Consider the following 71,310-nt stretch of genomic DNA (forward strand, 5'->3'; position numbering starts at 1 on the left):
TTGTCCATTCCTGTCAGTCTGTGTCTTCCATAAAACTTGAATTATTCCAAATTTGAAAGCCTGAAAATCAACACAGCCCAACTTCTTCTTTCCTGATTCTTCTCCCGTCATCCTCTTCTGTGTCTTTGGATGATCTCCTTTAGTCTCAGGCTCCAGTTCAAACCATTCAGCTAGCAGTGAACATTCTGAAGGATTTGCTGCACTACTCATCCCAGTTAGCAGAGCTCGCCAGGGAAGTGGGACTCAACTCCATCCTGGGCATCCTGACTTCTCTTCTGGGACTCAAGACAGAGGTGAGGGAACAATGTAGTGGATAGTTTTACATATCAGGGACTAGGGCTGGGCGATATGGAAAAAAATCGTATCACTATAATTTTTCCCATATCAGTCAGTATCGATATATATTGCGATATAAATCAAACAACCAGAAGATAACTTTTTTTGTTTATGTACAATGTACTCCTTGTGCACAAATGTTTTTTCTTATGCACAAAACAGATTTTACTTGCTCGTACAATCATCCTGTGCCACTGCACTATATAACATTTTTTACAAACCACTACAGTGAAAAGGTGTATATAATGTACATACCCTGCATTTTATTTAATTTTAATTAAAACATTTTATTCTATTGCCTTTTTATATTGCTCATTCTGACGTGCCTGCTGCTGTAACAACTGAATTTTAGAGGTTTTATCTTATCTTAAATCAGTGTCACTGCACTGAGGTGCACTACTCAACTTACTGGTCAACAAGTGACTCCGATTGTTTTCTAATCAATCGCACTTGGAACTGATCTTTAGAAAAACCTGCTGAATTCATATTTATGTTCATGGCGTTGCTTCTTCTGCAAAAAAGAAGTTAAAACAGCGCGCTGCGCCATGATCTGTTGAGGGAGCGTGCACGTGCTCACACACACAAACTGATAATCACATGGGATATTCACCATCTAGTCCTATATTCTAAAATAGTTATTAATCAATGGTTCAAATCAGGACCCCGGATTGTTCCCGTCTCTTTAACCCTGATGTCCTGACTGGTCGCGTCATGTTATGTCTCGTGTTGTGGAGCAGGTAAAACATCATCAAAGAAGAAAATGGCTCTGAACAAGAGAATACAAAGATGGTTTTGGTTGGTTAGGAAGAACCCAGTCTGGTTCTGACATGTTAACCACATAACAGAGAAGCTCGGTGTACTTTTTAACCAACACTCTTCATAAACTCTAGAGAATCAACCAAAGTAAACATCAGTCCCTCTACGTGTCCTAATACCATGTGATGGTGTTTATTGTTGAAGTGTAAAGTGAGCGCAGGTCAGAGGGGGAGTGAGGAGGAAGCTCCAACTGAGACTCTGACACAGGACGACCAGACCTTTTAATGAGCGTCTGTCCTGAAGCAGCAGTGTTATAATTATTCAGCGGTGGAAACCCGCTAAAACAATGAACTTAGCGAAAAACATGAATCAATATGTTCAGTCACTGCATCGATAGAGTCGTCCACCTCTATGCAGGAGCCCAAACATTAGCACGTGTGCTGCTGCTCCTCCTGTGTGTGTCAACCTAACATGACGTGGCTGTAATTCCAGCCACATGATTGGTTCGGCGCGGCGCTATTCTCATTATCATTGGTTATTTGTGTCGTCTGTCAAAACATGGATGTGATGAGTCCTATCAACGTTATATCGTTCAGCCCTTGTGGCAGGTCGATCGATCGAAAATCTATTGTCGTCACGGTATCAACGTGTGCGATACACTTTCGCATAAGACGGAAAAAACTGTGATAAATTGTGTTCCATACACCAAACATTCACGCTCTTCGTGTCAATATCTTTGGCCTATCGGATGGAGCCCTGCTGCCCTAGATGATAAATTAAAAAATGTCTTCGCCTCCACATCCTAAAATCTACTGTGGAAACTTCTAGTGATCATGTTTCTACCGAGTTAAATTCATCACTATGAGCGGTTGATTATATCAACAATCTTTGATAACTTCAAAAATGTAGTGATAACTTCATATAATGCTTTATACTTAATTATTCTATAAACTAATAATATAAGCTGCTTGTCCCTGCTTCACTAGTGTGAGCACTTCCTAGCCGTCTGTTTTTTTCTCCTTTTTCACGTCATTAGCAATATTTATGTTCTTAGACTCTTCATCATCAGATATCCCCTTGAACAATGTGTCCTGACATTTTAATGACTCAGCTACAATTAATTGGTTGAGTAATGAAGAGATTAATTTGGCAGTCAAAAGCATTGTTTCAGCCCCATAACTAGGACCAAATTTGCATCATTCTACCTTTTCTTCTTGTGACCACAGTGTGAGCTGTCAGCCATGGAGGGAATGACTGCCTGTATGACTTACTACCCCAGAGCCTGTGGATCCCTCCGGGTAAGATACAAGGAGACAAAGAAAACTGGAAAGAAGGAGTTATTTTTCGCCATTAATAAAGTTTGCCTTATGTTTTGTTGGTAACTAAGATTGTGTGTATTTCACTTGTCATTTGAAGAAAAAAATGAAAAACTTGAGCTGTCTGTTTTCTTTTAGGACAAACTAGGAGCCTATTTCCTCTCCAAAATGGACAATACAAACAAGAAAACACAAGTGGTTAGTGATTCCCCCTCATTTAAAAAATATATTATATATATGTATATGTACACAAATATTCCTTTTCCCTCTTTCTTTGTGACTATTGTTCTGTTAGATGGCTTGTCAGTGCTATGGTCGCTTGCCCTGTCTGGGGGGCCTATTGGACAGAGGGATGGGTGCTGGCAGAGCTGAGGGCTGGACCAATCAGATTCACTGCTTATTGGCATCAGCCAATGGCCTGTTGGCACAGATCTACCAAGGATCAGAAATGGGTAAACTTTCCGTGAAGCTTAATTTCTCTATAGAGCCAGAGTTCAATTCATATCTGTTCCTAACTTTTTGAAACTGAGTTCACTGTATTTCCCTAACAATAACATACAGAGACACACGTTCAAGTGTAAACATAGCCTGAGCATCTCTTGCTCCAACCTCCATTGGATACATGAAACAAAGTCATTCTGAGGTGGGAGTTTAAGACCTTGCTGACAGGGGCGTTGATCAGGCCTTCACTTTTCCCTCTGACTTAAAGGTGTGTTCAGCTTTCAGCCTCAGCTGCCATCTGATTCATTTGGCTCTCTTCCTCTCTTCACCTGAGAGTACGAAACATACGGAAACAGGTGTGATGATGTGACCACAAAGTTTATCAGGGTTTCTGGCACCACATACACTTTGGAAACTATGCTTAAACATCAATTTCATTGTGGCCAATCCATGAGAACACAGAAGTCCAATGACAAAGAGCCATTTTGGCTATGAGCAGCAGTTCCTGCCAGTCACTGACCTCCAGGTTAAACCCTAACCCAAGTGTTGGAAGTACCCATAGAGCACAGCAGCATCCGTAGGTTGTATCCTCTCCAGGAACCCAACCACAGACATAGAGAAAACTGGATATTCCTAACTGACATTCAATACCTGAGCACAGATAATAGTCAGAGCCTTCCTCTTTGCAACTAGCAGTTGCACTGCAGAGAGAACCTTCATTCTCCAGGGAGAGCTCCGATAGAGCGTTGTACATTGCCTCACCAAGACCTTGGTTCCAGAAACAGTGCATTGTGTTGAGGTGAGTCCAACTCTGGCTCCTTCCCCACTAGAGCAGGACATCAGGGTTGTGTGCATTGCCTATTGTCTGGCTCCTCCCATTGGACTGATTTTTCGCTCTCAAACACTACTGGAAAGTATTTCCACCGACAACATGGCTACCAGGACCACTGAGACAGACAAACCCATTCAAACACAAACAAGTCATCCGGTGACAGATACATAAATATAAAAAATGGATGCATCATAAAGTTTGCTGATGACTCAGTTATAATCAGTCTGCTGGGGGTGGTGTCGTTATTTATGATTATTTGGAATGATGAACTGAATGTGTCCAAAACCAAGGGCATGGTCTGTGATTTTTGGAAACACTTGTCTTTGCTTGCCTCAAAGAATATGTTGTGGTTTCATGTTAATAACTGGTGTCTGGGATGTGTTGAAGAGACTATATCCATCACTAGAGAATTAAGATTTGAACTTTCTATATTCCCATGGACTATCTTCATTTAAAACTCCCAATAGCACCCTGATACACTTGTGATTGACATGGACCTAGTGGTAGTTGAACCTGTGACAGGATAGATGTACAAAATGTTGAGCAAAGACACAATTACTGCATTTCTTTAGCACACTATCCAATGGCCTGGGAGCCCATCAACAAAGTAGTGCAGTTGGTATTTTGCATGTGCCTGACCATGCACTGGTCACTAACTGCTCTTCAACAACATTGTATATAATTAGTGATGTGATGCCTTTTCCGATAAGTTATGATATCTCAGCAACAACTTGAAAACCAAAGACCAAACTTTCTTTATAAACTAATGTTGTTGAAAACAATTTTTAAATGTATATATATTTTTTGCTATTCAACTTCTTACTGTTATAAACACACAATGCTATTATATTAAATTGATAGCATACTATTAGGATAGATGTGGAGCTGGACAAAAGCATTAAAATAATATAAGACCCATATACCTGTGACCTATATTAAAGGTGATATGACCAGTCAAATTCAGCGAGCACCCCAAATTTCATTAATATCTGCAATGACGCGGCCCAAAAATGAGATGATTTGACATTAGCTGCATCCCCTTTGAAACAGTTTATTCTCTCTAACATCCTTTGGTAATACAGAGCCATCACTGAGACTCCAAGTTAAATCTGTCTGTACTGGAAATGTATCTGCTTTTTTACACACCTGACATTTTTATCATTCTTTAAAAGATGAAATGCAAATATCCGCTAGTAAGTAAGTCAGGCACTAGACCACATGGAGAATGTCTGTTAGCTTTATGAACATGTTTGTTGGAATTTCTTCATGTGTTGTCCCCTGGTTTAATGATTTAGTTTGCTTGTTGTTGATACAGATGGAACTGCGCAATATGAAGGTTCGGGGGTGGAGCTGGCCTTTCCTCATCTCGACCAATCCGATCCCCTGCTGCTCTTGCAGCTCCAGAACAGATACACAGCTCTCTGTATGGCACTTAAACACACGCTAAGGTACAACACACACAATTTCAAACTGAAATCTAACTTTCAAAATGTCACATCACCTAAACCACAATACAATCTTTTGGGTTATTATTGTGTCTCGCCATCAGAATATTTTTGGTTTTCAAATATCTTCTGCCACTATAATGTCATTTGTTGTGGTGACAGCACTAACTACTACATTTGAAACATTCAGCAGCAACATATCTTCCACAATCAATGTTCAGATAACTGGCCTCACTTTCAACAGTTCTAATCAGACCTAATCTGTACCGAATAAAAACTGTTTACATTCCACGGTTTGTGAACTGGGTAAAAAGGCTTGATCTTGGAGATGAGCAGGACGCAATGCCCACTCTTTGTAAGATAGCAGAACCTGAAAGCTCCTGAATCTATGTACTGACTTGATAGGAGACACTTCTCAGAAAAGAAAACCTTCAAAAAACAGGTTGTGGTCCGTATGTGGGTACCTGTACTGTAGTGCATTATAAGGGCAGAAGCATCATGCTGTGTAGTGTTTATAAAATAACTAAATCTGAGCCTAACCATAATAAATCAGAATGTACACCGATAATTGTAGCATTGTGCTGTTTTAACTTGAGTTTACAAAATGGTCATTTTCAAAAAATTTGAATTCAGAAATCGTACAGAGCAGTAAAGTGTTTTGGGTTCCAGGTGTTCATCTTGTTCTTCTCTTGTACCTGTCCTTCAGAGTGGATCCAGCCTCAGCTGTACGTCTGCCTGTCAGACCAATTCTCAACCTGGTGTGCCGAGCCCTTGCTGTCAGCTCCAAGAGCATAGTGAGTGTGCAAATGCTCTCACACACACTCACAGAATAATTATTAATTAATATAATTCAGTGTTTCCCCTAGGATGGAGTTGTAGCACCTAACCAATAACCCATTAAGAACAGTCATTTTCATCAAGATATTTGGAACAATGTCCATACAATTACCGAAATATAAAATTATAGAAATATATATATATATATATATATATATAGTAATTTACTATCAAAACTATGTACGTCACAACAATCATAAATACAAATGATTAAGTGAGAGAAACAGGAAATAAACTATATAGATACAAATAAAATAGAGAATCAAATTACCTATACATTACAATATATTGCTAGAAAAGAACACACAAATAAAATAAAATTGCACAAACCCTTGTCTATCACACAATACAAAAACAGAACAACATACTATTGCACACTTATATGCAACTAAATTGCATAACTGCTAAATCCTGACCTTCCTTGCCTTCCTTGATGCAAAGTCATCCATCAAATCATTCTGCCCAGTAATTGCATTGTTAATAATAATTACAGAAAGGCCACTAAGGCATTCCTGTGACATGGTGGAAATTGAATGCTAAATGCATGTAGGGGAAACACTGCAGGTGATGTACTGCAACATCAGCCAGTGTATTTTCATACATTTTGGTAAATGACTGTGAAACAAATGGCATTGATCATTATTCATATTTGACTGTGTGTGTGCCAGAATTTAACAGGAGACGGAAGTGTGAGGATGCTTGTCCTGCCCATCATACACACCAACACTCTGGAGGTCCTATCAGCTCTCATCACAGTGTGAGTGTGGACACACACACATTAACACACACTTTTTGAGATCTTTATTTTTTATGTTTTCATTATTGTTTTTTTTCTTCACAAATGTACATGTAATACGATAGACAAATCATTGCAAAGATACAAGCATGCAGGAGATAATATTGTTAACTGTAGCAGTGGCATTGATGTGTAGCTTCTTGTCTGCTCTGTGTGTATTACAGTGTACGCAGCGGCATGGTTCAATACACTGTAGTTCTACAGAGGCTGTTTTCTCAAACCCTGTCTTCCTGGGCACCTCTACATGAAGCCAATCTAGGACAGCAGAAAGCCTACAGGTAACTGCAGCCCTACCGCCTGTGGTCGTTTTGTTTTACTCCGTACAAATGAACCTCTTATTTTTTACATTAACCAATATCTAAATTACAGGCACCAAAACTCCTATTCTGTGGTTACATGACCATATTTGATCCTCTTGCCAAAGCTGCAGCAGAAAAAGGAAAAATCCCTATTTATATTTGAAAGTAGAAACCTAATGAGCCGTATCATGTCAGCATCCTACCTTTCAATTTGAATTAGATTTACTGAATCAGGTATGTTATCAGTTATTCTGAAACTATTGCTTGCTAAATAATTGGGAATTACCTTTTTAAAGCCGTATTGAGATTACAACTAATGGCAGTGCAACATTATTTATTAGCATCACAACAGGACATTACTACATGGTGATTTGTTCTCACTGAAAGTCAGTTGGCGTTTTTGGCTAATGTTTTATATAAAACAAAGTTTGTTTTGGTGTACATGAAATGCATGTAAAAGCACACTCCACCTCATGTACACATTTCAGAAATGGGTCTGTAACAGCTACAAGTCATCTGCTTATGTGACATCTATTGGTTATTAAAAAGCACGGCATAAAATCATTTTGGTCTATAGTATAGTCTGTTGGGCAGTAGGTACTATACATGTACTGTAAAATAAACTTATTACAAACGCCTACTGTATAATGCAATACCAAACAATATGTCCACCAAGGCCAACAAAATGTCAGAATCAAATCAACAATTCATAATAAAACTGAACATTATGACAGGAGGGTTTATTGCAGGGATGTTTCACTGGGTTCTTTCCTATTTGCCACTTGCTTCGGTAGTACAGTGAAGTGATGGCATCTATTTCTATTACCTGAATAATAACTTATTCCAAGATGACTGCTTTGATACAATCAGATGTTTGTGTTGAGTGATGTACAGGATACAAACTCAAGACGTGAAGAAGCCCTGAACTTTTTCATGTTATTTCAAATAAAAACAGCATTCAGCAAAAATACTTAGCATGTATCAGAAAGATGGGGTGCCATCATGGTTTCGGAAGGAGGAGGATTAGTTCATGGAAAATTTCAGACTATGAGGATGTGGCAGAAGGATTTGTTTCTCATGTCTCTTCCTTCAATCCACAGTTCGGTGCGGGTGTCAGTGTACAGAACCTTAGAGCTCTGGATCCAGGTGGCTGGGGCCTCTGCAAGCATTCTTCAGGGAAGCCCGGGCCATTCAGAACTGCTGTTTAGCCACCTGCTCAGTGACATCACACCAGGGGTCGACTCTGTCAAGGTGACTTCACTTTCCATTAAGTTAGTTTAAATGTGTATGGGCAACATGTATTTTTGAGTAAGAATGAATTAGTTTTTAATATTATCTAGCAGCAGTATAGTTTGTAGCAGCAGGTATCTACATCGACATATGTAAAGGCAGCAGCACCAAGTATTCATCTGTAATTCCCTGTGTCTTTCTGTGTGGTCGGTTCCTCCAGCTCCGGGCTGGTCTGTCAGCTGATGTGGTTCCTGGAGGGAAACCAGGCCCTCGGAGGACGAAGCCTTTGGTCATAGCAGATGCAGGCGGGTCATCACTTCAGAGGAAAGGAGACCTTCTGGCCAATCAGGACACTTGCCTTTCAGCCCTCAGAGGTGAGATTTGGCCCAAGACTGAAAAGATCTCATGTAATAGTTTTTTTGTAAATATGGTGAAATCACAGAGATGTTTTCTTCTTCACAGCACTGAGACAAATCATACTGACAAGTGGTACACTGCTAAAGGATGATATACACAAGGTAAATGTCAGTGTTACATTGTTGTTCATGGTAATTTAGTTTATTTTTTGCCAGATATTAACTGTAACTATGAGACTTGGTGCTTTAACACTACAGCAGTTAGGCCCAATCCCATTTCACCCCTTGGCCCTACCCCTACCCCTTGTTTCCGAGGGTTATCTTGCCCCTTGAAACAGAGTCACAAGAGGTAGTGGTTTTAAATCTTCCCCTACGAATTGGGACAGCCCTTCAAGAAGCCATTACATCATCAGTAGTCATCAATGTAAACAGACCAGACAATTTTGCCGGGGATGTCATTGTGATCTTAAATAAACCAATGCTATTGTTTGCAGTTACTAAAGTGACAAACCCATAATATCCAAATAACATCTGTGCTAAAGCAGGTGAATCAATGACATTTGAAACTGAAAAGCTTAGATGCTCTGCATCATTTCAACTATGAATCAAACGCACACAGCTTCAGGCTGCTAGCAGTGGTCTGTAGGCAACACTACCAGGATGCTTTGTTATTAGAGGAACAGTTAAGTTCAGTAACATCGCTGCTATACGCGGGTTCAATCAAGTGAATCGTGTGTCTTCAAAGAGGGGGAATGCGACATGACATTATGTGAAAATACAGGACTATATGCAAATAAATGATCGCTAGTATGCTAACGCTAGCGCGCTCACGATCTTAATTTTTTTAAGGTTATGAAAAAATTGACCATAATACATTTAAATGATATTAAACTAAGATATTACAATCATTATCGTAATTTTAAATCCTTATTAATGGAGAAAAGCTACATTTGTGGGTCTCTCTCCCAGCTTGCCGGTGATTCGCAAGGCATTCTGGGTACCCCCTACGTTCATAGTGAGGGTCGGAAAATCTCCATTTGGAGGTATTGGGACAGCCTACCGCTACACGTGAACGCGCATAACGAAGGGGAAGGGCTAAGGGGTAGTCACTCTATTTCAGAATGAACACATCATCTTTTTCAATGGTGTGTTTTTCTCACAGCGTATCCACGACGTGGTGCTGCCGCTGTGTGTGCGTCTGCAGCAGCAACAGTCCTGCAGCAACACTGCATGTGAATCTGCAGTGGGGGTCAGTGGGCAGTACAGCAGTGCCCTCACACGACGCGAGCTATACAGGTACTACCTTCAGTCACATCACATCAGAGATTTACAAGGATTAGTATCTTTTATACTTTTATAAACTTCTATCTGACCATTATTTTTGAAATAAAACACTTTCATCTGTATTAAATTGTATTACTGTATTACAAAACATCATCGTTTAGATTTAGTTCAGGTTGCCAGTTTACAACACTTCTTTTTGGCTCATTTAATCCAATAAACTCACTGCTGACAGTGTGTGGGTTTTTTTCTTCACAGGACCAAGATTTACTACACACCTGTAGTGCACACACTGTTTAATTTGACCTGTATGTTGTAATCAAGCTGAGTAAATTTAAGACTGTAAACGGTTGTATCAATGTATGATATCAGTGTTTTGGTTTTTTTTATGGACTTTAAGGTTATTGCTGGCTCTGGTCCTGGTCCCATCACCCTGTTGGCCTCCACCTTTGACCTGTGCTGTATCCATCCTCAGCAAGGGACTCACCGACCGCAACCTCAAGGTAACTAATCTCCGGCAAAGAGAGAAGAATAAAGGAGGAAACCATGAGATGTGTTGGCTGGTTTGAGTTACAGGTCCATCAATTCCAGGGTTTGTTAGATACCACAACACTGCTCAGCAGTTTATAAAAAAATATGAGACAAGATTTTTCAACTGTCCAAAATGATCACAGCAGCAATTATGCTATCTTCTCTCACGACTTCCAGAACTTAAACAGTAAATGTTCATATTAATTATTAACTATTCTCTATATCTGCTAGGGATGTGTTCTTGCTTGTGGTTGTTAACAAAAAGATATGAGATGATGAACAAAGACCTCCCAAAGTCGCTGCATCAGTTAGATCATCCTTATTCAGCGCCCCTGAGCCATCTCAGACTACGATCAGATTTATAACCTGCTGGAAATCTAGTCGGTGTCAACGCAAACTCATGCAGCAGTCACACCGGACGTGGAAGCGCAGCGCCAAGAAATGCTGTCCACCTCCTTTCAATTGGGTTGTTCACATCTGCAGCGAAGCGCTGCGCCGAGGCCGGCTCGTGATCTGCACGTGATGGTTTCGGCGTCTGTTCTATTTTTCCAGTTCGCCGCTAGCGAATCGGGCCAGAAAACATACTGAAAATCGATTTTTAAACGATATAAATGATATATTATATATGATATAAATGATCAAATATGCATCCCATACTTTTGATTTTCCTGCTGTTCTCCTGGAGTTTCAATTTCCCCGATTTTTTTTTTTCTCCCCCATATGATGAAATTTCCCCAGCTGCCCATCCACTTTAATTTCTTTATTTTTTTTATTATGTAGTTAAACATTTGTCAGTTGTGTCTAAAAAGACAAACACACACACAAGCAGACAGAGAGAGTTGGGGGTCTAGTGGTTATAGGCTTGCGTAGGTCAGTCACTTGTGAAGACCATCATCATTTACCCCAGAACTCCTACATTAAACGGAGCATACAACAACATATCAGCTACATGTGTGATTAAAAAAGTAGCAGAAGAAGCAGAATCGCGGGCTGACCAGCGCGGAGAAATGCGCGTCCGGTGTTAACAGCCAGGCGGCTGCATGCACGACAATTGATGCTGCGCTTCCGCGTCCGGTGTGAACCCGGCGTCAGGCTTAGTTCAGCCAATAAAAGTAAGGGTGTTTGGATCATTTTTGAGGGACGATCACCAATCGTTTGAAGTAGTATCGGCTGATACCAATCACTGGGTCTATGGCCTGTTTACGCCTGATTAACATGCGTCTTGGGTGATCCAAGTGACCACTTATGATCAGATTTCTCTTCCCTGCTCTTTATGCAAATAATAATAAAAGTACGTCAGGACAAAAGGAAGCTGTGAACAGATGACACTGCAATTAAACATAGCACTTGTGATTATTTAAAATGAGACAGGGGTAATTAATAAAAAATATGTCAAACAGTTCAACAGCCCGCTTTGCTTTAGTAAATGGGCAAACTGTGCACACCAGGAGACTTGGGGCCCAATCCCGTGTGCGCGTGTAGGCGTAGTGTGTCCCAATACTTGGGATGGAGGTGGAGGGAGAAGTTTTTGGGCTGTACAGCCCTCGAAAAGGACATTTATCAGACCCACACTTCAAACTGAGGGCTACGAGAATTTCCCAGAATGCCTTTCGAATCACAGGAAAGCTTGGAGAGAGTCCCACAAATGTAGTATTTTATCAATTAATGAGGGTTTTAAAATTACGATAATAATTGTAATATCTTTAATTTAGTTTAATATGCAGAGCATCCAAGCTGTTCAATTTCAAATGTCATTGATTCACCTGCATTAGCATAGATTTCAAGATTTTAAGATCTCAACATTGTTATTACAATGACATTACCGGGAAACTTTTGGTCACGTCTGTTTACATCGAAGACTACTGATGACGTGTCGGGTTTTCACGATGACTGCTTCTTGAAGTGCTGCCCCAATTCGTAGGGGAAGATTTTAACCACTACCCCTTGTAACTCTGTTTTAAGGGACAAGATAACCCTTGAAAACAAAGGGTAGGGAGAAGGGGTTAAAAGGGATTGGGCCTTAAAGTGATAGTTCACACAGAAATGAAAATTCATACATTATCTACTCAACCCTATACCGATGGGGGGGGGGGGGGGGGGGGGGGGGGGTGATGTGTTTGAGTCCACAAAACACTTTTGGAGTTTCAGGGGTAAACAGTGTAGCTGATTAGAGACCTATCTTCAGACGTAATAAAACAACAGAAAAAACACAGCATGCCTCCATACTGCTCTTGTGGTGTCATCCAAGTGTCTGGAAGCACCGACATTAATATTCAACTCGAAACACGGTCATTTACACCAAGTTTTAAGTCTAAAAGTCCACCAGAGGTGGCTAAGGTAGCATTTCCGACAGTCCCTGAATGCACCTTGTCGGAAGATATCTGCGGACATTTAAGCTTAAAACACGATGTAAATTACGCCGTTTTGAGTCGAATATGAATGTCGAGGCAGAAAGAGTAGATGTAATTTCAAAGAATTTAATAAAATGATTTAACTTTTCGATGTAGAGTATTTTATATAATGTTGAAAATTGTATTTTAAATTAAACGTGCATTATACTTTTTACAATATTGCAAAAAGTGCAAATGTTTAACAATGACACACTCTTGAAAACTGCACAGTGCACAATGCTTTTTTAATCCAGTAATTAAAAATAGTTATTAGTCAAGTGATTTCATTTACTGAGAAACTGTATAATCCTGCAGAACAACAGATTATACTAGATATTTAAATCATTTTCTTCATATCTGTATGAAAAGCAACACATAACTTGTACTGTTAATTTATGACACACGTTAGCCTCAAGTTTGGTGAATATTGCTGTGCCGCTACAATGACCACCACAAGGAAAAGTCCATGACTGATGAAGTGACAGCATTTTATTGGTGGAGCTGCAGGACCATTTCCTTTTTGTGTTTCAAATTAAAAGCCCTCTTTGTACACTGTCCAGCCTCTAGGTCTCAGCTTTGCTTCCGTTTCATCATACAACCGCGGGTGGCAACCAGCTTTAGAGCTTTTCAGTGTCTCTTCTAACTTGTGTTTTCGTGATTTGCGTTTGCGGACCAATCAATGGTTTCTCCTGGTGAAAGATCATGTAGTGTGTGTGTCCCCCTATCACCAGTCAGTAGTGTAGTATGAAGTCAGCTTTCAGATTCACTGGTGAATCTGGTAACCATAGATTGAACTGACTCCAAACTAATTGTCATGTACTAATTTGTTGTCAAGTCATTTCAGTTTTTAATGGCTTTATTTGCTCATGTGCCCTCCGTCCCCTCTCAGATCTCTACATTCTGTACTGAGGCCTTGACCATCTGTAACTCTCTGCTCCATCCCCGTAATCCCTCCATCGCCCTCCCCTTACCACCTCTCACGTTGAAACCCACACCCACCGCACCAGTCCTTTCATCCTCTCAAGGACCTACCCCTGGACTTACTTTGCCAACCCTTTTAGGAGGCACCGCCCCTGGTCCCCCTTTTGCTACTCGCCACTCCCTCAGCCTTGGCCCGACCTCCCTCCTGGGCTCGCTTGAGAACCACCTCTCTCTGGTTCCGGGGCTGTCAAACCAGGCCCACACTCCAGGAGAAATGATCCTATCCCCACATGCACACCACTTGCCAGACCAGGCTGGGCTTGGGCCCCCAGAAGGGCAGAGACCTGTCTTTGTCCGTTATGAAAAAGAAGAAGCAGATGATGTGGAGATCTCTTTGGCCAGTGACTCAGATGACAGCGTGGTTATCGTTCCTCCAGGGATGCTTAACATGGAAAACCAGCAGGAAGACACAGCCGTCTCAACAAACTCCCAGAATGCGGCTTCTGCTGCACCAGGAGGCTCCACAGTCACACTACCAGGAGGAGAATGTGTCACCATGGTTCCCACCACAGCAGCACCAACCACAGTAGATGGCATCTCGCTTTCCAACAATCTCCCTAACTCCTCCCCTCTACTCACCACTTCCACAGCCCCCATTAACTCCTTCCCTCCTTCCAGCACCTCAGTGGTTTCTCTGGTTCCACCTCTTAACTCTAGCACTCTCACAGTTCCACCGGGCAGTCTGGGGGACTCAATGCCTGGTAGACCCCAGCTCCAGCAGATGCTAATGCAGCCCTCCACGACAGGCCAGCCCAGTGCCATGGGTCTACCACTGCAGCTCCACCAGCTTCAGAATCAGCTGAATCCACAGGGTAGGCATCTTCACCAGCATCAAACTCCCACTGCACTGAGTGAAGATTCAGCTGTCATCAACATAAACAGCACAGATGAGGAGGAGGAGGAGGAAGAGGAGGACATTGAGGATGACGAAGAGCTGGAAGAGGAAGAGGAAGGGATGGAGGAGGAGGATGAGGAGGAAGAGGTGAGTGATTTTGCTGAGGAGGAGTTCTATGATGGAGAGGAGTTTGAGGAGTATGATGAAGAAGAGGGAGAAGAGCTGGAGGAGGAAGAGGAAGAGGATGGAGACATACCTCCATTAGAAGGAGCAGAAGACAAGGCAGGAGAGATGGGGATGGAGGAGGGGAAGGTGCTCCAAGCAGCAGTGGATGAAGGAGGGATTGCTGGATTCAGTGTGGAAGGAGATGATGAAGGTGGGATAGAAGAGATTCAGACCAACAGAGTGCTATTCGGAGAGGACAGGATGAAGGTCCAGGAGGTGGAGAGCATTGGAGTCCTGGAGGAGGCGCGGGCGGGTGAAGACGAAGAAAGCGAAAGGATGGATGACCCTACCATGCCACAGATACTGTGTGTCACCGGAGGAGCACTGGAGAAGAGGGAGGAGACAGAAGAGAAGGAAGGGGGAGCTGGAGGAGGTGTGATGCAGCAGGAGGCAAGGTTGTGGGAGAAAGGAGCCAGTGAGATTGAGCCAACAGCCCCCTCAGAAGAGTGCACAACCAATCAGAATCAACAGGTACTTAACACATTTTTAACTTTTTTTACCTCTGATGGATACAGATGACATCACATCAGTGTTTAAGTACTTAACACAGGCTGCAAGATTTCGAGAAATGAAATGAAGCAGTTGTAGATCTAATCTCAAAGGCAACACACATAGGCAGTGTATGACACTACAACCATACCACTTGTTTTGTATATGAACTTGCTCCCTGATAGTGAATATTTTATTTCAGCAAAAATAGCTTGCATGGTGACAATTAAGAATTGATAAGTCAAGCCTGTCATCTCTGTGAACGCCTTGCGCAAGACACATGACAACTGCACTATTTTTCAGCACGATAAGAGTTGTATACTTCCCTGGACATACATTGATAGTTTTATATAATATATGTATTTTGAATTGCAGAGATAAACAGAAATAATCTCAAAATATTCATGAGGTGCACAAAAAAATGGGTGAAGACGGCATCAAGTATAATGGCACTCATGATTTAATTGAAGTGGGTCGTCAATTTGACCACTGTCCCCCCTTGTTGTGTGTCGAAGTGTCCTTGGGCAAGAGGGCAAGCTACTGAACCCCAAGTTGCCCCTGATGGCTGTGCCGACAGTGTGTGATTGATGTGGGACAAGTGAAAGTGTTGCATATTGATGCGCACTCTCAATGTGTGTGCGAATAAGTGGATGGCAAAACTGTCCTGTAAAAAGAGGAAGTCTGCCTCCCGAATTGAAACTGGAAGATGTTTCCCCAGGAGAGGAGCTCCTACTCTACTGTAGACTTTAGGGACAACAAGTATGCCTGAATTCAGCAAGTGCAGTGGGGTGATATGGTACTACGAGCGCTTTCAGGTATGTTGGTACCAAATTAGGTCTTTGTAGGTGAGGAGAATTTTTTTCTATTCTAAATTTAACCGGAACATCACCATGGTCACTTTATGAAAGATGTAGATTCTCTTTATGAAAGATGTAGATTCTCTTTATGAAAGATGTAGATTCTCTTCTGTGAATGATAAACCTTTTGTCAGATGCTGAAGCTGAACATAACCAACCAGACTCATTTAGTATTGGACTTGTTTACTAACCTCATTACACATTTGTATTCTGACATCAATATACAGTAGAAATTGAACCAAAGTGTTGTACCTGTTGTATTCTAAAGCTATAAATATAGTATATTTGTTTTATTTGCTCCCAATTGCGCTTAAAAAGACTAGGGTTGCACATGAAAGAACAAGTTATTGTCAGATCTACTCTTGCCCTAACGATGGGACAGTTTGAGTAGTTAAAACCAAATTAAGTCAGAATGATGTTGATATTTCATTGATCTTATACTGTATAAAAAATTATTACCAGTCACAGTGAAAGTATGAGTAGTCCAAATGACGTTGGCGATATTGTGAAGTTATCCCAGGTTAATCAATATGTTACATAAATTGTTTGCAGAGTACAAACAAATTTAGAACTAGATATGTCATTTAATATGATCTATCTAGGCCATTGTTTTTTTTAAGCATATTCTGCTGAGTATTCTGCGATAAACTGATAAATCTCACCTCATTACACCTCAATGAAATGTCCAGATATCTGGATAGTCAAACTTTCAGACATGTACTCAACTCGGCAGTTCCTCCGTGCCTTACCTTGCTCTTGGCCTTAAAATATCTTTGTATTTAACAGGGTCCTAAGTAAATACCCTCCTCTGTTGTCTGTTTTTGTTACACTAAGGTTTGATCAAATTAAGCTTGTGTTGTTACCATGAAACTGAGAATCTTCATCTCAACAGGAGTCGTGGGCTGAAACGGCACAGGAAGCCAGTGTGAGTGATAACCAGCCATGTAGTCATCAGGAGGAACAACCAGCATCTGCCGAAGAAGGAGAAACGGCAGCTGCAGAGCCCGAAACCGCAACAGCTCTGAATACTAAAGAGCAAGAGGAGACAAATGAGAACAGAGACAACAAAGTGGAAACTGAGCTGCAGGAGACAAAGGGAGGAAGAGGAGGGGGAGAGAGTGATGGAGAAGAAGTCAAAGGACTGAAGAGGAAGAGAGAGGACGTGCACAGGGCGGAAGAGGCGGGACACAGCACTGAGAAGAAAAAGGTAAAAATTCACAGCTGTTCAAGTATTTTAAGGAACACAAAAAAGTAAATTGTAAATCTCACTCCCCACAGAGTGCATGTCTGAGCAGTTGTCCCTCTGTCTGTCCCTTAGCTGGATGATGACGCCATGGCCTCCATGTTGGCTGATTTTGTCGCCTGTCCACCTGATGATGAAGACGGTGCCTCTGGATCAAACTGCTCATAATCACTTGCCAACCATAACTGTCTGTAATGTTATTGAAGTCGCCATGAATACTGCTAAGATACTGTATTATTAGTGACATTTTCAAGACTGAGTTTCCTCATATAACAAGTCCTGTATTAACATCTTCAGTCATTCTTCAATGTTCACATCAGACTGATATAATGTGGCCTCCTGGTTTGTCTTTTAACATTGTTGCTCACTTTCAGCTGCACTGTGTGGGCTGTGGGAATATTAAACTATTACAACTTTTAGTGATAGCAAAAAGTGAGGTCTTTGTTTATTTTTCTAAAGGGTTGGTTCACTCACTAAACATGACACCATCCACTGAGCTGACAGATATCTGAAAACATTTAGTGCCTCGGGAGAGAGGAGGGTGTCACCTGTTCAGTGGAACGGTGTCCACATTTCATCCTACATACTAGCTGTACAGGTTCTCTGGTACCGGAGTATTCTGTTTCTGTAGAGATACAAAAACATCAACATAGTCTACTGTGGTAGACCAAAAAATAAGGAAGAACTTATACAATCTGCCCTAACGGACATCAGTCTAACTGCATCTTTGGTAAGATCCAGCAGAACAAGACGCAACACTAACTCCATGTTTAACAGAGCTTTCTGGAGCTGTGTCACAACCATCTGCTCTTCACTGAAACATTTTGCGGCTGTGAGGCAGCTTTTCCATTTCACTTTTAGAGTTTGAACACATTACACACATGGGGCCATAGTCAGAAAAGGTTGCTCTTAATGATAAATGCAGGTAGTTTATCCAGTCTGGTTTTCTGCAACCTTTACTTGTTACTTTGCTGTTTGCTTGGTCACTGGTTTTTGGTAGTTACTCTCCAACCAACACTGCTACATATACTGACTGACCAGCATCACAGAAAGTTTGGCCATGTTCCCTTGTTACTATCAAGTAGAGTCAGCATTGCCAGCGTTGTACATAAACATTAGGAAGTAAAAGAGCTCATCATGCTGCAACAGGCTCCTGTACTGTTGTTTTAATGATTCCAAATATTCTACAGAGATGTTCATTACACAAAGCCAGGAAGTCCTAACTACACCATGTCTTTCATAGAGACCTACCTTTTAACAGAATGTGTCATACCTGACAACAAACTCGACCTCACCTGCTCAGTTTCCTCAGCCCAGACCTGCAAATCTTTAGGCTCATTTAGGAGCTGTCCGAGAGTTCACGTGTTTAATCGTAGTCGTTCCCAGTTTCACTCTTTCAAGTGATTGTTTTCGAGGATGAGTGACTTCCACACCAGTGTCTAGAGTCTGCTGGGAGATTTTTCTGTACTACTCATGGCCTGAGCTCCCCCTCACAATGGGCCTCATTCACTAACCTGTGCACAGAAATGTTCTTACTCTGCGCAGAAAATAAGTGTGATTGCAAAATTGCCGCTGGATTCATGACACGTGCGCGCCAGCTGATTTTGTTCTTACCACTTTGCCTATGTTTGTGAATCAGAATCATTCTAAATTGACAGGCTTGTGTCTGTCCTCTGTAATTAGCTGCCACGCCTCTGTTTCTCCGTAAAAGGACATCCGTTTGTCATGAAGAGAGGTGTGCAGGAGTGTGCTGAACATTTATTTGAAGTTATAAGAGATGGGGCCCCAAAAGGTCAAAAACACCAGAATTTCACAACAGCAGAAATTGGAACAATTGCATCGGAGGAAGCCTGGGCTGCAACAACTGAGGTGGTGAATGCTGTTTCCTGTACAGTGGTGAGCATTAGAGCTGTGGACAATTCTCCATTCTTAGATAAATCGTGATGTGGACTCTGAATAATTATAACACCGCTGCTCCAGGATCAGGACAGACACTCATTGGTCTGATCGTCCTGTGTCAGAGTCTCTGTCAGTCTGTTTCCTCCTCACTCCCCCTCTGACCTGCTCTCACTTTACACTTTAACAATAAACACCAACACTGATCACAAGTTGTTAGGAAACGTACACGACTGATGTTTGCTTTGTGTGTTTGATTCACTCTCGAGTTTATGAGACACGTTTAAACCAACACGTAACGTGACAGCACGGCATCGATTAATGACTAAATACATATGGTTATCAGTTTGTGTGTGAAGAGATGAGCAGACACACTCTCTTGCAGACAGACGTTCTAACTGCAGATTATGATGCAACTCAGTGTCCAAACTTCTTTTTTGCAGAAGAAGCGACACCCCCCGCGATGCAGAAAAACCAGCACGTCCTGTCCCAGTTGTGCTGGTTTTTCTTCTCTTGTGTGGAGCTGAGTGGTGATGAACAAAGGACTAAGCTACCAGTGCCTCCAGTTTACAGCTAATTAGCCAAAAGACAAAAACATATATAGTTAACTTGTGTCTTGCTAATGTACATGCCTAAGCTACTAGCTAATGTAATAAGTTAGGGTATACAGGCTAATGTACTGTACTTAAGGGGAGAAACTACAGGTGAATACAGTCAATTATAGGCCAATAAACTATTTTACAAAAGCCAAAACTGCTACATTTTAATATAAATATTGTCATATACTCTATTGTAAACTAAATATACTATCTCAACTGGTATAGTTGAAGATTTTAATTATGACAATAAATGATGAGGATGAACGGGCGTCAATTTCATGGTTATTTAATACATTTGGTCAATGCATTAGTAAATTATTGTTGTCTATTAAAAACTTTTATTATTTATATATATTTTTTTATATATATTTTGCATTTAGTTAAAAGTGTGTGTTTTTACATTTTCAAGGGCAGCCGGGCCTTCGTCTGAGGAAGTTCTAAATTTGTTCGTACTCTGCGAACTAAATTGTTTGGAGAGTACAAACAAATTTAGAACTAGATATGTCATTGAATATGAATTATCTAAGCCATTGGTTTTTAAGCATATTCTGCCTAGTTCTACTGATAAACTGATAAATCTCACCTAATTACACCTCAATGTTAATATTTTCAGCTTCAGCTTAACTTTTATTGTCATCCATCCTAAAACAAAGTATAAGGCTAAACAAAATTTTTTTTTTTTTAATTCCAATGTTGGTAAATTCTCTAGGCAAACAGAATGGCCTACACTTCGTGACTAAAAACTCTAGCTGTGGTGAACAGTTGTTAAATGAATTAAAGTGAATGTTCAGTCCAGAGTTAAAACAGCGGAGGAAAGGCAAACAGCATTAAACCACAAAGTGAAACATTAACAGGAGAAAAAAAAGGCACATTCCATAATCCAGACGAATGATTACTTTAAGACAATCTTTTTTCAGATTCCAGTTTTATATTCATTCACTTATTGTATTTCTTTAAATCATATTTATTTATTTGTACAGCTTCTGCTTATATGCTGCTCCGTAATATGGCTGTTATCTGACACTGGAGCCCATATTATTACCCAACTTCCCTTTCTGCAACTTGTGTGTGTATGCGTGTGCGTGTGTTTGCTCATGCTCGAGTGTGAACTACAAAAGGGACTGACTGAGTGGAGCTGAGACACACCTCAGACCAGGAAACAATTGTAGACACTAGACACTAGACAGTAGACACTTGTGAGAATTTTTAACACAGAGAAAGAAGATATAAAAGACAGGGTGAGAGGAAAAGCGTGGGAAGTATAAGAATACAAACGAAGTCAAAGGGAATCCAGAGAGAAAGAAGTGCCCAGTGATACACACTGGACTAAGGTGAGAGTTTTTCTCTTGTTCGTTGTCTTCTGACAATACTATCCTCTATATCACTATCATTTTTTTTACTCTGAAAAGATGCAATGCCCATTTGCTGCAATGCAATATTTGCACCAATTGTTGAAAATTTGAAATAATGATTAATGTCAAAACAAGCTGCTTATGTGGGGACACGAAGGCTCTGGATGTGCTTAGGGAGTGGACCTGTTTGATATATTTCATTCTCTCACCACACACTGTTGCTGACACTGTTCAGGTTTCACTTGCTGTTTGGGTCTCCAAATGCACATAGTTGGGCAGATGATATGAAACGTGACATGGATCCTCATGGCCTTAAGTACATAGAAGCAAACCACTGTAGAGTTGACCATCTTATAGAGGGGAAGGAGATTAAGAGAATGAGAAGCCAGTCACTATTCCACTCCCATGAGCAATAGTGGGCTCACTGGCCCTTATTCCAGGTCCAAAGCATGCATACTAAAAAACTGCTCTTCACAGTCACCTGTCATAAAGGGTCATAACGTATACACTTAGCACTCAAACTAAGAGTTATAGCAAATATAATATACATTAGATGTTGTAGTAGCATCAAACATAATAATGACAACATAAGCAATTTATCAAATAACAAATATGTATAAAGTGGCTCTCACAACAAGTTTGACCTCAAAATACATTACATAGCCTGAACTTGATCCTCATCTACATCATGATAAATTATGAGTGTGGAAAGCCACTGAATATGGCACACTAATGTGAGCAAAGGTATAACTTCAGGCACATAATGATGCATGCTCATGATGCATGCCTTAGTCACATGCTTCCCCAGGGCTGTCATATCAGTTGTTTCAGGCGAATGGGTCTGTTGTTTCATCAGCTTATTTGCATCATTGAAGTTTACATATTCAAAACTATCACCAGAATATGATGCTCACGTCAGTACACTACTGCCCTCACACAAATAGTGAAAGACAGTAAAATAGATTTTTAAAGGTGAATAGCAACATTTTGAAAATGGATGCTGGAGAAAAACTTATGAAAATAATTAAATTAAAACAAATAAAAAGCATGAAAAAAAATGTATAGTATTATATCAGATTAAATAAAATACATGTAACCAAGGTTGGAAAAAAACACCTGAATGTTAGGATGCGCAGGAAGATTCAATACCATAAGTATCAGTCACTGTGTAAAATAAGGCCTTAAGATTAAAAAGAAGATTTTGATGCCATCTTACCATAGATGCTGGACATAAATACATCAAATAAGTAGCATGCAGTACTTGGGTGAAGGAATATAAAGAAATGTATTATGTGTCCGAATATGTACAGTGAATGGATTGCACATAACCATTTATATTGCACAGTTGAGAAGTGTTAAAGTGCAGTCCATAATGGTGTGCCTGTAGTTTTACTGGGAGCAGAGCTGGTTGTACAGCCTCACTGCTGCAGGAAGGAACGACTTGTGATACCTCTCCTTCAAACACTTAAGGTGAATCAGTCTTGTGCTGAAGGAGCTGCCCAGTGCTGTGATGGTGTCCTGCAGGGGTTGGGACTGGTTTCCCATGAGAGAAGACAGCTTCGCCATCATCCTCCTCTGTCCCACCACCTCCACTGGGTCAAGCAGGTATCCCAGGACCGAGCTGGCCCTCCTAATCAATCCGTCCAGTCTCTTCCTGGAGCAGTGTAAATACTGCTGCCCCAGCAAACTACTCCAAAGAAGATGTCAGATGCCACCACAGAGTCATAAAAAGTCTTCAGGAGCGCCCCCTGTACTCCAAAAGACGTGAAGATGTTTAAGGATGAGGCGCTCCAGGGTCTTCATCAGGTGGGATGTTAGGGTGACCGGCCTGGAGCTGCTGAGGTCTTTAGGGTGTGGAGTGTTTGGCACCGGTACCACGCAGGAGGTCTTCCATAGATTTGGTACTCTCCCCAGTGTCAGGCTCATGTTCCCACACAGCTGGTCAGTGCAGGATTTGAGGAGCCTGGAGCTGATTCCGTCAGGACCAGCCGCCTTTCTCGCCTTGATCTTCCTGAGCTCTTTTCTCACCTTGTTTGTTGTGAGAGACAGATTAGAGCAGTGGGGGGTGTGCTGGATGGAGTGGGAAGGGGGGCTGGGCTGGGTGTGATGGGTGACTGAGAGCTGAGTGCCGTGGAGGAGGAGGTGGGGTAGTGTACTTGGGGAGCAGATGAGGGGGGTTGCAGCTAGGGTGGCAGGGTAGGGTTGAAGAACGTGTTCAGGTCATTTGCCCACTTCTGGTCCCCTGCAGCAGATAAACCCATATTTAAAGAGAGTTGATAGCCGAGTTGATAGCCATGGGTTAGGTTAAGGTAAGAGAATGCAAACTGTTGACACAAAGTTATTTAGTTTCCATCTCATACCACCACCCCACCCCAACCCACCTTCCTCTGGGAATGGACTGACCCTCAGGCCACTCGGTTCTCCGCCACAGAGACCTGGTCAAGAGTTTTGTAGGGTGGTGTGGCATAAATCCGCTGCAGCTCAACATCAGTAAAACCAAGGAGATGGTGATGGACTTATCACGCAGAAGGAGATCCCCTAACCCTGTTGTGATTAATGGGGAGGGGGTGGAGATAGTGGACAGCTATAAGTGTCTGGGGATGCATCTAAACAACAAACTGGACTAGTCAGGAAGGGACAAAGCAGGATGCTCTTTCTGAGGAGGCTCAGGTCTTTTAATTTGTGCACTCGGATGTTTTACCAGTCCAATGTGGCCAGTGTCATCTTCTTTGCTGTGGTGTACTGGGGAGGTGGCATAGGGAGCTATGGCACAATCAAACTCAGCAAGCCGGTGAGGAAGGCAAGCTCTGTGGTGGGGATGGAACAGGACAGTGCTGAGACAGTCTTGTCTTATCTTGTCTTATCTTATGAGCATGCTACTGTCTAAATACATTTTGTTATGCTCAGGCACTTAGTCTTCCCTTAAGATTTCAAAGGAGATTACAACAACCCATCTTTCCACCCTGATGCATAAAGAGCCCTTCCTGTAACTGCACTGTAGGAACATTAACTGTAAATTTATAACGTTGAAGTACTGTTATTTGCATAACTAGCTCACAATTTGCCTATTGAACCCATACTAACCATGGTGTGTGTGTGTGTGTCTGTGTGTGTGTGTGTGTGTGTGTCTCAGATGGAAGACTACACTGTAGCAGTAGCGACTGGTACATCTGCGTATTCAGGTACTAACAACTACATCTTTCTGACCCTGGTGGGAGAGAAAGGGGAGAGTGAACGCACCCTGCTTGATAACCCCGGACTGGACTTCTGTCGAGGAGCAGTAAGTAGGGCCTCTTTAGGATTTAAGATGCTTGTGTAAGGATGGTGCTGGCCTGCCTGTGTGTTTGGATAAGGCAAACCAAAGTCTGTGGGGAGACCAAGATGAAGCAATATCTTTTTCCCTCCAGAAGGTATAAGACCGTATAACAACTGCTGTACTCTAAGCTTCTTGGTTTGACTATTAGCATGTACGTTAGAGCAAGAAACTTCTCTGTTGACAGATCCATGTTGTTATAAACTCATAAATTCAAGTAAGGACAAATGAAGCTCATCAATTCTTTTTTTTTTTTATTCAGCCATCATCAACAGACAACTGTGCAGAAAATATATCTTTATCAGTCAGACACTTCACAGAACCCTCAAACTCCCAGGACTCTGGTAGATGGCCTGAGTTTGAGGAAGCAATACACAAGCAAATGTGCTAATGTGAGGAGGGCCCTGGGAAAGAATGTTTGAATGTTTCAGTCAGTGAATCTTCTGGTTTGAATGAAGTAGCATTTATCTATGGTTGATTGTATAACTACTTCAAAACCTAACAATAATGATATCTTTCTCCTCTGTCTTTTTTTTCATGTCAGGTGGACAAGTACAAAGTGACTAGTCCTTCTCCTTTAGGCTCCCTGCTACTGGTCAGACTGGAGAAACAGAGGTATTGGGTGGAAGACAACTGGTTCTGTCGCTATGTCACAGTGGAGCATTTCGGTGGGGACACAGTGGTTTTCCCCTGTTACCGCTGGCTTATAGGAAACGTCAACTTGGAGATAAGACAGGGAACAGGTAGGAAGATTCCAAGCATTCAGAGTAAGCTCCTAATTGTCAGCTGTAAACATATTGTTGAGGAAACCTTTTAGCAAAGCAGCCAACCACTTACTCAGGTGTTATTAATAGGTGGACCGTAGTCCAGACATTGTGCAATACGGACCCAGACCTATATCTAATAAATAATTGAGAATTGTCAAATTTTGACAGAGCATTTCTATTGTAACCGGCACAGCTGTGTAGCCTTTATACACTGGTTTACGGCCCAGGAAACTAACAGACCAATTGCCTGCATTGTAAATCATCTCATGTGATGATAATTAATCAAATCTGTGGATTCCGATGAGCATTTCAACTGTGTGTATCTCACTTACTAAGTCAGGGTGAGACAAAAGATGGAGAAATAGCCAGTGAGTAAGGTTAAGTCAGGGAAAAGTAAGAAAAGTAACTTTACTTGGCATGCTCTAAAAATAGAAAAGTAGACAGTGAAAACAGAGTTTTTAATCAAGACTGGATGGACTCTTAATTGTTATTTCTTCTGAAAGACATTCAAATGGTGTGTCTCATGTGTTCAGAATTGTTAAAAGGAGCAATGTGAAACAACACTACACCATTCCACTTGACATGAGAAAGAGCATTTTGGTTAATTATTGTTAATTCCCCCTGTTCAATGTGAAAACTGACAATGAATTGTGTTAAAATAGTATTGCATCAGTTGTTGACTACACACAGATATTGATAAATCTAATATTTCAATATACAGTATATTGCACTGAATCATAACGCTGACATTATGATGTTTTGGATCCCTCACCTTTCTGGAAGCTGGTAAAAAGAAAACTCAGGCAGCAGCTGATGTCTTATGCAGAAGATTTTAATGTAGACTTGATTTATCAAGGAGACCAGAAGGTGGAACAATATACAAACGCCAACAGGGTAACATGAGCAATTGTCGCCCCCAAGTCGGATGTCTGGGGCATCTGAGTTAGATATGAAAGTCCCTAAGCATAGACACTACAATGTACTGTTGGTTGGCCCTTTATCTATAACCGCACACACACACACACACACACACACTCAGACACAGAGACACACAATCTATTTGGTGAGGGACTTTGCAAAGGCCATTCACGCACGCACACACACAGGGTAAAAAGATGCACAGCAAGTGGAGGGGTAACCTAAATCTTCCTGTTAAATCTTAAACCCAAATGCTAAACAATAAAAGAAACCAACTATTATGATCTGATTACAATGCAGTCATGTTACGACCCTAGCTCGTGGGGGGAAAGGGAAGTACATACACCAGTTGGAATTGGTAGTTGAAATTAAAGTCATTTATTTACAGAGTTCCAAATGAGGTTTCAAACAAATGAAATGAGGCAAACAGCAGAAACGAGGGCCTGTGAGCGTTGCTCAAACAAACAAATAAATATAATCAAAAGAGGACTCTTGAGCTAATGATGCTAACTCAAAGAAACAACAGATGCAAAAATAAACTCCTCATCTAATAAACTCTAAGCCTGCTAACAAAACAAAAAGAACCTAGTGAGGCTATACAAAAACACACTAAGTTTAACACTCAAACAATTAATTCTTATCACAGGCCTGGCTAACATCTAATGCCTGTAGTAACAAAGACCAAGAACTGGCAGGTGCTGCTGAGTGAAGGCAAGCCACACCTCCACCCGTTGGGGCCAATCCTGCACCCAGGACCGCAGAGCCTAATTAACATAAATACACACAGTCATAACACCCCTCCCCTTAAAATACAAACCAAAGGTATTGTGGCTGAATAATAATACTCCTAATTACCACAATCTGAATTTTATATTTTCATAATTAAGTATAAAAATTCATTAATGAACTTAACACAGAAACTAAATATCCACATCCTTGAGTGTTAACATGTATTTCAGTGCAATAGGCTCTCAATAATCATCATTCAATGATGAAACAAAAGTGAACGCCGACATAAAGTGCAACAACATAAAGGGAAACAACTAACATTCATATTTGTCAATGTCAATATTGGTGCATCCAATCTGCATGAGCTGGAATAGAGTTTCATCTGTCAGCCTGTTTAAATCTTTTGATTTGAAATGCTTCATAGATAGTTAATCTCGCAAATCTTAGTGCTCTCAAACATGCTGGCCATTGAGAGTTCAAAATCTCTGAGGAGTGGAAAGTGGACCTTTGGTAGTAGTCTCCAAAATGATAGTCCCCTCTCATTGAGCTTTACTTAAAACATTGGGTTCGCACAGTTCAAGCTGCAACTCTGGGGGTGTCTCACTGACAGGAGCAGAGAGAGGGTCCGTGAATAACGCTATCCGTGGCTGCATGGCGTGAAATTCTTGGAAGCTGTCTTTTAACTGCTGCTGCAGTGTTTCGATATTAGCTCTGTACTTGTGAATTGTTTTCTCGCATTCAGGGACATATCGCTTCACAGGCGGGAAAGTGTGCCAAATATGGACAAAATGATGAAAAGCCTTCTTTGAACAAGGCTAGTTCACGCTGAAATACGTTCATGTGTGCGTAAAGGTCTGACACAGTTTGCCCCCTCCCCTTCAGGTGATTAAGATGTGAGGTAATGTCCACAAGGATGGCCAAATCGCAGAGAAAATCTGTATCCCCGAGTTTTCTGCTGTTCTCCAAAAACACTGGGATTCTGTTCGTCTCCAAACACTTCCCTACCCGTCTGTTCTCGGTGTGCATTTTATGAAACCGGCCAATCCGGTTAAATTTTCCTGTATGGATGGTGCGCCATCTGTAAAAACAACTGACAGCTTGTCAAAGCCACCGTACTCACTCACACGATTAACAGCATTGAAAATGTCCGTGCCCTTGGTAGTGTCATGCAAAGACAGCAACTCTTCTTGCACTTCAAATGAACTGTCAATAGCTCTTGTGAATATGAGTAGCTGGCTAACATCCGTCACATCTGAACTCTCATCCAATGCTATGGAGAAGTACTTGCAGTCGTGCATGACTTGTTTTATCTTCCCCTTCCACATGATTTTGAAAGTCAAAAATTATCTGCGTCACTGTGCGACGGGACAGAGAAACAGTTTAAAAGTTTTTAGCCATGTTATCGTCTCCAAAAGCTTTAGCCATCTCCACTGCACATCGCTTCACCATTTCTTCATCTGACAAGGGCTTCTTTGCTTTAGAGAGCTCAAGTTTGCTTCCAACATCAGTGTAACCACCAATTTATTGATATTGAAATTGACTCTGATCTAGAAAGATGATATGTTAACATCTAGTGTAAAGGCTAAGTCCCTGTGGGTCTGAACTGTTGGTAAAAGTGCATTTTCTTGTCTCCACAGCTAAGACACTCAGGGATGAGTCCATAGCTCAGCTGCTGGCACATAGGAGGACAGAACTGCAGGAGAGACAGAAGATTTACAGGTCTTACAAGACAACAACAACACGAGGACAGGGTTTCACTTTACAGAATTAATGTTTTCAAAGATTCTTTGTATTCATAATTGTATAATGTTGTGTTTTTCTGTGTTAGATGGCAAACATGGGCTCCAGGGGTTCCCAGATGTATTGACGCTAAAACAGAGGCAGATTTACCGCAAGACAGCCGTTTTGAAAATGAAAAGAGAAGCGACTTTGAACATTCCTTGCATTATGCGTAGGTGGCACACAGACATGCAGACACACACACACACACACACACACACACACACACACACACACACACACACACACACACACACACACACACACACACACACACACAGCAGTCTGGCTGTTTGCTGGACACCGTCCTCCGTCTGCTGCGCTGTTGAGGTCTTGCTGTTGAGGCAATGTGATGAATGTCAGGTGCACATATACCTTTTCTTCTCATCAGTTTGCTGGAGTTGTCTCTGAAAAAGTTGGTCATGATGTTTGGAAAGTCCTGGAGTGACCTGGATGATTTCAAACAGATCTTCTGGAAGCTGAAAAGCCCAATAGCTGGTTGGTATAGATACACCCAAAAAACTCATTTCAAAACCTTAAAAACGCAAGGGCTGGGCTGTGTCATGCGGTGCACTACAATTACATTAAATTCTACAAATGAAATCCAAATTCAAAACAGGGCATCTATTTTTCTATGCCACATCCAAGCCAAATCTAATGACAACACAGAATAAGTGAATTGAGTGAATAACAACATTTTGCCAAGGAAGATGAGAACAGGATTGCTGGAGAAACATCTTTGCAATCAGGCACAAAGCTGGTATTCTGCCCTACTTCTAGATGAGTTTATATTCCAACACTCTCTATTACACAATGTTTTTTTTTGGCAAAGAGGGTATCTGAAGCCACTCTCTTAAAAACTGTAATATGAGTCTTAGCCATAGATGCTGTATGAAAGCCTCAGGAGTGTTAATGCTAACAAAATAATTGTCCTTGTTAATATAAGCTGCTAAATCTGTGTATACTTGACATGACACTACTTTATATACATTGATCTTGAAATTAAAGAAACATCCAGATTCGATTTCACACCCAGTATATGTTTTTGTGTCAGAGTACTGTATGGAGCACTGGAAGGAGGACTGGTTCTTTGGATACCAGTGTTTGAATGGCTCCAACCCAAGGATGATCCAGAGGTGCAAGAAACTGCCAGAGAACTTCCCTGTCACGTCAGACATGGTGCAGAGCTCCATGGCTCCCAGAACCAACATGGACAAAGAACTCAAGGTGGGGAAATGCATTTATAAAGTTATGATACTAAGTTATGACTCAAATTCGCTCAATTATCTTGCACTGTGGCTTCCTTGTCTCATGTCCAGGAAGGAAACGTCTACTTGTTAGACTACGCCATCCTGGATGGAATTCCCACAAACACAATCAAGGGTAAACCTCAGTACATTGCTGCTCCGCTCTGTCTCCTGTACCAACACCCAGATAATGGACTCATACCTATTGCTATACAGGTATATAATTCACTCTTATTATGCTCACAGACCATGAGTGAAATACTGAATTAACTCAATGTGTCACTGATGTGCATGCACACAATCATACATGCAGTTTATATTCAGTAAACGTTTATTTGCTTTATTGTTGTGACAGCAACAATTGTCTGCCAATTCTTATAATTAAGTTTGAATAAAAGTGATTGGTAAACACATCCTGAAGATACTAGAAATAGATAGATACAAGGTCAAAATACACAAAAAATTTAATAAAATACACAAGGTGCAATGTAAGTCCAAATACACACTTATAAGACAACAGAATAAGAGATTGAAGGTGCAAATGAAGTCATGATACTGGTGGTGTGATAACATACTGATGAAATGATGATAATGTCTAAACCTGAAATAATGGTAATTGAATGTAAATATATGACACTGAGAATATTGAAAGAGCATTAAAGAAAAGCTGTATGGCTGTTACTACTTTTGTAAATGATGCTGGGTCATGGTGGTGACTTATATATGAACTAAATATGGTATCAGAGATTTTTTTTTATGCTTAAGATCCCTTTCTTAGTGGTACATGCCAGCTTGTCAAAGTTGCACTTCCTTGTCTACAGTTGGAGCAGACTCCAGGCCTGAACACACCCATATTCCTTCCCAGAGACCCGCCTCTTGCTTGGCTGTTAGCTAAGATATGGGTGCGTCACGCTGAGTTTCAGGTGTTCCAGGTGCTGTCTCACCTGCTCAGGACTCACCTGGTGATAGAGGTGTTTTGTGTGGCCACTCAGAGACAGCTGCCTGCTGTACACCCTATTTATAAGGTAAACTCCCACACAAGTCATATTATCTAACACTGTAATTTTCAGTTAGACCATGTTGCGGTTCTGGGGATAGAGGTAAGCTCACAATCATGTTACCATAACAATACTCAAATATTGCCCAGGGCCCAATTTACTTTAAATACAAGAACCTGACGTTTATTTGACAGAATCTTATATTTGAAGGAGACATTATTTCTAATCTCTGATCTGTGGTTGAGACAAACTCAAACCCTGCTGCTGCGCCATAACAAAGTACTGTCATGGTCACTTTTCTTTTTATCTGAAATATTTTTGCTATTGACTTTAAAAAAAAAACAACATTATTATTATTATTATTATTAATAATAATAATAATTACGACCCACTTTGTAATTTTTTGCTGTACCATTAATGAGACCTTTATGTAAAAAGGATTTCCAGTGACTCAACAGACATAATCCCTCACTGGCAGGCTTTTTATTCGAAATATGAATGATTATTGGAAAATTGCCTTCGGCTCACCAGTAAAACATAAAATCTGACAAACAGATGTATGGACAATACATTCATATTTTAATAAAAATAGAAGTTCAGTTTCTGTGGGTTGAGGTGCAACAGTCACTGTATTGATTACTGCTGAGGAATTGTACATTACACTCCATTCACTGTTACCTGTTATAGTAAAGATTTTCCATCCTCGTTATATAAGCAATAGTTTTAGAATTTGGCTTTTATATGATTACAACTACATTGCTTAAATATGCAATATGCCTACTCACATATACTTCCATCATTACAATTGTCAATTCTGCTTCCTTCATCTCTGTCAGACTTTCTCCTTTGTACAAATACTTTAAATATGTATGCACCTCTAATTTTTTTTACATGTTCTGCTACACATGGCATCTATTGCACTTATGCCCATCCTGGGAGAGGGATCCCTCACATGTGGCTCTCTCTGAAGTTTCCGTGTGTTTTTCCCTGTTAAAAGTTTTTTTTTTTGGGGTAGTTTTTCCTTACATCCCTTACAGAGGATGTTGCACTTTGTTAAGCCCTATGAGACAAATTGTGATTTATGAATGTGGATTATTTTTTCATTCTGTAGCTAACACACATGTTATATTTCTTCCCGCTGTAGCTCCTGGCCCCTCATCTGCGCTACACTCTTGAGATCAACACTAGGGGGCGCACTCAGCTTATCTCTGCTGATGGCATCTTTAAACGGGTGTGGCACATTTATGATTTTTTATGTTATATTTTATTAGATGTTGCCTTGATGTACCTTTCAAGGGACTATTATAGTCACCAGGATGCCAGCCACATCACAGTCACATTATTAATCTTGGATGTCATGTGTACAGTAAACAAAGTGAAAACACACTCACAAGCTGTGTTAAACAATCTTTTGATGATTATCATTATGGTTGTCATCATTGGTGTGATGATCATGTTTTTGTGTAGGTTGTGTCCACAGGTGGTGATGGCGTGTTGGTTCTGGCTCAGAGGGAGTTTAAGATGCTCACCTACCGCTCCCTCCAGCCCTACAATGACTTCAGTGACAGAGGAGTGTCCCGGCTCCCACACTATTACTATAGAGAACACAGTCTGATGTTGTGGGAGGCCATACACAGGTGGACAGCACACACTGCTCATACTTACTACAGGACACTGCTGTTGGGTCAGCTTGATTCTTAAAAAGACTAAGGAAACTCAGGGATCAAACGTAAAAGTCAAGATAGAGATAAGACAAACACAATATGGTTAAGCTAATGACACACAAACCATTAAAATGTTCATGTCTTCATCAAACATTCACAGTGCTGGGGCAAATTAGTGAGTAAACCCTTGGATTTACTCACCGCAAAGCGGCCCCAAATCATGATGCTCCTCCCACGGTACTTCACTGTTGGGGTTATGTTTTCATGTTGGTAAGCAGTGCCCTGCACTGCACATAGATGCACTGTATGAATGTGTGTGTGAATGGGTGAATGTAAAACTGTACTGTAAAGTGCTTTGAGTGGTCATCAAGACTAGAACATCTTTCCCCTTTCTCCTCGGTGTTCTGCCATGGACACCCTGCCTGTTCAATGTTTTGTGGATAGTTGACTCATGAACAGTTCCAATGATTCCTTCCGAACTTTAGCTGTTACTCTAGGGTTCTTCTTTACCTCATTGACAATTCTGCGCTGTGATTAGCCACATTATCCACAGTACCAAATTGTCTCCATGTATAGACAACTATCAATATCAGTCCACTAACTGATGGATATCTTAAGTCTTACTTTGTAACCCTTTCCTGCTTTATGCAAGTCAACTACTCTTGATCCTAGAGCTTCTGATATCTCCTTTTTGCAAGGCATGGTTCACATCAGCTGAGGCTTCTTGTGAATAGCAAGCTCAAAATGTTTGAGTGGTTTTTATGAGTCAAAGTCACACCTACAAATTAGTTTTATTGATTGGACTCCATGTTTGCTAACATCTGACTCCAATAAGCTTTTGCTGGAGTCATTAGTCTAGGGGTTCACATACTTTTTCCAACCCACACTGTGAATATTTGAATGATGTACTCAGTATGGAAAAAAACTACAATATAATTGGTGTGTTATTAGTTAAAACAGATTGTGTGTTGTTCATTTTTTTGTAACATGTACAATTATACATAAATGCTGGTAATTTCATAATCTTTTCTTGCCACGGTATATTATAGAGCATGAATTCCAGCACTCATATAGCACCGTAGCTATTTTATTGCAGAATTGTGAATAATGACACACTAAAGATTTAGCTACTTGATTGTATTTTACAACATTTCACCAGATTTGAGAGGAGATTGGGAAGAATTGGTCCAGACATCATTCAGCTATTTTAAAGGCAAATAATCATAATGACCTCCATGATACAACCACACTGGAGTAAAACCTTGTGGCTGTGAATTGTAATTTATGATTAACAACAATAGCAGATATTAATAATAATAATTCTAATCATCGCTGGGCAATTAAAATCATTATCTCTCACTTTACACTTTAACATTAAACACCATCACTTATCAGAAGTTAGACAGGAGAGAAGTTCTTCCCTGCTCACTTAGGCAGCGTAGACACATGTTAACATTGGCACCAAAATTATTCATTTTTCTTTAAAGTTCAATAATTGCATAATGTTTCCAAAGTCGAAGAGTAATCGTGTTAAATAATCGTGATTACAATATTGACCAAAAATTATCGGGATTATGATTTTTGTCATAATCGAGCATCTTTCTGTGGTGCTATAATTATAATTCATTTTGGCATGTAAATGTGGTCATGCCAGGTATTCACACATGTTAAGTCTCGTGCAGATTGGACAATGTATAGTTAAATCAATTGAAAGTCCTCTTTCATGGCTATATTGCCACGGGTATGATGTTGATGGAAAACGTACTATTAGCACAACTTTTCAAAACAAAAATGTGATCAATTGTAAAAACTAAACACCAACCTTCTAGGAGGATTTCATTAAAGTACAATGCATGGACGTGGCAAAAAGCAAAAGTTGTACATTATATAGGGGGGAGTGCACTTTGGGAATGAGTTTTGTGATTTGAGGTCAGATATGAATCACTATGAGTAATAATTAAATGTAACCGTATTTCAGTTTTGTCTCTGGTATGGTGAGCCTGTACTACCAGTCAGATCATGATGTGCAGGAGGATGTGGAGCTCCAAGCATGGATCGGAGACATAACACAGAAGGGGATGGCAGAGCTCCCCAGCTTTGGTGAATCATTCATATCTTGTTTTTTCCTCCTGAACACACGTATTAAATCTAAAGCCTTTAACATTGAGAAGTGCAGCATTGGGGGAAATACTAGATTGTAATTTCTCATCCATTCGAGGTCAGGATGGGGTAAATTGAGCCTAGCATAGCACAGTCCTACTATTTTCCAAGTCTCTGTCCAAAATTTAAACAAAACAGAAAACCAAAAATGACAATTTGCTGGGAAGGGCCCTTTTAGTCTCAGAATGCTTAGCTAAGCTAACCACTTTGTGAGCCAGTAGCAAGGCATTTAATGTAACTGTACATGGTAGGACAAATATCAGAGGAATTCATCTATATATATATATGAAGAACAGAGGGTGTTGCAACAGGCAAAGCAGGCAATTGGTCCCTTAAAATGCTGTTAATCATGGATTTGTTTCAGGTCTGCCCAATAAGCTCAGCACCAGAGAGGAACTGTCCACCCTGCTTGCAGTGGCCATCTTCACCAGTACAGTCCAGCATGCTGCTACTAACAACGGGCAGGTACTGGCACTCCCACACATTATTGTAATGGTCTGTATTTGACCACTCAAAGCGCTTTACAGTATAGTTTATTGACATTCACCCATTCATACAGTATGTCTATGGGCAGCACTTTGTCTATGAGGGGCAATTCGGGGGGTTCAGTATCTTGCCCAAGAACACTTTGGCATGCAGATGGGGAAAACTGGGATTGAACCGTCAACCTTCTGGTTGGAGGATGACCGCTCTCTCCCTTCAGCCACAGCTGCCCACTATTAGTAGTGGTTTTTGTTAATGCACTGACATGCTCAAAGCTGATGACTTACTGTTGATGGTCTAAAACTCAACAGTCCATTGCACTTACTTTGAAAAAAATGTGAATGAACTTTATGTCTCATCATGAATGTTAAGCATGCGCCTGCCTTTTCTTTTTAGTTTGACTGGTGTTCCTGGGTCCCCAATACTCCCTGCACCATGAGACAACCCCCACCAACTGACAAGGGTGCTACCATGGAGATGATCATGGCCTCCCTTCCTGATGTCAGCCAGTCCTGTTTGCAGATGGCTATCACATGGCATCTGGGGCGAGCACAACCAGATGCTGTGAGTCCAACTCTGTCTGGTTTGCATGGTGATGGACAGTACACTCATTAATGAATTTCTAATTTCAATAAGCTGAATTGAGTCTATATGTTGATTCACCCAAATAAGAATCACTTTTCTTCTGGTAGTGTTTTTGTAGACACAGTTGATTTCCTTAGTCCAGGTTTTTAGATCTCTCAGATTTCTTCCTCCACAGCATTAGGAAGGAGGTGAATGGATCATTAATTGGTGCTCAATAATGTATATTTAAAAGTGCTGATCCCTCAAGATTTTCACACACATAGGTTTTTTTTATTGTTTTTACTCAGAATGGAGCCCAAAAAAACATCCAGTGAGCAGCAGTTCTGTAAATGAGAGATCAGAGGAGAATGGTCAGCCCGGTTGGAGCTGAAAGGCTACAGTAACTAACCACTAAACCTAACCCTAGCCTCTGGTTACATACTAACCATACTACTATGTTTTAATTTAATTTTAATTTAATTTCTAAGGGATAATCCAATAACAAAGCCCCTTTTGAGGGGAACAGGAGTAGAACTGGAGTTATACCAAATTTCCTACTATTTTTCAGTCTCATTGTCACTGGCTTTGCATGTACCACGACTGATGTTTCCAATAGCACATATTTATGAAAATTATGTTCTTAGAAGCGATAAATTATATTAACATAAATTACATTTTCAAACAACATAACCTGTAATGTAAAAAACACATTTCAATTATGCTGTAATTTGTCTGTGGAGTTGTTGACTTAACCTGACATTGATTGATTTCCACCCACATTAGTTCCTCTTTCTTCAGCAGTCCCCTTATTTCTTCTGCCTAGATTCCTTTGGGCCAATACACAGAGGAGCACTTCACTGAAGCACCAGCTGTGGAGCTGATCAGTGGGTTCAGAACAGAGTTGGAGAAGATCGAAGCTGATATCCTGAGTCAGAATGAAGGACTGGAGCTGCAGTACCTTTTCCTCCTGCCTAGCCACATTGAAAACAGCATCACTATATAGATTTACGGACTACTCTGTGCATGATCTGTTTTTATGTTGACATATTTTGTTTTATTCATCGACTTTTTTAAAAACGGTAATCAATAATGTAAAGGAAATAATTAATTAGAAACAAGCAGTGATGGTTGTGCCCTCGCAGTCTACGCACGTGGAGGTGTGCTGCGGCTGCGGTGTCGTTGTTCGAGGTTGGTTGACATGGCTTGGTACTGCATTATGCATTTGCACAGTGCATAAATGAGTTGAATGTCACATCTTGCTAAGGCGTGCATCCTGTTGCTTGTAGGTGGTGCTATGATACATGTAGAATTTTGGCATGTAAACATGTTACGTATTGTGCAGATTGGACAAGTAGTCAAATTAGTGGAACTTCTTGTTTCATAGTGAAATGGCCACGGACATTCTGTTAAAGGAAAACTTGCATTTAGCACAACTTCGTCGAGGTTGTTTGTTTGCACTTACCAAATTTGAAGTTGTTATGATTGTTCATTAAAGTAGAATGTCTGCAAATACCAAAAAACAGGCAACAACTGCTCATTACAATCAACCAACCAACATCGCAACAAAAATGCACATTTAGATATGTTCAACCCGGGACTCTTTTAAAACATACGAAGTTTAGTGCAGATTGGATAATTTACACTGAAGTTATACAAACTTCCCCAATTACGGCCAAATATTGGCGTGTTACGCCCTTAAAAGAGGAGATATCAATAAAGACACTCAGACACAATGCTTTCTCTCTGGCAGCTTCATTGAGAATAATATTATTTCCAGCAATATTTACACAAGTACAAAAATTCGTACATAAATCTCCCAACAAATAAATGCATTTTCTCTCAATTTCAAGGTCAACTTTCCAATAGTTTCCTTTCACTTTTCTTTTACAGGCGAGTAAAAATGGAGTGGATGAAATGGATCTTGGATTGGATTTGTTATTGTCTTATTGTGTGTTAAACTTGGATTGCTAAACTTTAGGTGTACTCTTCATTTAATTATGTAGCTAATATGTTCCACTTATAAGTTAATTTCATTATTAAACTTATTGTGATAAGTTGAAAAGTTGGCTCTGACTGCAGGTTCAGATAAAATGTTAGCCGACTCTGAAGACATTTTATATCCAGTAATCCAGCCTTGTGTCAAATAAACCATTATCTACATTACATTATCCACTTGCTTTTCTTAAGAGCTAACTCAAAGATCCTGCTGGTACAAAGTTACAGAATGATGCTTAAATTAACAATCAAGTATACTGGCTAAATAATTGTTAATGTGATGCTTTCTATCACGTGATGACAATGTTTCAGTTAAAGATATGCCATGCAGCAGACAAAGGGCTGGGTTGGGTGAAAGACTTGGTGGACACACTGGTCAGAATGACTGATCAACATTAACAGGTGGATTGTGTTTGGTAGACAGTCGAAAGAATGGAATAATTTGATGTAATGACTAACTAAAATTAAAGTTATCTCATTATCTACTCACCACTATGCCGATGGAGGGATGAGTGAAGTGTTTGAGTCCACAAAACACTTTTGCAGTTTCAGGGGTAACCAGCCTTTAGCCCAGATGACCGCTTCTTCAGATGTAACAAAGCAACAGAAAAAATAAAGCATGCCTCCATACTGCTCATGTGGTGTCATCCAAGCCCCGACATTCATATTTAACTCGAAAAGAGGTCATTTACACTGTGTTTTAAGCCTAAATGTCCGCTACTGGAAATAGTGAAGCTAGCGGACGTAGCCACACGATGGTGTGCTCTTGGGTACGTGACACACCTCGTAGGAAGATATCAGAGGACATTTAGGCTAAAAACATGGTGTAAATGACGCCGTTTCGAGTCAAATATAAATTTTGGGGCTTGCGGACACTTGGATGACACCACACGAGCGGTATGGAGTTATGTTGTTTTATTATGTCTGAAGAAGTGGTCACAACTGACCTCAATTGTATTGGATTTGGCTGCACCACTGTTTACCCCTGAGACTCCAAATGTGTTTTGGTGGACTCAAACACTTCACCCACCCTTACATCGGCATAGTGGTGAGTAGATGATGAGTGCATTTTCATTTTTCGGTGAAATGAATCCCTTTAAGACCAGCAACATTGACATTACAAAGATGAGTTTCTCAATGTTGCTGAGTTTTCTTCTGGAGCTCTTTGCTGGATCTTGCCTGAAACTTGTCCCTAACCTCTTCCTATGTCAGTCCTGTTATCCCAAGGAGGTGAACTGCTGCTTTTACTATCAGCTGGATCTTTTGCATTTTACATTCCACCACAGCTGTACTATGAATTACTCCTGCAATAAGTCACCAGCTTTTTCTTTTCAACCATTAAGCTTTCTTTTGAGACCTCACTAAATTCCCCTATTGGGCCCCATGGATGTACCTTTTGACCTCAGCTGAAGACACACTTCACCACTCTAACTTTCTGTATCTCTACAACCGATTTCATTACCGCTTATCCCCTGTAGGCAGCGCTATCAGCCTCTCCACATTTTCGTGGTTTACTCTACAGCGTGCACATCTGTGTTGTTCCCTGCACCTTGAAGCTACATGCCCAAACTTTTGACAGCTGAAACACAACAATGACCTCGGTACATAGTCTCTCACAATATAACTAACCCCAACATCCCTTTTTTAGGAACCGCCTCCCCTTGAAATTCTATCAACATTGTCTCAGTGTCTTTCCTTGTCCCATTCACATTCAACCTCTTACTTTGGACATTCACAATCATTCCCCCTTTCAAGTAATTTCTTAACTCCCCAATGCATATATTAAGAGGTACACTGGAGATGACCCCTCTTCAACCCTCTGCCCTACTTGTTCCTCCTACTCTGCTGGTGCTAACTACTTTAATCCCACCAATTTCTTTAAGCTTGAGAGCTTTATTTGCCTGCTCCTCATTATTACACCCCACTAACACATTCTCACCAGACAGCACCATAGCAAAATCAATACTTCCAATGGATTTGTTGATCATTTTAGTCAGCTTTAATGGATTGACCTTACTCACCCCAAACTGGTCACCAAACCTAACAATTTTCTCGAGGCTGCCTGTCAGATGCCAAACTGCTCCTTTTCTTTTCTTTCTCCTCGCTTACACCTTACAACTGTTCCCTGACGATCCTCAATTTTTCTCCTCACTACCCACCTCCATACTTCCATCACTATCCTTCCATTCATAAACTTTCTCTAACCCATTCAAAAAGAGCAGTTGTGCCTCACAGCCGTTCCCTTGTTCCTGCCCACTGAGGAGGCCTACATCCTCCTCCCTGCCATTGGTCTCTGAGAAGTAGCACTCCCATCAGAGTATAAAACAAGAAGAAACTGCAGCGGAAAAATCAGGACAAAAGTCATGTGATATTTTTTGTGTCGTACATGTAGAATGTACGACACAAAAAATATTGTATTTGCGAAACAAAATTAATGAGCTTGTTTAATTGACTTTCGTATTTGCAAAACGCTCTGTGTTTGCAAGTGAATGGTAGGGAATTAGTAAAACAGGTTTATTTGTTGAGTTGTGGCATGAATTTAGCTCCATACAGGCCAGTGTTCGTTTGTATTCAAGTTGAGCATAGAGAATACGAGGAGACCTTGAAGGCAGCATAAGCCGTGTGGTTGTACAGACTGGGAGGAGTGAGCCGTTTGTCTCCAGCGGGGATGGCGTCCACTCGTAGATAGAACTGAATTAGCACTATGCACCGGGGGGTTCAAATGCTGGACTACTCCAGACATCGAGACTGAACGCGCGGAAGAGCAGACCTGTAGCCGCTCCGCTACATCAGGAGGAGCACCAGATGTAGCTTAACTGCGCTGTTAGCATCGTAGCTGTTCCGTCAACTTGAGGGCACCAGTGGGTCCAACTCGTAGACAACATACAGCCTGTGGTAACACATAGATCAACAAAATGACCTCAGCCTCCACCAAAGTAAGTTATCCATACACATGAACCACGCGGGTGTCGCCTCCCGGTGTGAACGGTACCTGCAAATCTGTACATAGACGCTCGAGCTGTGCATTCACAATGAACGCGACGCACGCGATCGTTTGTGTTTATTCGCGCATAACGCTCGCAAGGCGCGAAGAAACACAACCGGGGAGTATTCGTTCGTTCTCCGGAAGAGAGGAGAGAGAGAGAGAGGCAGAGGCTGGCTGGCTGGCTGGCTGTAGCGACCACCGTTGCTGCGTTGTAGATGTTGTGGAAACACTGGGGGGGGGGGGGGAGCGCCAGCGGATACGTGTTGTGGAGAAGCCGGAGAAGCCCGCGCCGTTGTGAGTGAGTCCACAAGCCCACCCGGAAGAGCACACAGCTCGTGGACTTCCAGCGGCTCCTTCAGGTGCCTCGTCTGGATGACTGTTGTTTCCAGCGCTACCTGAGGCTGCTGACCAGTGACCAGTGTTGCCAAAAAATCGGACCAGAAGTAGCAATTGGCTCTCTGAAATGTTGCTAAAAGTCGCTAGATGGCGTAATGACGCCACGTATTACGTCGATACCAATTTGCATACGTCGCGCTGCCCACACGCATCCCATTCTCTTGAATTAGAACCAATTGACCCTTCTCTCATAAGGACTTTGTTTTTGGCCACACGCATGGTGATAGGCATCATAGCATCACGGGTTTCAGGTCTGTGTCTGCCTACAATGCACACTGCCCTCCAACCACATGCGGGTAGATGTACTCTCCTGTAGTCTTAGCTTCTACATAGGTGAGCCGCTGTGACAACACGGAAGTACAATTACACATTGTATCATTGGGAACGCTAGAGCACTAAGAAAGGCAACCGTGACGTCATTCACAAATCAATGAACGCAATTTTGTTGTTGCTCAACAATGAAAACGGAGATTGCCAAAGTAGCGGAAAGGCGCCAGATTTGTTGCTAATCACTATATAAGATTTTTAGTTGCTAGGGAAGGTGAAAATTCGCTAAATTGGCAACACTGCCAGTGACTGGTTTGATCTCTCTCTAGCTCGGGTCGCTGCCAGGACTGAGTTTCTAGCTCACCGCTGATTGGCTGTCGCAACAACGAGTCACATGAGTTTGACGCCTGAGTTTAAATATTTAAACTTGAGCGTCCTAAATTCATCTTTGTATTGACTTTGTATGTAATCGCACAGAAAATTTGCGCTGCGTTCTTTGTGTATACACCACAACCAGCCAATATCAAGTCATGTCTGTTTTGAGAGATGGGTTCAGGAAGTCTTTACATTTTAATGAACAACTTGGATATGCACGTAATAATGTGCATTATAACTTTGTATATATGATTGCCATAAGACTCTAGATGCGCAAAGGTAAATGGTAGGGGTGTAACGGTACTTAAACTGCATCGTTATTGTATTGTACAATTATCATTATTAAATATACGTTCCTTTGCTAAAGTTGTTCCTCTGACTTTGAGATGCACACATAAGTTCTGCACGTACACTTGCTGCATTCGTTTGATAAACGTGTGTACGGAACCGAAAGGCCCTAACAGGAAATTTTGGTTTTGGATACATTTACCGTAACACCCCTGGTAAATGGACACCACTGCCCACATTTGGTTTGAATTTGGTCACCTTTCTGCAACTAGAAGGAAATCCTAATGCTTCACCATACAAAAACATTTAAAATAATGGTAAGCTTTCAGCTTGGGGACAACCATTTGTATCAGGTCCTTTCCTGTTTTTAAAAATGATGGTCCCTTAGCTCAATAAGTTGAAGACCCTGACTGGCCTGCACAGAGCCCCGACTTGAGCCTCATCTGACACCTGCAGGGTGAACTGGATCACTGACCATGAGACGGACCTTTTTACCAAACATCACGGCTCTTGTGTACCTGCAGCCAGGTTCCAACTTTTGTTGGAAAGACATAAATGCCCATTTTGTTGTAATCACATGTGCAATCATCACATGTGGCCTTACTGTTCAAATGTCTGCATACTTTAGGACATGTGCTGAATTTCACACTTTCATTTTAATTGCACATTTGTTCATGTCCACCTACTGTTGAATAAGACAATCGACATGAGACCTGCTTTATTTGTGTGTGTGTGTGTGTCTGTATGTGCGTGATAGGTTGGAGAGATCTTCTCTGCAGCTGGGGCTGCTTTCACTAAACTAGGAGAGCTCACGATGCAGCTTCACCCAGTGGCAGACTCCAGTCCTGCAGGGTAAAGCACGCATGTTATCACTTTTGGGGACATTAGTATTAATATCATTTCTAGGAGACCTATCCTAACCAATACTTAACCACTGAATCATCTTTTTCCCAATTAGTGACACAGCTTTGCTCCGAATTGGACAATGCTTCCCTAATTAACTGGCCACATTATGATACACTGTTGTGGAGTAAAGTTGGTCAGCCCTCAGGGGCCCCCCCTCATGGCCTGGGGCTCCAAGAAGTTGTCTGCCTTGCCTTTCCACAAGCAGCACCTCTGGGTTGAAACTGCTGTACACCAGAAATCCAGAAGTCCAACTTGTTGTTATTGGTTTTATACACTTTACTATACTGATACTACTGAATAATCAATCAGCTTCTTTGGCTGGCAAAAGTAATCTTCAACTGAGATAATACATTGATAAAACTTAATTGTGCAAAATTAACAAAAACAAATTGGGGTTAAACACTGCCGGTTAAAACCTCTCAGCGAGTGGGTTCATCACAGTATCCACACTGGCAGTATCTGTAATAGCTGCATGTAAGATGTATTTCTGGAAACTTCCACACTGCCCAAGTCAACACCTTGACAATTGGGCTCCTGATGAAATAAAGTCACTGTAGTTCCCATCTTCCCTGCAGCGCTCTGACAAAGAGCACAGTGAAGAGGAAGCTGTATGAAGAAGGAGTTCTTCCCACGTCCTCTGATGGGCCCAAGAGGGTCATCAAAAAAGCCACAGTTACTGTTTCCATGGCAACACAGGGCACCCCAAATATCATCTCTCTGCCAACGGCTCAGGTTGTTGTGCCTTCAAGAGTACTGGGCCCCCCCTCCAACCAGGCCCACCTGAAGAAACAAAAGACTGCAGGTGAGTCCAGTAGCACTACAACATGAAAGCATTCCAACCACTTCAACTGATGTAGAGCTGGTTGGAATACTGTTAATGTCCATAGTATGAATAAACACAAATGTATTCAAACCTCTTGGGTTATTGAGAAAGAATCTGAATTTTCTACCCCACTGTATATTGACATTTTGAGTATTGACAAGAGGTATGGTGATTCCAATCGGGCTAGTAGAATCTACACACTGAATTACTCCCACTAGAATTTCAAGTGACCCTTAGTGTGCAATGTATTGATCATTATGCAAAAAAAAGTTTCCCCACAATAATCCCATTCTTTGCATATCTCAAAATGACATGGTTCAACAATTTCAACTATTAACTAGTGATATGGCTCAAGTTTGTCAAAGTCAAAATACATTATGTACATTGTTCACGAACAGTAAAATAAACATTCACCCTTTTGTGTGTGTGTCTGTGTGTATAGATGTTACCCTCAGTGCTCTGAATGACTCGGATGTCAACAGTGATCTTGTTGACATTGAGGGACTGGGTGAGGCGTCCAACTCCAAAAAACTCAACAACTTTGATCAAGGTGAAGTTTGCTGCTCAGACACGGGGGTTGATTTTAGTGGGACTTTGGAGTCGTGCTAGGTTTACAACATCAATTTTATTTACTACCAACCCACAGACATTGAAAAAAGAAAGATGCTCTGGTTCTAAAAGTTGTATCAGTGTATAATCTATAATTTGTGTGATGAGATACTTTCAGATTTCAAGTTCTTACTTGTTATTGTTATGAATGTGGACAGATATGTGTGTAGGAATGTGTTTGTGTGGATCTTTTAGGCGTTGCACATCAAATTTCGTTGTAAAATTTTGTGCAATGACTATAACGCATTCTGATTCTGATTATAGCTGCTCATCAACATTCAGCATTTCACTTGGCCTTCTTTTTGTCAATTAAAGAAGGGCCTGGTAGAAAACGCATACAAATGTTGTCCGAGGTTTAGATTTAAGTACAGTGTTTGTATCTGTACAGAAACACAAGTATTATATTATCACTAGAATTGAAAAATTTGAAAGGATACTCTGCCCAGCCCAGTTAGACGGTAAGTCATGGGACAGTTTTCCATTTTAGCATGATGTTGGACAAATGTGTTGCACTGTCGAATGACAAAAGCAGCATGTTTAGTTTAAAAGCCTCTATGTGCGAGTGTTACTGTCATTATGGAATTTCCATTAAGTTAGATGCATGCATTGTTTTTAACTTAATTTTACAGATTTCAAAGATGCAGTGCCACTGTGACACTTACTCCACCCACCCTAACCCTAACCCCTGAAAGTGGTTCCTGGAAAAGGCACTATTTCACTATTTCCTTCTGTTCGAGTAACATTTGTCAGAAACTGCAGTGGTTAACTGTTGAATGAAAGTAGTCTTTTAAAAAAAGCATAAACATTTTTTTTCTTATTTTTTTGTCAGATCTAAGTCTTTAATAAAAACAAAATTTGTTTGTTTTGGTCTTTTCGTTGGATTTGTTGACTGTAATAAAAGCACAAAATCACTCCAGACTCTCCTTTCATTGAGCTGCTCATGTTTTTTGTCTTCATAGATAACCTGAGCCTGGACTCCAGCCTCATCATGAATCCAAGTGACCTTCCTCTGCTCTCCCGTTGACCTCCTTACTTCCTCTGACTTTCATACGTTGATGAACAAAACTATGAAAATAAGATAATAAAATGGCTGATCTTTTGTGCCAATGACGCAGACCATCAACTTAAGAGTACATGTAGGATTGTTATGTTGGGTCATTCAGGACTTCTATCTAATCCACTACTGTTGGATAATTTTTACTTCATGACAATTTTATTTGAGACCACCTCTTTCCTCACCCAATTTTGCATTGTAGAAATATCCAACAAGTCTAACATTTAAAGGGGAGATTTTTAGATTCATACTTCCTGTGATCTTTAAAGAGAAACTAGGAAATCAAAAGAATGCACAAGAGAACCCCCAGCTTAATTGACAAAGTAAAACACTTGTTTAGTATTTCATGTTCGAGTCAGTCTTAACACATTTTGAAAGTGACTAGTTGCAGATGTTACCACAAGAGTAGTTAGTTATTAAGATTATTTAGAACAGCAAAAACATTTTGGAGGAATTTATGGTTTATTTTAGGATACCTTCAAAGGGAGTTGTCTTCCTTAATCATAACATAAAAGTGTTAGTAGTGAAAAGGACACAAAGTGTCAGATCATTCACAATGTTCTTTTCATTCCAGCCAGGGGCAGTTTCTAATTGTTTTTGAGGCTTTTTGAGAAAAAAGTCATCTAGATAATTCATGTTTTTGTGGAGAGTGACGATTTTGTAAGACTGAGATATTAAAGTGGTGGAAACTCAAAAAAGTGTGGAAGCCAGTTCTCTGTGGCATATATTTAAGTTGTAATTAAAAAAACAACAAAAAGTCGACTTAGTAGCTTTTTTCAGAGCTTTGTGTCTTCACCAATTGATTCAGACTGCCCAGTTGTGGAGATCAGAATCAGCAAAATGTACCTACTGATAAAGACTGTTGGTGGTGAGGGGGTGCATACTGTACTTGGTGTTTTGTACACACAAATCGAATGGAATGCCCAGCCTTTATTTCAGTTTTAGTAAATTATATTACTGACACATTTATGAGTTACTGGACGCTGTGCTTGATGGATAACCATGTAATCATGCAACAGCCATAATCACTTTGTTAAATACTTTGACATCAGTCCATTTGTGCGAAAATGAAACCGAAGCTCATTAAGGTTCTTTGTCTTTTCGGAGGTCTAGTAGCAATAAACCATACTAGGGCTATGATTAGTATTTATAACTTAATAATGGAAGTTGAGACACCAACTAGAGAGTAGGTTTTGTTGTTAAAATTGTAAATACAAAGTGCAGCTCTGCTTTTGTCAGTTGTTGCATTAAACATGACAATTCTGCAGAGCGACTTTTAAATCATGCTTTAGTCTTGAGTTTTGCTGTGATTTTCCCCCTTCGAAGTAGCTGTTGGCTTCTTTTAAATTCAGTTTAACTTGCTTGAGTTTGGCTCTTCACAATGTCTACTCTTATTGTCCTGTACAGTTAGACCCAGTCTGCCTTGCACTGAAGGCTGGATGATGAAGACAAGGTTATATATTTGTCTGCATTTGTTTGAAGAATTACAAAAACTACTGGACGGATAATATGGATTACCATAACATGGTGGAAATATGGTTTTTCGTTCATGAAAAAAACAATTTTGGTGGAGATCTGAGATTTTTTTCACTTTAACACTGGGATAGGATTTTTTAGCAACATTTTTGTTGATTTCTCAGGGAATAAATTCATGAAGTTGATGAAAAACAAAACAATTTATGATTTTGTGCAATTTGGTGCTGATCCAAATGAGAATCTGGATCAAGTGAATTCAAATGTAGATTCATAGGTGAACTGTTGGCCTTGGTTACTCAAGTGGTCACAAACGCTTAGTAAAAAGTTAAATGCAACCCATTGGGATTCGATGTTTTAAAAAACTAAAAATACCCCATCGCCTGATGGAGAAGACCCTGTAAAGCTACAAAAGAACATTTTTATATTTTTAATCATGAAAAACTAAAAAACAAGCATGCAAGTTCTGTTTTTGACCTCAGAATTTAGACATGTTCATATTTATTGCCTTGTTTTATCTGTATTAAAGGGCCCATATTGTGTAAAATACATTTTCTGGGCTTTTACTATCCGTAATTACTTGAAGGGGGTCGGTAGGTACCCACAAAGTATGAAAACAGTCACGCGGACTTTTTCCCTCCTATTAACTATCCCTGCCCTGTGGGTAAAATCCGGAGAATTGGCTACGGAGTTTACCCGCAGTTTGCCTTACACACATGCACATCACAGCAGAAGTTCTGCGTTCACAACAGCAACAAATCGTCCACATTATTCAGGAGAGGTGGAGCAGAAAGAGGCAGGAAGCAAGGTATTAACTCTGCTGCAGAGATTACAGACACCTGTGTCGGCTCTCACATCACTGAGGCTGAGGGGTAGAGCGGTCATCCTCCAACCAGAAGGCTTGTGGTTCGATCCCCTGTGCGTGTCACCCCTGTTTAACTGGGAGATATTTCTTTTCTTTTTCTTCATTTTTGCATTTGTCGCGTGTTAGAAGCGGCATCAACTAAGCTGTTTACTACCACCACAGAAACGACCACTACCTCAAGGTACACCGTGGTCATAGGATAGCTAGCAGTGGCGGCTGGTTAATACAGGGCGCTGCCCCCTCCAACTTCCCGAGACAAAAGAGCCTATATATAAATGTTTAACATAATGCAATTAGCTAATAATAATTTACTTGTACAATGCTCCTGGTAGACAGTTAGCACCTGTGAGCATTCAAAATATAAAAAAAATATAATCTAATGTGATTGGTCTAGAATAGGTATTGATTTGCTAATGCTGCGAGCTGACTGGTAAAGTTATGGAGACTTCAAGGGGAACTGTGGCAAATCCAGTCATTTCTTGACAAAAAACACCCCAACAAGAAAAAAAGGATAAAGGAACTTGTTTAATAATTACAGATTCAGCCGTGCCTACGAATGTTGGATGCAAAAATCTGGGATTCATCAATATGTTCTTACCTAAATTTGTTTGTACTCTGTAAACAAATTGAGAACATCCTCAGACCATGCATACGCACACATGATGAAGGCTCGGCTGTAGAAACAAACTAAATGCATAGTATAACATTTATTATAAAAAGCCTTTAATGGACAACAATAATTTCATTTACTAATGCATTGACCAAATGTATTAAATAACCATATGACCACCTCATTATTTATTGTCATAATTAAAATCTTCAACTATACCAGTTGAGATAGTTTACTTAGTTTACAATAGAGTATATGAGAATGTTCATATTGAAATGTATCACTTTTGGCTTTAGTTATACACACACGCGCCGTGATGGAGCTCACATTTGGGCAGCTCAAGGGTCGTTGGACGTGCTTGGACACAGCTGGCACCTTTATAAACCTGAGAAGGTGCAGAATTATCCTGGAAAGCTGTGTCCTGCACAACTTAGCTATGGCTCATGGCATTCCCTTAACACCTGGAGCAGAACCACAACCAGACCGGCCCGAAGACGCATAGCCAAATGTGGGGGCTTCCTGGCAGGGCTGCAGTGCTGGCTCCCTACGCCTTTAATGATGGTAAGTTAAAATACCTTATTGAAAAGTGTATACTATATAAAGTTGTGAAATAGTTCCCTTTTCCTAATGGGTTCATCCTAAATGTTCTGAAACAAATTACACGTACACACACATACTCAGTCATGCACTTGTTTATTTGCGAGGACATCCAATAACTGTTTCAGTGTTTCATTAATGTTTTCTATTCCTGTCGCAATTCCCTTCACTGAATCCAGGAGAGCCAGCTGATTCTGTACAACCTGGTGGTTGGAACAAAATTGGCTGGTGTGCTCATGTGATGGATCTAGCGGGGAGTTTGCGCACGCACTTATTTTGTGCAGAGAGTAAGAACGTTTATGCGCACATATTAGTGAACGAGGCCCATTGTGTCTAAGTGACTGTTACAACTTTCATGCCATTTTTCAGAGAGGTTTTAGGTCTTGCACCCCCGTCGTTGTCCACAGTACCTCCGTGCCGACACTTTGAAATAGCAAACAGGGGAAGCAATAAAAGACATAACCTACACCACATCCAGTTAGTCACCTCTGTTTCTCATAACAAGAGCAGGAGAAGCACGTGTAAGCTCGTCACTTGCTGGCTGCTGAATCTGTAAATTGGGTTGGTCCGGACTAAGCTCTATTATCCTCTTTCTTTCTTGTTGGGGTGTTTTTGTAAAGAAATTTACCGCAGTTAGCCCTGAAGTCTCCATAACTTTGCCAGTGAGCTCGTAGCGGAAGTAAATCAATACCTATTCGCTGTGATTAAATGTAGGACTGTCTGGGGCACAGAGAGGCTGCATCCCGTGGAAAATCTGCAACAACCAATTAAAATGCAGCCTCAGGTCTCGTGGTTGCCAAAAATGTCAGGACCCCCATTCATTTCCATTTGGCCGGAGCCCCGCACCCGGAAGTATATGTATTTAGACAGAAATTAACCAAATACAAATTTGAAAAGAACTTATATTGAATGCTTATAGGCGCTTACAGTCAACCAGGAGTATTGCACGAGTAATCTATTATTATTTAATTTAATTATGTTTATTAGTATAATAAAAAAATTACATTTATATTTTTTCACTGCCATGATGGAGATCAGCACCCAACACACCCATGAATGTCTGTGTCAGTCCGATATGGTGAAATCAAAATAATTTCAGATGATCAAAATGAACTGCTGGGACAGATTTTATTGACCAAAGGCTGTCAGTTGCAGACTGCTGCTGTGGTTTATCCAAGGACGTAGAAGATGCGGACTGAAGGCACACTTACCTGCGCCCAGTGACTGCTACAGAGCGCTGTCTTTAAAACGTTGGTCTAGCCATCATGTGCATTTCTTTTGGAAGAAGTAAAAAAAGACACAGCTGGTTATAGGATGCGTAGTGATGAAGTAATGATCACGGCATCTGGGTGAGCCATCAGCCGTTTGTCGATGACATCATGCAGCCTTTCAAGCGCTACCTGAGCCTTAGGTTGTGGGGGAATGTATACTGCCATAATTGTTATTATTGTGAATTTTGTGAATCCTTTGGAAGAGAGAATGTTCTGCACCTTTATAGTGAGGAGCTCTAGGTCTGGGCAGCAGTATTTGTAAATAAATGTCTTTACCCTGTTTTTCATGTAAAGACACAAACCTCCACCCCTGCTGTTCCTGAAGTCCCTTGTTTGGTCCACTCTTTAAACAGAGCAGCTGGCGTAATTCTCATTCTAATCTCATCCATCTTGTTTGTAAGAGACCTGGAGTTGGCGAGGAACAGACATGGGTGCGCTGGTCTGTACGGGTTAGCCTTTAGCCTAGTGCGTAGCCTGGCTTGCTTCCCGTGTTTTTTGTATCCTCTACCCTACCGCCTGCATCGTTTCACTTGTGAGCCTTTGTTACATCCAGACTGGATTATTGTAATTCCTTATTATCAGGCTCCAGCAGTAAGTCGTTAAAGACTCTGCAGCTTGTCCAAAATGCTGCAGCACGTGTCCTGACAAGAACCAAGAAAAGAGACCACCTTTCTCCAGTATTAGCTTCGCTACACTGGCTTCCGGTTAAATCTAGAATAGAATTTAAAATTCTTCTCCTCACCTTCAAGGCCCTTAATAATATGGCACCATTATACCTCAAAGAGCTGATAGTACATTATCAACCCACTAGAGCACTGCGCTCCCAGAATTCAGGCTTACTTGTCGTCCCTAAAGTCTCTAAAAGTAGAGTAGGAGCCAGAGCTTTCAGCTATCAAGCTCCTCTCCTGTGGAATCATCTCCCACTTTCAGTTCGGGAGGCAGACACCATCTGTACGTTTAAGAGTAGGCTTAAAACCTTCCTTTTTGATAAAGCTTATAGTTAGAGCCGGTCCAGGCTTGTCTTGGATCTGCTCTTAGTTATGCTGCTATAGGTCTAGAATGTCGGGGGACATATGACACACGGAGCTACTCTTTCCAGCTTCTACTTCCTCTTCTCAATCCTTATCACATCAAAGAAATTAATATCTCATCAATACATGTTACTGACTTGACTTCTTCCCCGGAGTCCCTTTGCCTTATCGTCCACAGATCCAGGACCGCGACTGCGGCCACATCGTGGATTATGATCTGTGGATCGCATATCAGAGATCGTGATCGTAATGGTGGATCCAGTATGGCGGATTCTGTATCGTGCTGGCTGATCGTGATAATAATGGCGGATCCTGTATCGTGTTGGCATCTGATAATGGTGGTGGACCATGACTGAGGTGGCAGCTGATGGTGGATCCTGATGGCGGCAGTGGACAATGACTGTGGACTATAGTGGCATCCGATCTTGATGGTGGATCATGATCGTGGTGGCAGCTGACCATAGACTATGATTGCAGCAGGACTGCTTGATATATAATATTTCTCCTCAGATACTCGACCATTACTGACAATAATCCATCAATTCATTGACCTTCAGTTATGCTTCAAAATGTTTATTCTTATCAATGCTGCTAAAACCTTTATCTTGCTGATGTTCTCCTTTACACGTGACATCTATTGCACTTCTGTCCGTCCTGGGAGAGGGATCCCTCACATGTGGCTCTCTCTGATGTTTCTACCTTCTTTTTACCCTGTTAAAAGGTTTTTTTTGTAGTTTTTCCTTACTCTTGTTGAGGGTTAAGGGCAGAGGATGTCACACCTTATTAAAGCCCTATGAGACAAATTGTGATTTGTGAATATGGGCTATACAAATACAATTTGATTGATTGATTGATTGATTGATGAACCCTGTGCCGGCAGAAATGTAAACATGCCTTTCCAGTCTGACTACAGCAAATCGTTGAGTCTGACTTTGCGGGTAATTCGACCTGATCACAGACATTGAGAATAGATTATAGGAAAAGACAATATTCTCCCTGATTGTCTCATTTGCTGTTGTAGGTCATAAAGAGGCGGCAATATTTAAATGAGACCATTTCATAACCAGTTAAAAACTCCTTGTAGGGGCTTTAACGTGTTGTTGGAGATGCAGCTTTCCTCTATTTACTCTTGCACCAAGCTGTCAAAATCAGGTGGAGTGGAGACTTGGTATTTGCCGTTTTCACGACAAAACATTCAGAAATGTTCACCTCACATTGGCACACCAAAGCTGTGGATGTTATATCTGTATTTAGTCAGCAATGCATCCAAGAGCAACCCTGGTGATGATACTTTTGAGATGTCTAACAGTTCAGAAAATCATCATGTCTAGTTTTCTCTTTTCTACTTTTTGTACAGACTTTCAGGGTACTCAAAATACTGAATCCTACAGTGCCACCAGCAGGTCAGATTTTCACTTGTCAAACACTTCCATTAAAGTCAAATCAATATTTATTTGAGTGTATTATTACACATCATATTTACAAAAACTATATTAGCAGAAGTTATAACACTGTAAGCTTATTAATAGATCTTTGAGATAAAATAAAACATGAAAAAGTGACAGCATTAACAACAAAAAAGGCAATAATGTAACTTATAAAATGAACACACCATGTTGTTACTTATGCAGACTGATAACAAATCAAAGAAAATACCTTAATAAATGAGTGCGGAAACAAATGCAGATGTTTCCACTCATGGCATGAGGGCTAAATGGGCTGATTGGGCTGAAAATGATCTCAATAATATTCTATGGCCTTCACAGTCAAGAACTTAACCTTACTGAACACTTAGGGGAGATATGGATGTGTCACAGCACTCTCCACCACCAAAACATCAAATATGGGACTATCTTTTGGAGGAATGGTTTTCTTCAGTAGAGTTCAGTGACTTGAGCTGCTTTCACACATGTACTGAACTCTGTAGATCGTCTGTATTTCCTCAGGAGGAGGTGCATGTGCGAACGCAAAGATCTGAGTGAGAGGCTCCGGATTATCTGGGGACTTTATCCACCTGGCCTCCTAGTATAAGGTCCGTAGAAAGGAAGGAGAATTTTATGTGAGAACCCCGCAGGGGTTCCCCGCTAGATTTAGAGCAATAAGTGACAGATGCAAAAATGAAAAAATTCATTCAAAAATCCATCTCCCAATGAAATAGAAGTGTCAGACACATATACAAATCTAACGTATAACTAAGATGTCTAGAGAGTTTGTGGCAACAAGAGCTGAATGTGTGTCTGTGTGATGTAAAAAAAAAAGTCACATGATCTTTGCAGCTGAGTTAATACGTCACTTCCTGTCTCTGTCTGCTGCACCTGGCTGCTCCACCTCTGAGGATTTGTTGCTGTTGTGATCGCGTCTGGACAGAGAACCTCCCACTGCAGTGGATATAAGTGCTACCATGTTGCGCTGAGGACGTCATTTGGAGCCAGAGTCCAGTCCAGTAGTGATCATGGTGAGGGGTATCGACTTCCACCGATACATGTGCTCAACCAATTTCGAGTCAATGTCAGCTGTCAATCATGCCATCTAACCCCATTTTCATAACATCAAATATTTAATTTAAACCAAACTTATCAGACACTTCAATATTTCAACATAAGAACTTAAATGACAGAAACTACCTGAAAAATCTATATTTTTTGCCTTCACTTTTGGGAGCTTTCATGTTATCCATCTTTATATCGAATAAAGCACTTTACCCTGTTAAAGTTTTTTGTTTTTTTGTAGTTTTTCCTTACTCTTGTTGAGGGTTAAGGGCGGAGGATGTCACACCTTCCTATGAGACAAATTATGATTTGTGAATAGGGCTATACAAATAAAATTTGATTGATTGATTGATAATCCTCTGAAACATGTTTGGTTCAAATGTCCATATCTTCACATATATCTTATATTAAATAATATTAAAATTCAAAGACATGTATTCCCTACAATAGAATGCGTACTTGTGAGTAATTCATAATTAAGTGGTGGGGCAGTTGGCCTCTACCAAATGAGGACAAATATGACTCGCTGAAATGCCATGGCAATGCATAGATTCAGCAGATTTGTTTAAAGTAGGGTGTGTATGTTACAATGTGTCTGTAAGTAAATCCAAATTGTAGGGCTGCCAGCTTTATCCGATTCTACACTTGTTAAACGCTAAAGAATATGATCCATGGGTGTTGAGGCTTTAGTGGTTTTTTAAGGCACCTTTGACTGAGCTAGGCTGATTACTTTTGTACTTATGTAGTGAAATTGATTTTCAAATTAGAAATTAATTACATTTTTCCAGTAACTTGCCCAACACTGATTTCCGTACCATCACAACAACTTCCTAAAACAACCAGGCTGACATGCACCTACGCGCTCACTTTACCACATCAGTCGGCGAGGTGTGCAAAGGGCTACATGTGTGCAGATGTTGTACTCATCTCTCAAGCTCTATTTTGTCATCCCTGACTGGAATACTATCAGCACTTGTGTATGATTGCCTTCTATATAAACTTTCTCCTCCCTGAGACAACTGGCTTTTTGGGGGTAGCCATTTGGAACATAAAACAATTAGTAAAACAGTTATTGATCACAAAGGTTAGCAGAGTAGCATTTAAAATCTGTAACATTATAAATACCATATAGGCTACCATATACAACCAAATAATGAAGATTACATAATAAGGTCACATTGTCATTCATGCTGTTTATACTAACTAAGCTTCAAAGAATGATGTTCATTGAACCACAAGCATCAGCAAATAAAAGTTATATTCATTGTCTTGCTTGGGTCATCTTTAATCACTGCTTTTGCTACAGTGCTCATATTATATATTGTATGATATTTTGTTTTCTAGTAAAAGACAACCTGCAGTGCATCAAAAATTCATTCTTTTATTTCTCAAAAAAAAGTTTCATTCAACTATATATGTGACTTTTGCTCTGTTTACGTATGACGGACTGTTAAATGCTTTATTCTCCTTATTGTCCATTATGTCTTCCATCTCATTCTCTGCATTCTCTCCTTTTCTCATCATCTTCAGTGGTAACAGAAGCCCGCCATGTTGCTGGGTGTTGCCGTTTACTGTCTGGCAGCAGTGAGCTCCCCCCTTGTCTTTAGTTAGGAAGTAAAGGAGGGCGTTAAGCCAAGCGTTGAATGATGCCAAAGGCCTTGTTATCTTATAGCACATGGAGACCATGGTCATGGTAGGACAGGGCACTCTCTTTGTCACTTTCAACAGGAGGAAAATTGTTTTGGTGACATGAAAGGGGAGGAAACAAAGAGCAAAGAGGAGAGTGATAGTGATAATGGTCCTGATAGATTTGCGTCTGCGATTGGCATATGGGGAGTGGGCACCAAGAAAAATGGAAATTCCTCCATCTCTTCCAACTGTCCTTGACAGTTCATTGCTTCCTCTTTTTTCTCTTCCAGCTATTGCCAAGTTTGTTCTCCATCTTCTCTCCACTCCCTCGTGTCCTCCCTCTCTCTTGCCTCTGTGGGATGAGGGGCGCGAATGCAGAGTTCTAAATATGGTTAGAACAACATGAGAGTAACACCAAGCAATTATAGAAAAAGGCAAAAAAAAGCCCAGCAAATGGAGTATGATGCCATAGGGTATGTAATCAGGGAACTCCTTATCTATGGCATCATCCCAACAGTTCTGGTATTCCTCAGTGACACCTCCCAAGTTATCATGGCTTGCATTACCATTAACAGCTGATATCTCATAGTTTGGCTCTTCAGTTATGCTTGCATTGGTGCCAGCCCCCCCCAATCTTGTCACATGACCAGTCTGAGCAAACCGGAATATAGGGCAGGTCAAAGCAAAAACCACAATCCAAACCAGAACACAAGTGTACTTGACAGCCTTCTTGGTCTCCAGTGTGATCACTTTCATTGGGTGGCAGATACCGAGGTACCTGTGGACAGAGATGCAAGTGAGGAAGAAGATGGAGCAGTAGAGGTTGAAGTAAAATAGAAAACGGACAAGGCGGCACATGAAGTCCCCAAAGACCCAGCGGTCATGCATGATGTAACTAGCCACAAGGAATGGCAGTGACAGGCCGTACATGAAGTCTGTAGAGGCTAGGTTGACCATGTAGATTAGAGAGGCATTCCAGCGTTTGGTCTGGCGGAAGGAACGGTAGAGGACAACAGAGTTAAGGGAAATGCTGAAGATGAATGTGAAAGAGTAACAGATGGGGAGGAAAATGTACTTGTAGGACTCATCTATGCTGCAGGATGGAGATGGAGGGGTGGTGGAGGGAGAAGAAGAGGGTGAGGATGAGCTTAGAACACCATGGAGTACTGAGTCACTAATGTTGAGAGGAACCCCACCACTGGATGACATTCTGATGAATAAATGGATTTTCATGGGAGGAATAAGTTGAATGAGGCCGTGGCTTGTAGGTTTGTTGTTCCGTCAGACTTCTTCTCTCTCATCCTTGTACTCTGTACCGTTTATTGTCAGTTCTGTGTGATCCTTTACTGTAGATTTTCTGGTGATTTCAGATCCATGAGTCGGTGTTTACCTGGAGATAAAGAGACAAGTTAGTAATCAACTTACAGTGATTCAAGGTTCTCAGTTAATTTGATGAACTAAATTTCAACTTGGTGATGCAATCAGTAGTTTTTTACGGTCTCTTTGCACGAAATAATCTGTGGATGCCTTTCATCAATTTTGATAATTCTAATTCTGATTCAGCTGGTTTACAAAGCTGGTTCAAACATTTTCTGATGATGGTTTCAAATCAAGTGTATTATTATACATCAAGGATCAATATTATGTCCCCTGCTATTTACACTATAACAGTTTGCTTTTATTGACCTCCGTATCCGTTTTATCAATGTACGGTTCCAAAGAAAACAGAGGCCAGAGCTTTGATGTTTCTACTCTGCCCCAAATCTTTATCAACTGGATTTCTACAGAGGCAAAACTAAATGTCCTATTAAACACACACTAAAAACCTGCTTAAAACTTCAAATTGGATTCTTATACAGGAAAATATGTTATTTCTCTACACAAAATATTACAGAACCCACTAAAAGATCTATACTGGATTATGTTGTTGTGAGAGTAGAATACTGAAACTATATTCTAATATGAGCATATATACAAGGGGATATCAACTCATATTAGTGATGGGAGAGTTCATATTGCCTCAACATTACCATCTATCTACATTGTTGTTTGTGAATTTTATTGTGGATGTTAACATTTTTATTATGTTAGCATTACTAATCAAAAGAAATGAACTGCTAAACAAATTGAACTACAAATCATTGATTCTCCTGAGGAACTTTCAAGTTCTATCTGCTAATATTCCAATATAATGTTATTTAATATAAGGGTTAATAATTTATTGGTAGCGATTTTGGAATTCGTTTCAATGTGTTTAGCACGAATTGTTCTGTACAATTTAGGAAACAGATTTAGTATTAGTTGTACTTGTATTAGTTTGTACAAAACAAGCGCAATTTAACAGAATGAAATAGGGGCAGTATTTGAGAGGTGTAGGAAGAATCAGATTCTGCAAAAGCATTGATGTGGACTTACTGTACTGTTAGCTATATCTAACTTATATAATTCAATGAAAAATAATTCTTAAATACTGAGCCTGCTTTTATCTACCACAACTGCAGAGACAACTAGGCACTTATTAAAAGTCGTATATAAAAAAACGACCTTCATTTTACACTACATTCTTCTTTTCTAATCCCCACTCCTACTTTAGTTTACTATTAATCCAAAATAGCAGAGGCTAAGATAGCAAACATAATAATATTACCTAATTTACACCAGCATGTTAACATTATAAGCACCTTTGGATCTAATTCTTAATATCTCAAAGCACCAGTCAATGATGAGGTAAATCAGGAGGTAGTATTTCCCACTGCCCCCAATTCTTTGAATGTTGACCAGGACCTTTGCACAATCTTTTTGACCTCCTATTGTATGCTGCTGATTCTGAGTGCTTGTTTGCTTTCCTGTGTACAAGGGTATGCTGCTGATTCAGTCTCTTCTCACTCCATTAGCTCAGCAATAAGTAACCAAACTTACCGTTGTGTCTCCATCCCACTACAACATTAAGTCTCACTTTAATGACTATAGACTGTCATTACAATTCCAAAACCTACTCTAATTCCAACTCACATGAAGAAGAGTTGTGCTAAGTCAAGATATTTCAGTTGAACAGGATTAACTGAAGCAACGCTCAGTTGAAAGGCTGACCATCAGCCGCACTGCTTCATATTAGGATCAGCACACAGACAGGTGCAACAGTGTGTGTTCAGTGAGCCATCTGCAGGTTTTACCAGCACTTCCCTAGAGTTCAAGTAAATAAGGGTAATGTGTCAACCAGTAACATGACATATTAACAGTAAAACACAAATATAGCCACAAAAGGTGAACTCTTTGAAATGAACTGCATTTATGTATAAACAGATCTCAATTATAATGTTTTGATACCCATAATGTATATTATTTATTCATTCATTTATTATTCACATTGAGAAGTTTAGAAAAAGTATTTGACTGACTCAAATTAGCTTTATTTGTTTAGAAACTAGCAAGCCTGAATTTCAATCTATGAAAGCAGACTGGAGGTGTGCGTTAGATATACTTCAACATATAATAATAACTTAAAAATGTAGATTTAGCTAAAGAAGCGTAAAGAAGCTGATGTGAACCTGGTCTCACAAAAAGACCTATGAGACTTATGCTCAAGTCAAGACATGTTGATCTACAAAGTTAGAAAGTGTTACAGAGTCACCTCAAAGAGTTTAGATATTCATCATGCTACAGTCAGACCAGGTGTTTGTAAAAAGCGATGGCTTAGTTCTGTGGTTGTGCTCTGATTAATCTAAGGTTGAATTTTTGAGAAGAACACAAAAAACATGTTTGGTTTAAAAAGGGCACTGTGTACCAACATGAAATATCATGCCAGCGGTAAAGTACTGAGGAGGGAGCATCATGACTTTGGGCTTTGCTTCCTCTGGGTCTGGACTGTTCATCATCTTTGATGTAAAGATGAAGTAGGACAATGATCCTGGAATCAAAATAAATCTACTACAGAATGAATTCAAACAAAGTAAATCCAACTTCGGGAGTGGTCTAGTCAGAGTCCAGACCTCGACCAAGTAGAGAAACTGTGGAATGAGCTCAGAGCTGAGTAGCACTGTAGGAGGAATGGTACAAAACTGTTCCTGAACCTTGTGCTCAGGTGTGTAACTGATTCTACTGTTAATGGTTACTGAAGTGACTTCCTTCCAATGTAGTAAACTTTTCAATCATTTGCATCAGGCAGTAAAGTAACAACTTTAAATGACAAGTGTTAGCCCCTTAGCTGCAAGTGCTTATTGTTTTTGATTGCATGCTGCACTGTTTTAATTTTTGGGATGTTTTCACTAAAGCTTCAGGCAGCTTCCATTCATCTTTAAACAATAGGAAAATCTATTTAGTCAGTGCAGTGACAGGACATATGTAGTGAGAGCACCATGTTTTCTTACAGCATTAATATCACTGCCTCGTTATTACTTACAACAGCAAAGGAGACAATTAGGTAGAAAATCTACTTTTTCTATAAACTTTTTTCAATGTCTGTCGCAGGGAAGGATTACCTGCAAATTCAAAGAATGATTTACGACAATCAGGCTGGAAAAGCATATTTTTAGCGCGAGGGAGAGAAAAAATAAGCAGGGGAAGCGAGACTGGCTATGCGCTAGGCTAGACTAAAGTCTAACCCAGGGGTCGGCAACCTTTACTATCAAAAGAGCCATTTTGCCCCCTCTTCCACCAACTAAAATTTGTCTGGAGCCGCAAAACATATTTGATAGCACAGCTTATATAGTTTTATATATAGTTATACTCAGTGTTGTGCCAGTTCACACTTAAAATGAACTTGTTCATAGGTCAGTCCATGCAGATGAAAACGAACTAGTTCACATTCATAGTTAAATTCTTTAGTTCACGGTTCAAAAAATGAACAAGTTCACGTGCATTTGTTCCATTTTTTATTGGGATGATTTAGGTGACAAACTTACGATCATGTGTTTAGTAATGAATCCATGGTGTTGGATCATGTATCCGTGTCGCTCCGGTCATTTTAACATTGAGTCCTGACTGTGAGCGTCACGTCTCGTGTCATTTTTCATGATGTTTAAATGCAGTCTCAAACTCTGGAGCTAATAAAACAAACACCAAGTTACTCCATGTACTGATCAGGTCCTGATAACTAGTGATGAGTGTTTATGAGATTTAGTGAGAGCAGGTCAGAGTGGAGGAGGAAACAGAAACTCCAGCTCGGTACAAACCTACTGCAGCTTCTGCTCTGATCACTGAGCAGCTGTGATCTGAGAGAAACTCTGTGTTTTCACTGTTTCCACTGTTCTTCAACGAAGTCACTGACCGGCTGCTTCACGTGAACGAGCTCTGATCTCACTGTGTAACGCTCTCAGCGAATGAGTGGGGGCAGAGCCCCGTGGCCTGTGTGTGTGTGTGTGTGTGTGTGTGTGTGTGTGTCTGTGCTCCCAGACAGTGCGCGCGCACACACACACACATATACACACACTCTCTCGCTCCTGGTATCCACATAATGGATGATTTAAAAATTAAACGTGAAAACTCATTATATAAAAAATGGATTCGTTCAGTTCATCGTTCACGAAAAATATAACTGTTCATGCAAAACACTATACAGGGAGCCGCTACATGCGGGTTGCCGACCCCTGGTCTAACCCAAACAGACCAGCGCTCCCAAGTCTGTTCCTCGCCAACTGCAGGTCTCTTACAAACAAGATGGATGAGAAATACGATACATCTCCTCATCGCTATGCAGCGTGCAAACAGCTGTGTTATGGTGTGGATTCATAATTCAGCCAACTTTAAGCCCCTGTACATTGATTTCCTTGGATGTTCCATTTGCCTACAAGAGGAGGGGGAAGTATGGATTTCTTGTACCTGTATAAATGTATGTAATACTCAATGGTTATGTTAAATCAGTTATAATATTGTTAGAAGATTGTCTTTACGGAGAAATTGATGAATATGTTATGTATCTTTGCTTTTATGAATATGTTGGGTATTTTGATCTTTAAAACCCATCCCATTGTCGCGCTTTGGTACGTGCGCCCAGGATTCAGTAGGTGCTTTAGACTTGGACTGGCTGTGTCTGACTTGATCTGCTGGCAGCTGCAGTGGTGGAGTAAAGTTACACAAGTGTAAAGTCTGACACATGTTTTACTTCTCGTAGCTTCAGCTAGATGAGAACACGGTCGATCTCGTAGCTTTTTCTTTTTTTTGTTGCAGATGAAATGCATGCTTTGGAAATCCCTTTGTTTCTGCATAAATAATATGACTAATAACGAAGTTGACTGAGAACTTTTTTTTCAGCTGAAAAGTTGATTAAATTAAACTATAGTGTTAAGTGACCATGTGTAAATACACAGGAGATACAATTCATCACATCCTCTTAGGAGAGAAATAAGCAGATAATGTTTTCCTTCTGTATTAATCATACAGATATATATCTATATATATGTGTGTGTGTGTGTGTGTGTGTGTGTGTGTGTGTGTGTGTGTGTGTGTAAACATACATACATATATAGTTTAGTTTTTAAATTACGAGGTAAAAGGTAGTTATTGTTACTGTGTGTGACCTTTTTTTTTAGTTACAAAAAGAGGGTTAAGAGGGTTCAGCTTTTAACACCTTACATTTATAGATATACGAAGCAGAAAACACATCTGATTTCTCAGAATAAAAACATAAGACACGTCTTGCGTGTCACTGAAGCCTTCAGCCAATCGGAGCAGAGAGGTGATGTCACAGAGGCGGCCCCAAGGTGGTGCGGCTGGAGGAGAGCAACAGCGCGGTCTGACTGCAGCCGGCTCGCTCCCGCGATGTTTTGCGGTCACATGACCTTGTGACGTTCTGCAGCGCTGGATGAAGTCGGACAACATTTCTAACGGCACGCATCGTGTTAGGACCAGCATGCATCACGTCAAGTCGTACGCACCGACTCTCTCAGTTTGCACGTGGAGCAGTGGCCTGACAAGAGGATGTAAACTGATGCGGTCCCTGTTTTACGTTATGTCATTTCAGTAAAAGCATCTACAGAGAGCTGGGGTGTCGCAGTGTTTTGTCGGAGTGTCCTGAACTCACTCCTTTTTTCACTACTTCCAAAACAAACGTGCTGTCTTGATCGAGGTTTTTACGACAGGTGACAGTGGAAACACTACCGCTTTTGTCCACAGAGGCGCCAAAATCAACAAAGATGATGAGTTCCTTGTAAGAGCTTTAAAGCTTAATGCTACTTCAGCTACAAGCTACCTAAAGCTACTTTTGAATACATCTAAGCGCTGTAAAACTCCACTCTGTTGTTGCAGCAATATTTTCCCATTGTGAAGTTTTTTGGCATGCACATGCTTGCATGTAAAAACAGATTAGAAATATGGTTACATGTATACATATACAAGTTTGTGTGGGAGAAATCTGGCTGGGAGACCATGTTTACATAAACATACATGATATTTAAGAAGACACAAAAAAGTGAAGACTCTACGTTTACTTTCATTGATTATATGACTGAAATGTGTCTTAAGAGTCTGAATAAAGGGAAATCTATAACTGCATGAAATAGTATGACAGAAATTTTCTTCAAATCACGTAAGAGATTTTTTTGCAAGTAAAATATATATTTACTACTATTCCATTGGCTTTGATTCATTTTAACATTTGCTATTCACTGTGAAGCATTACACATTTAAAGACATTTTGAAACACTGCATAGTACAATGTAGAAATTAAATAAAAATACATCCACATATAAAAGATTATGTAGCATGTATTCAGAAATGCTCAGCACATCGGTAGGCAATACATACATTTTATTAAAGGTCTAGTGAAAGCTCCACACATTGATTGATGTGGACTTTTGTTAAATTTCTTGTCATCAACTTTCTCCAGTACATTTACCTGCATTATCGTTACACAAGTGACTGTTTTTGTACGATACTTTGTTAAAGTTAAATCCCACATTTACTTTGCTGTTCAGTGTGGTAGGTTAGTCAGTTTCACTGCACTAAGGCCTTTTGACAACGGGAAATGTTGAGTGTTTTCATGTGAGGTTAAGCATTGAGGTAAACATTAGATTTTCCGCTGACCAAAGTGGCTACTGGTAAAGAATTATGTAAAAGTTTTCAAAATCTAATATCCAACCAACATCAGAATTCAGACCTAATAAAATCAAGTGGTTTTATATCTTTTAGGGCCTGATGAATGAAAGGTCTTTTTAAGGACATACAGACACCCTGCTTTAAGAAAATCAATTCAGTACATATTATTTCCTGTTTTGGACTGAATGCAGGCCTAATCAACACTGTTAGTTTTCTTGAAGCAGCTATTATGTTCGGAGAAGCCCCAGGCTTCACAAAGTCCAACTTGGTTTATCATGTGCCCCTAAATTCATATTCATTCTTATTAAGAAATGTTTTCAGTTAAGCTTTTAAAGTTACAAAACAACTTGAACTGATGTTTAAAAATAAACTGTTTTACTGCTTTGGCAAATATTCTGGATTAAATATGACCACAGTGAAATCTTCAGAGCTGCATTAGGAGTTTAGTGTTTGTCTAAAGGGAACTGCATAAAACTCATAAATACCTACATCACTGCAATCTGCTGTTAGAAAGAAAGCTTACCTGTGCCAGCGATGACTTTTACTCCATATGGCTCCTGTTACATCAGTCACCCATCAGAATAATCACAAGAAAATACAAAAAAACTTCAAAAGGCTTTGACTGCAGTACATGTCGGCAACTGTAAAATTCACCCTTTTCTGGTTGTATAAAATAGTCAGCACACATCAGCTGTAATCAGGTTTTATCAGTCGCAATTAGTGACCTTGACAGTAGGACCACTTCAGCTTTCACCTCTTTTCTGCTGCTTCCCTGAACAGTCCGGCCAGTTTCTATGGTAATTCAGTCCCTCCCTCTGTCCCTCATTGTGTGTCATCCAATTCTTCTTCCCGCTTCAGCTGTTGTGCGTTTGTGTGTGCATGTGTGTGTGTGACTTGCTTTCTCCTCAGCTGCTGAGCTGGATGTTGTGCAATGGAGGTTGAGAACACAGACAGATTGATTCTACCAGTACGTGTGTGTATGAGTATACTTTTTAACAATAATGTAAAATAAGTGATCCTTAACTGAGTTTTCTGCAAGTGCCTAAGTACTGACACCGAGTCCCCAACTTTTCTTCAAAAACTGTGGAGTGAGAAAGTTCTTTTGAGCTTTATAGAAAGTGGAGCTTGAGATATGACTGTCAAATTATAACTGCAAATTGATTATTTATTCATACTTCAACCTTTTATGCAGGTTCTGTGTGTGGGAAGAGGGAGTGAGTGAGAGAGAAGGAAATATGGTGGACAGGTTTCGAGAATCAAAGGACAAACCTGGATCAAAGATAACTCTCAAATTCCTGACGGTTCCACTGGAAGCAAGGGCAATAAGATCTAGAATAGCTGCATCATTAGATAATGTATCTCTAAGGTGTTTAGGGCAGAGTATTAGAACCTGTTTTATCTGAGTTTAATAGAATACTGCAGGTCATCCAGGTTTTTATGTCCTTGAAACATATTTGAAATTTAGTTAATTGATTACACTGTTCTGGTCTTATTGGTACCTCACTCTTGGTCAACAAAGAAGAACAACGCCTCGTCTTCCCGAGGACCTTAAGGCTGCTGATCAACTTCTACAGCTGTACTATTGAGAGCATTCTGACATACTGTTGCACAGTCTGGTTCTCAGGAACAGCTTTTTCCAAGAGCTGTGGACAGGCTGTTCAAATCTTAACATCCCCCCCACCCCGACCCTAAGAACAAACTATGTTGTAATGTTCTAACTGCTGCTAACATTGTACGAGTGTGCCTTATATGTTATTTTTATATTATAGTCTCTACCATATTTTACTATTTTTAAACATGTATTTATTCAATTCTCTATTTATTCATATATATGCTGCCAAAAGAAATTTCCTTTTGTATTGATGCATAGTGACGATAAAGTATAAATCTATCTATTTAAAGAAATACTAGGCGTGAAAAAAGCCAGTAGTTAATGGTTTTGTATTTATATAGCGCTTTTCTAGTCTTGATGAACACTCAAAATGCTTTACATTACAGTTGGCCATTCACACTCATTCATACAGTGCATCTATTAGCATCAATTTTCTATAAGGGGCAATTCGGGGTTCAGCATCTTGCCCAAGGACACTACGGCATGCAGATGGGGAAGACTGGGATCAAACTGCCGACCTTCTGGTTGGAGGACGACCGCTCTACCACTCAGCCACAGCCCATAGTTCACATGCTTAGTTCCACAATATTAAAATGTTCAAATAATTCTTCTTGGTTTGAGTGTTAATTTAGCGGGAATGAAATTCATCTCATAACAACTTGCCAGGAGTGAACTGTTGGGGGGATTTTAATGTGGATGTGTGATGTATACCAATGGCGAAACAGCAAAAAACAAAACAAAGAAAAGTGGAGTTCAGTCCCTGATGTTTTGTGAAATTTGAAAAGTGAGTTAAACACAGTCAGTCACAATAACAATTACATTTTTCTTATGTGGCATTTGTGAAATGAAAAAATGTCAAAACATTGCGCATCGTCCTTAAAGCATTCAAAACAAGCACTTAATCAGAACAAAATTAAATGTGCTTCATTTATTGTACACAAGAGCACATTTAGGCCTTTACCAGCTCCAACTAAAAAGCTGACACAAAGACATACATGTATAAAACAAATGACATTTTCTAAAAAGAACAATAAAAAAGTAGTAGTATAATAGTTGGCAGAATTAGCAGCTTTTTTAACATGACTCCATTTATATTTCAGTTTTAAGCCTTAAGGGAAAATATACAACACAGCAACATGTATAAAAGCATTGTCCTGATGCTATTAAGCTCCAAATGTTAACCTCCAATGTGTTGTACTTTGTGCTTTTAAAAGTATATATATATTCAGTCAAGTCAAGCTACTTTATACATACACCACAGACTATACTTGTTGAACAGTAAAGTAAAACCAGCCCAATGAGACGACGTGAACTAACCAAGCAGGAACAATTGCTGGTAGGAAAATACAGTTTACATGTACAATTCCACTTCATTTTGCCCATACTGAAACTGGTAGTCTGTCAATCATCACAGACCCACAACTCAGGTTGCATCGAAACATTTGAGTAAATCTCTGCAATAAAAGGTGATGTTCTTACTACAACTTCTTAAAAGGTGTTCTGTGTGGTTGTCTCATTAACAAACTTTTTCCAATTCAATTTCACAAAGCACACCTTGGGTTGTCTTGTCACAAATACATTTTCTTGCTCCCTTGTTCTTGGCAAAGCCATTTTGAAAAAACAAAACAAATATTGTTGTTGCTTGACTTTCTAGCCAACTGTCCACATCACATCACCAGCGTGTTCCTGTGTACGGGCAGGATCCTTTCAGTGAATTCAAATGTTTGGGTCAGTATCTGTGTCATGTCTATGTGCCCAACAAACCAATGATTTGATTGATCTGCCCACCTTTATCCTGCATTTACCTAAACTGGATGGAGCTGTCTCACTCTGTCATGAGTTCATATATGGAGGTTTTACCAAGTTAAACTCTTTCTTCTCCACCAGCAAATAATGAATAAAACATCTAAAATTGACAAGGGTTTTGAGTTAAGTAGACGTCTGTTTACACTAAGTGTGAACATTAAATACCCCACTTTCCTCTTTTTTCCGAGGAGGTTAAATGACGTTTCTCCACATTTCACCTCCAGATGTTGTTGTAAATTAATGTGAATCATCAGCACAGGCTGAGATCAATGTGAACACCTAAAGGTGAGTGACAGGAAGAGGAAGGCGTCTTTCTTTTCCCGAGTAAAGCGACTGAGTAACGAAGCAAATTTTGACCAGATGACCACAAAGAAAAAGAAACAACACAATGTACAAGTGTAGTAGTGGAGTGCGGGTTGACGCACAGGCTGGGCGGGTTTTGGTCAACATTTTAGAAAATATTGCAGGTGGCTGGCCAAAAGTGACAAAGCAGGTCCCATTAATGTTATAGGATGAATTGCATGCAATTCAGCTCAGTTTCGTGTACCGTAAGGCTTCCGCACCATCAACATGCCTCGGATATGTAGCTTTGTAATGGTTCTCTCACATGCGAGTTTATAACTACGGCTCAGTGAAACTAACTTTCCCTTTTAACCACAAAACATTGACAATAACATGAAAAATACTGTGCAAGCGAACGTCCAAGTCCTTTCAGGGAGTCAGAGTCTTCTTAGTGGTTGGTTGGACAGACTAAGACTTTGGTCAGATTGAGAGCATGTGGGGACCACTGTGTCATTGTCTTATTCAGAATAATGTTCACAGGCTGTTTGTGTGACATCACCAGTCCTCGCTGTTCGATAGGTGACCTTCAGCTGGGAGTGATCAGCAGTTTCATAGTGATGTAAGATCCTGGACCTCCAGCAGCATGGCGTCCTGCTCTGTCCTCAGCTGGTCTCTGACCTGGAGGCGGCCCACCAGATCTGAGCTCAGGTCTGACACGGACAAATTCAAAATTAATTCAAAATGTAGTTTGTAGATTTGGCAAGAACTTCTTATCAGTTGTTAAAATATTTAACAATAAATGAATGCTATGGTCAACTGAACTTTCCTTTTTCTCTGTTGCCAAGCTCTGTGACCTTTCTTGAATTTCAGGATTACAATATACTTCAGTATTCTGTTCCATAATTCAACAATAGTTGGGTCTCTGCAGGAATCCACATAGCCATATAACTGTTTTGCCTTCATCAGAAGTTAAACAGTCTTTTTCTCTTCCTGGGAATTCTTACTTCTTAAAAACTTTGAGGCAGAAGGCCGCCCACACTGAGTTTGATTCTGCTAGAGCTTCACCCTGCTAAAAGGGAGTTTTTTCTCTCCACAGTCCCCAAAGTGATTTCTCATTGTGCGAATTGTTGGGCCTTATTATATAATATTGTAATGAATCAAATTAGGACTGGGGTGACGCACCGACATCATCGCTGTTGTTAGATTTTGACGAACAGTTTCTATTTTAACCTACGCAACTTTTCTCACATTTACGGTAGTCTTATTTTAACCTGCGCTGCTTTTCCCGTCTTTACGGTAGTAAATCCTGGCAACACAAGGTAGAGTTTACTTCTGTCACTGAACAAGAGAAAGTGGGGAACAAAGACAAAAGGAATGTTAAAGCTGTTTAGTTGTTAATACTTGTTGAGATAATTTATATGTGTAATGTAGTTATATATTAAGAAAAAAAGGGGAAACTCAAACCACATCTTTTTATTTATTATTTTCTCAAATTAAGCACTTTTTAAGATGCCTTTTACAAAACTCTTTATTTTGTTATTAAATGCAAACATTATTTTACTTGAAATGAGAAAAGATTAATTTTATTATTGGAGTACCCTCCAGTTCAGTGTGAATATTTATAATAAACATTGTTGAAATACTATTGAATTGTACTTTATTCTTTTTGACTTTTGTCAGTTTTTGACTTCATACAGACATTGATACAACTACTACGCTACTTTAAGAATTTCTTTTTTGATAGACTGCTAAACTTGAATTTACAGTGTTTTTATATTCCTCCAGAAAGTTACGTTGGTTTTCATTTATTTTGTTGTTGGACAACTTAATGTAGATTGATATGTTCCTCTTACTTGAATGGATCAAGCTCTTGCACAAATTTTTTTGTCAGATTTGTTTGTGTTTAAGAGAAGATAATTAAATAAATATAAATGACAAGTTTTTTAATTTAAATTTTTTATAAATTCATTATTAGGGCTGCAACTATGGATTATTTTTTCGATTAATCTAACGATTATTTATTATTGTTATATAATGAATTTATAAAAAATTTAAAAACTTGTCATTTATATGCATTTAATAATCTTGTCTTAAATAAAAACATTTCTGACAACAAACAAAGTATACACTACAAGAGCTTGTTCCAATCAAGTAAAAGGAATATATCTACATTAAGCTGTCCAACAATAAAATAAATGAAAACCTAAGTAAAATTCAAGTAAATTTCTGGAGGAATATCAAAACACTGTAAATTCAAGTTTATCAAAAGAAATAATCTTAAAGTAGCCTAGTAGTTGTATCAATGTCTGTATGAAATCAAAAACTGACAAACTAGAAATGAAATAAAGTATATTTCAACAATGTTTATTATTCATTTTCACACAGAACTGAAGTGTACTCTAATAATAAGATAAATATTATTTTCTCGTTTTAAGTAAAACATGGTTTGTTTACAAAATAAAGAGCTTTTGAAAAAGCCATCTTAAAATAAAATTCTTAATTTTTAAAAAAGTAAATAAAAAGATGTAGTTTGAGTTTCCCCATTTCTTCTTTTTTCTTAATATATAACTACATTTCACACACAAACAATCTCAATAAACATTAACAACTAAAAAGCTTGAACTTTCCTCTTTGTTCCCACTTTCTCTAGTTCAGTGAAGTAATCTCTACTACCGTAAAGACAACAAAAGCTGCGCAGGTTAAAATAAGACTACCGTAAATGCGGGATAAAGTGTGCATGTTAAAATAGAAACGCTCCGTCAAAATCGAATAACAGGTCTGACTCTGTGTAGAGCGGCTTCTGGGCCCGGTCCGGACCACGGTCCGACTATTGGTGACCTATGCTAGTTGATCGTGGGCGAGTTTTTCCGGTTCAGCTTGCTCTTCAGGTGAGTCCATGCTTTGACTGTGCCAGCTTCCATACGACGCGTTGCCACACGTTCCGCGACTCGACTTTACGTAATCGATGACGCCGATTACGTCGACGAGTCACCCAAGCCCTATTCATTATTATATTAACCGAGTAATAAAAAAATCTAAAGTATTAATGGTTAGATTAATCAAAATAAGAATCGTTGGATTAATCAATAAAAACATAATAGATAGGTGCAGCCCTAGATCAAATATAAAAATGCTATTTAAATTAATTTGGCTATAGTGATCAGGTAGTTCACTTAAAGTGTTAATTTGGGGTCTTTTCGTACATGTTTAGAGCATAAAAAAACTTTACAAATTCTGTTTTTATTTCAATTGTTAATAAACAATTATTTTATGCCAGCACTTACCCCACAGGATTTTGATCTGACCGCTTATTGTGATCAATTTAGCCCAGACAAACATTATCACTGTACAGTTGTTTCCACTGTAAAATTGAGTTGGATAGAATTACTTCCTGTGCCTGCAATTGAGATCATCAATCCGTACCCATTGACTTCCATAGGATTTGCCACTACCCTCTTTTCTACTCTTGGGTAAATCCTCAAGCATCTTCCACTGGGTTGGTGTTCACCATTTATTTTTGATTCATCTTTAAAAATTGCCTAAATTCTGAGGGTGATGCTGTCCTGGATTTGTGCATGACCTTGACGGACAAAGCATTGGACAAGGCATTATGCATGCTTGTGCACATTTTTTATGCCACATCACACAGGTGGGTTCAAAATAAAGCTCGCTGAGTCCAAACCCAACTGAATGTACCCAGAATCTTGTTGATACATAAATACCTTCATGTTTTCTGGGGAAGCCTTTCTAGAAACTAATCTATGGTCTAAGGTTGCCAAGTGTCCTGGAATTCCAAATTCCTACAAAGTCCATCTTATGACTCCACCGTCCATGTTAACGGCAGGGTTTAATTGCTGCCCAGACAAATGTAATACACAAACGATTCTCCCGTGTCACCAACAATTAAAATGTCCAAATCATTTTAGTGACATTGCGCTCATAGAGAGGTCATTAGCTGTAATTCATAAAG

The 71,310-nt window shown here is 40.1% G+C and overlaps 5 protein-coding genes and 1 long non-coding RNA gene across 12 annotated transcripts in view; 3 read left to right on the forward strand and 3 right to left on the reverse strand.

Moving 5' to 3' along the window:
• Positions 1-17,908, forward strand: part of pelp1 (proline, glutamate and leucine rich protein 1) — a 19,007-nt gene extending 1,099 nt beyond the window's left edge. Inside the window, exons 4-19 of the mRNA XM_034568702.1 lie at positions 144-293; positions 2,319-2,390; positions 2,547-2,606; positions 2,704-2,860; positions 4,997-5,129; positions 5,833-5,920; positions 6,632-6,720; positions 6,924-7,037; positions 8,159-8,309; positions 8,509-8,662; positions 8,751-8,806; positions 9,807-9,940; positions 10,326-10,428; positions 13,736-15,358; positions 17,126-17,440; positions 17,552-17,908. Of these exons, the coding sequence (XP_034424593.1) occupies positions 144-293; positions 2,319-2,390; positions 2,547-2,606; positions 2,704-2,860; positions 4,997-5,129; positions 5,833-5,920; positions 6,632-6,720; positions 6,924-7,037; positions 8,159-8,309; positions 8,509-8,662; positions 8,751-8,806; positions 9,807-9,940; positions 10,326-10,428; positions 13,736-15,358; positions 17,126-17,440; positions 17,552-17,644 (3,492 nt within the window). The 3' untranslated portion in view covers positions 17,645-17,908. The remainder of the gene's footprint in view (positions 1-143; positions 294-2,318; positions 2,391-2,546; positions 2,607-2,703; positions 2,861-4,996; positions 5,130-5,832; positions 5,921-6,631; positions 6,721-6,923; positions 7,038-8,158; positions 8,310-8,508; positions 8,663-8,750; positions 8,807-9,806; positions 9,941-10,325; positions 10,429-13,735; positions 15,359-17,125; positions 17,441-17,551) is intronic.
• Positions 17,909-20,703: 2,795 nt separating this feature from the next.
• On the forward strand, positions 20,704-37,272 carry alox12 (arachidonate 12-lipoxygenase). 2 transcript variants are annotated; one of them, XM_034569119.1, is made up of 15 exons: positions 20,704-21,302; positions 24,457-24,603; positions 25,181-25,379; positions 28,688-28,769; positions 28,879-29,001; positions 29,221-29,327; positions 29,884-30,056; positions 30,149-30,292; positions 30,898-31,101; positions 32,219-32,305; positions 32,542-32,711; positions 34,717-34,838; positions 35,263-35,363; positions 35,778-35,945; positions 36,769-36,948. In XM_034569119.1, the coding sequence occupies exons 2-15, from the start codon at positions 24,457-24,459 to the stop codon at positions 36,946-36,948; spliced, it is 2,007 nt and encodes a 668-aa protein (XP_034425010.1). In that variant the 5' UTR covers positions 20,704-21,302. The 2 variants fall into 2 exon arrangements, with proteins under 2 accessions (XP_034425010.1, XP_034425011.1); XM_034569120.1 differs by lacking the exon at positions 28,879-29,001 and having other exon boundaries at positions 36,769-37,272.
• LOC117751995 lies at positions 33,619-37,382 on the reverse strand. Its single transcript, XR_004611956.1, has 2 exons — positions 37,270-37,382; positions 33,619-34,411 (listed from the first exon to the last, which is right to left on the reverse strand). It is a non-coding gene; the product is annotated as an uncharacterized LOC117751995 (long non-coding RNA).
• A 3,155-nt stretch (positions 37,383-40,537) lies between these two features.
• LOC117751976 (chromatin complexes subunit BAP18-like) lies at positions 40,538-46,133 on the forward strand. Of its 2 annotated transcripts, none has more exons than XM_034569095.1 (5): positions 40,538-40,876; positions 43,010-43,104; positions 43,716-43,960; positions 44,424-44,531; positions 45,550-45,720. In XM_034569095.1, exons 1-5 carry the CDS (start codon positions 40,856-40,858, stop codon positions 45,612-45,614), a joined length of 534 nt encoding a protein of 177 aa, XP_034424986.1. In that variant the 5' UTR covers positions 40,538-40,855; the 3' UTR covers positions 45,615-45,720. The 2 variants fall into 2 exon arrangements, with proteins under 2 accessions (XP_034424986.1, XP_034424987.1); XM_034569096.1 differs by having other exon boundaries at positions 40,541-40,876; positions 43,734-43,960; positions 45,550-46,133.
• A 9,158-nt stretch (positions 46,134-55,291) lies between these two features.
• On the reverse strand, positions 55,292-64,436 carry si:dkey-6n21.13 (P2Y purinoceptor 3). Of its 4 annotated transcripts, none has more exons than XM_034569092.1 (3): positions 64,164-64,436; positions 56,538-56,999; positions 55,292-56,387 (listed from the first exon to the last, which is right to left on the reverse strand). In XM_034569092.1, the coding sequence occupies exons 2-3, from the start codon at positions 56,840-56,842 to the stop codon at positions 55,382-55,384; spliced, it is 1,311 nt and encodes a 436-aa protein (XP_034424983.1). In that variant the 5' UTR covers positions 56,843-56,999; positions 64,164-64,436; the 3' UTR covers positions 55,292-55,381. The 4 variants fall into 4 exon arrangements, with proteins under 4 accessions (XP_034424983.1, XP_034424985.1, XP_034424982.1 ...); XM_034569094.1 differs by lacking the exon at positions 64,164-64,436 and having other exon boundaries at positions 56,538-56,596; positions 56,685-56,806; XM_034569091.1 differs by having other exon boundaries at positions 55,292-56,999; positions 64,164-64,435.
• A 2,807-nt stretch (positions 64,437-67,243) lies between these two features.
• si:dkey-6n21.12 (schwannomin-interacting protein 1) overlaps positions 67,244-71,310 on the reverse strand; it is a 10,822-nt gene continuing 6,755 nt past the window's right edge. The window contains exon 8 of one of the 2 annotated variants that reach the window (XM_034569104.1): positions 67,244-68,050. In XM_034569104.1, the coding sequence (XP_034424995.1) occupies positions 67,950-68,050 (101 nt within the window). In that variant the 3' untranslated portion in view covers positions 67,244-67,949. The remainder of the gene's footprint in view (positions 68,051-71,310) is intronic. The other variant, XM_034569105.1, reaches the window with a different exon arrangement.

Source organism: Hippoglossus hippoglossus, chromosome 18, assembly GCF_009819705.1.
Source record: "Hippoglossus hippoglossus isolate fHipHip1 chromosome 18, fHipHip1.pri, whole genome shotgun sequence".
Taxonomy (NCBI): Eukaryota; Metazoa; Chordata; class Actinopteri; order Pleuronectiformes; family Pleuronectidae; genus Hippoglossus; species Hippoglossus hippoglossus.

Coding starts and splice junctions, on each gene's coding strand:
- alox12 (XM_034569119.1), top strand. CDS start 24,457: ATGGAAGACTACACTGTAGCAGTAGCGACTGGTACATCTGCGTATTCA. Junction 29,328..29,883: donor GCTGAAAAGCCCAATAGCTG/GTTGGTATAGAT, acceptor TTTTTGTGTCAG/AGTACTGTATGGAGCACTGG. Junction 32,712..34,716: donor TTGTGGGAGGCCATACACAG/GTGGACAGCACA, acceptor ACCGTATTTCAG/TTTTGTCTCTGGTATGGTGA.
- LOC117751976 (XM_034569095.1), top strand. CDS start 40,856: ATGACCTCAGCCTCCACCAAA. Junction 43,105..43,715: donor GCAGACTCCAGTCCTGCAGG/GTAAAGCACGCA, acceptor AAGTCACTGTAG/TTCCCATCTTCCCTGCAGCG. Junction 44,532..45,549: donor ACTCAACAACTTTGATCAAG/GTGAAGTTTGCT, acceptor TTGTCTTCATAG/ATAACCTGAGCCTGGACTCC.
- si:dkey-6n21.13 (XM_034569091.1), bottom strand. CDS start 56,842: ATGAAAATCCATTTATTCATCAGAATGTCATCCAGTGGTGGGGTTCCT.